Source organism: Homalodisca vitripennis, unplaced genomic scaffold (genome assembly GCF_021130785.1).
Source record: "Homalodisca vitripennis isolate AUS2020 unplaced genomic scaffold, UT_GWSS_2.1 ScUCBcl_6831;HRSCAF=14223, whole genome shotgun sequence".
NCBI lineage: Eukaryota > Metazoa > Arthropoda > Insecta > Hemiptera > Cicadellidae > Homalodisca > Homalodisca vitripennis.
Genome location: NW_025782957.1, coordinates 1 through 61,760, shown reverse-complemented (window position 1 = coordinate 61,760; position 61,760 = coordinate 1). Strand labels below are relative to the sequence as shown.

Genomic DNA, 61,760 nt, shown 5'->3' with positions numbered 1-61,760 from the left:
TGTGTGTGTGTGTGTGTGTGTGTGTGTGTGTGTGGTGCGCGCGCGCGTGCGTGTGTGCGTGCGCGCGTTATGAATAAATATAACATTAAACACTTTGTGGTGAAAGAGATTTGTGGTGAAAAATAAGCTGTACCTAAAGTTGAAATTTTGAAATATTTGGGAAATGAAGCCAAAATAGGAAATATTGTGTTTATTCAGCCATAACCAGTTCCAGGTCTATAAAGCCATTATTATTCTTCCAGTGTTCCAGCTTCCTCTTCTTAGGTTTTGCTGCTACTCTGGCATTTTTGATCACCTCATCAGATTTTTATTGGCTTTTAATTGCTGCAAAGTCAAACGCCTTTAGCCCATAGTTTGTACCAGCTTCACCAAGGAGTTCTTGCAACACCTTTATCCCACCTAAGTAACCAGAACTTTAAATTACTAATAGAATCCTGCAGATATCTGTAGATAGGCTTGATTTAAATATACGTGCTTTGTATATCAAACTATTCATTCATAAAATATTAAAAATCAGGAAAAAAATGAAAACTCTGTTTTTAATGACGTCAGACTCTGCTTAACTGAAACAAAATTTAATCATAACATTAAACAAATATTAAATAAATAGTTAAGATTAAGTCACAAATCAAGTCAAAGTTAAATCTTGTTGTCTGCTCTTGGATCACAAACTAACAGAGCTCCAATAACAGGAATAATATTAAAATTTAGCTTGTTAATTTCTGCATTTACTCGTATACATAAAAATGTGTACTACCAATAACTTACGGTGATATATTCAATGACAACGAGAAAAATACCGATTTTTGGCACTTTTCAACCAAACTTGCAACTTTGAACATTTACAACTTGGAAACTTGCGATTCGATAGTGTTTAAACAAGATATATGCAGGAGTACTCTTATAGAGTATGTAATGTTTTAGAATCTTAGATTTGCATGGGAATAAGTTGTTATTAAAAGATACAACTTATCTTCTGCCCAGGGCTGTGTGCCTCGTAGTTGAAACAAATGACAAAAAACTAATACTTGTTCAGCTAGAACTGCTCAGAGCTTGGCAACATACTAACTACTGTGACAACTGGTCATATCGGAACAACTCCAAAAGATACTTTGTACCAGATACTCACTGTCCTAAGAGTACAAGTCATCGCAAACCTAAATTACCCGGTACAAGTTACTTTTATAATACAAATACCTTAAACGTTCACCGCCGTTCCTGGTACAAAGTACTCGGACTCTCTTAGCAGTAACAGCAACTGGAACATTTTAGGAGCACTCTGTAACGTATGATTGATATCAGTATGAGCATATTTTGCATTCGGTTACTGAAAGTACAGAGTAAAGAGTAAAGCCACAAGAAATAATCATAATTATATATGCAGTGTTGTTTATTTCGTACATTAAAATAGTTAGAAAGTTAGATTGATATATTTTATTATAATTTATTTCTAAGTTCTAACATAAATATTATTTTTAGTCCAAAATAAACTAATAGGGATTTGATTTTGGAATAATCGGTGCGCTCATAGTCGTAGCTCTTCTAATTAGTTTATGATTACCATTCAAACTCGGGTATCTATACTTTTTGATCCGAGAATAATAACTATTGGAAAGGAACTCAATGTAATGGATGACTGACAAGTCAGGCACAATAATTGTGTGGGCAGCGGGCGCGCGAGGAGCTGACGGAGCACCGTAATCACGTCTGTTGTTTATCTTAGAAACCGTAAACCACAGAGTAATAAGGTATTATACTCTGTGCCGTAAACTAAGAGGACACACAGGTTAGCTTCTGGCTGCGCATGTGAGGCTCTGCTTATAAAATAGGAAGTCGTCTTAAATCCAAATATGTTTTACTTCAAAAACTTAGATTGTAGTGTCTCAATGCTAATACATAGTTTGTTTAAATATTATTGACAATGGTTGATTTGGAAGGATAACAGGATTTAGGTCATTTGCTTTTCGTCATCGTTAAACTGCTTTTCGATTATTGGAATCCATCCATCCTCTTCCTCAAATTTAGAAAATCAATAATTAGGGATGCACTGCATTTATTTATGAGGCAAATAAATAAATGTCCAAAATCCTGCTAACTAAACGTACGATTAGCTGTTACGTTTTAATACAAATGGTTTGTAAATTATACTGAATATACGTGTTCTTACGGGAAAATCTATGTATAAAATTATGATAAACAATACGATTCATCTTTACATACTATATATTTAGCTATTTAAATTATTGTTTAAAATGCATATAATGGAATTTATCGTGTAAACTAACATAACTGTGACATGTTTAATTCAAAAAGATTCTGTGTGTAATTAGGAAAATAAAAGGTGATAGAGTATAGGGCATAAGTGGGTATACCTTTTACTGGTTTACATATTATAAGACATGTGAATTTACTTTAAAAAGTGTTAAATAGCCTAAATAATGGGTATTTACTATAAGAACAAATATTGTTTTGAATAATTTGTAGCTGTGTAATAAACTGTTCAAATATTGAGCTTTTTATTGATTCTAATGGGTACTACTCGATTTTGCTCTGGATGGAGAAGTCAAATCGAGCTATTTAATCATTGAGATAAGTTATTATTATTATGAGCCCATTTTAAACGAATCATTAATTGTATTATTTTTATGGAGACATGATATATGGAACTTCTTAGTTTGCCTGATGTTTCGAGAAGGTATTTTTAAACTCATAACAGTTACGTCTGGTAAAATGAAACAATGCTCTGGAATAACCCTATTTAACATTTTGAGTTATATTTTGAAGTACCTACTTTTAAAATGTAACCATTTTTCCATAACGGGAGGTCAGGTAACTCAACTGTTTGAAATAGAAGTGGTCCCATTATATTTGGCAGATCGTTGAAATCCAAAACTATTCTTCGTTTTGGATATGATGAGAAGCAACACAACACATCATGCTGATGTGTCACAAATCTGTTGACTTACTTTTCACGATTTTGTTTAGTAATTTGCCAGTTGATAAATGTTGTGGCATCTCATATGTTATGGTAAAAAACAATAACTGCAACTATAGAAAGCATAACTTCCATGTTGACAATTCAACCTTTTTTATTTGAGTTTTATTAGAAGCTTAGCGAGGCCGCCTCGCTGCCGCCGACGTCACGTCGACCCACCCCAGTACCAAGGTAAGCCTACATGGTTGGTGAAGGAGAGAGGGGGTGTGGGGGAAAATTATAGTTAGCCCAGGGGCGGAAAATCTTCAAATCCGCCTCAGGTTTCAATACCTTAACACAAACTATGATCATATTGAAACCACCGTTCTGAAACGAAAAATGATATTATTATGAAGGAGGAGTTAGCTCGGAGTGAATAGTTATTGGTCAAGCAAAAGTTTCAATATTTTAAGCTATCACCATTATTTATAGATAATATAACTTCTTTTTGTAATCAGCATAAGATTGTTTGTGTGATCTTTCGTTTCAAGAAAAGAAACGACATCAAAGTGGCTCTCTAATGGAGGATTTACATTTGAACGTTTTACACATCTAAACCTCTGCATACTCCCAAATGAGAGAGCGTGTAAAGTGAACGACTTGTTTGCTTAGCACGTTCGTAAGTTTGATTATACAATAAAAACAAGGTAGGAGTCCGCCACACCACGTGTCACGTACCAGGCTTCGCTGAAGCTGCATACAAAATTTCAAGACAAACAAACAGCAGCAGAAAAATAATTTTTTACATTCCCCTTGCAGGCAAAGAAATTTTGCAGCCTACTGAGATCGCCTTCAATTAAGCTCAGCCAAATTCCGTGGCTGGACGAGCACTATCACATAACTGATTATTGTTTATGTGGAATTGAAAATTAAAGTTTCATGCAAAATTAAAAGTTTACATCTTTCTCAAGATATGCATTTTTGTACATTAACTTAGGTCTCAAAGCAGTGTTTAAAAATAAAAGTTCCGGTAAGGTAGAGAGGGTCTACAACGCAAGATTGCGTTGAAATCAAATTTTGTCACCGGTTTTTAACATTGACTTCCACTCTACTTTATCTTTTTACTGTGTGAATCAACTACACGTGTTTCAATGTCATATATTGAAATCACATACGATTGTACCCAACTTGTTTATAAATGTATGTATTCGGCTAATTTTCTCGTTGCCTTCATGGTTACCGTAAAACTAATGTAAAAGTATTAGGTACAGTAACACTCAGTGAAAGCCCGTGGTGTACCTGCACCACAATCGAAGAATCGCCTATGTAGATATGAAGCTTCAGGCAATATTTCAAGTTTATGGGCCAGTTCGTTCTCGAGACATCGAGTGTAAAGGCAGACAGATAGACAGACAGGCAAATGAAATTTTCCAGTCCATCCAGTCATAGGCTTTGCTAACGCTCCACAATACAAACTGTAACACAGAGTCAATACAATACGTAAAAATACTGTGCATACATACTGTTAATATTAATATGCCCCATTTCAAATAAGTAATATACAGTTTCTAATAGAAAATGTACAATGAATAATTATAAACAGTTAGTAATGTGTAAATTAAATATGTAATTATTACAGTTCTACATTTTCGTTCGTTATTCATATAAGTTTAATTAGGTATATTTATTTATATTTAACGTTTTACCAAAATAACTAGCTTACAATCTGCTGTGTTAAATGAAAAGAAAAGTTGATGTGTACAATTGTAACAAAGAACCTACTCGTAGATATCATCTTTCTTTCTGCTGTAAGTGCCTTATTATTTGTCTGTATTGTATTTTATTTACACTCATTAAATTTAATACATACTAAAGGAACAAAACATGAAGACAATATTTCTGTATTATAATGTACATAGTCTATGTATAAATGTATTTCTAGTAACAAAACAACCTCTCATACAACGAACTGAGCGTATTCCCTCACAGAGATCCAAACTAAAGTACATTACATCCAATATGTACCAACTAGTGGGTGGGTACTGCTGGTCTCTGCTCATTGAACATTTTTAAATGTTCAACATGTTTAAATGTATTTAAAAATACATTCTTGAATTAAAACATTTTTTCTAAACGACTATTGAGCTAGTAGAGCACAATCAGAAACAAATATTGTACAGGCACAATAGAATAATAACACAGATAAAAATAACAAACCGTATTTTAATTAAAGTGTTTTGTGAATTAAGTTAAGATTAATAGTCTACTTGTTAATGGTCTATACTTTTTCATCCGAAAGTTGATTAACTTTTGTAGCAAACTTTCAATTTGTCGTGATGTTACATCTCGTGTCAAATACATTACGTTACAAACAGTTTATAAAATACACTTAGCCTATAATAAAAGTAAACAATTTATGAATAATTTGAAATCAATTTCAGCAGCCTAATGAAAATGTAGTCAGATTTGTCAAACCATTAAGTGAAGAGCTTGTCGTTGTTGTGTCATAATTGTAGCGAAAATGTGTAATCAGTACTTCACACTTACTGCTTTGTACGCTGGAGAAGTAAATATATGTAAGGAAGGGTAGTAAGATGTAGTACACACATGTAGGGGATGATGTTCAAGAGACTCGGCGAATCGCATTCCGACCAGACCAAGACATCCCCAATCAAGTGACATGTTAAGTAAGCTAAGTGATTTAAGCTTTAGTTACTGCTACGATTGTAGAGTCAGTATTATACGAGTGGTTATCAAGAACGTGTAGCCATATAAGTGATGGAATAATCGATTAAATTCAACAATCGAACAATCATCTGATCGCCTTTACTGCTTATCAATTTGCCTGCATCTGTTACCTTCACGATTAAAATTAACACGCGTTTACACTACGACACAGAATGCGGGCAAAATTAATAATTAAATAAAAACATGCAGAATAATCGAACGCCGAAGAACATAACGGATGTAAACAACCGGATCTAAACGTACGTCAACCTCCGTCGCGTCACCTCGTACTGAGAATCAGCTGATATGACAATGTGGCAACGCCGCATGGCGAGGGGAGAAGTGGGGCGCGGTAACTGCCCATATGTCCAGGCTTGCAATGATGTGGCCGCATTATAATAGTACTGCTAATGAAGATGCTCATTGTTAAAAATAATTTCGATATATAAAAACCCAAAGAGACACACAAAGAATGTGGTTGGACGTGATATGGCTTGGTTTATTATTACCTATAGGTACTATCTAGGAGCTAATACTTAAGTTTACAAATAAATGCGAATTACTGAAGGATATGTAGTGGCAATCATAATAATTCTAATTTCGTGATTACAATTAATTTGTAAAATATGTCAAGATCTTCAATTTAAATTAATTTGATTAGATTAGAAAAATGAATTATTTCGATAATTTTTTAATATAATATCATAAATTTAAACTATATAATATGAGCGATTACAAAATAATTTAGAACAGAATCGCAGGATTCAGGAAACTACTAGTAATGTATCCTCTAAACAACGTGTTATACAATTAATTATTAATAAGAATAATATATCATTACACAGATTTGCAGTATAAATTGTTCAGTCAGAACAGACTTGCGTCTCTGCGGAAAATAAAACCCACTATTACCTCAGTTTTGGGGTAGGTAGCTACAATGGTCGTTAGACCGTTGGCGCAGATAATATACGCATCATAGGCCACGACGTGACGAGCTAATCACCAGGGACTGGTGGCGGGCCTAGTAATTACACCACACCCTCATAAGCGTATTTGTCGACCCTCACCAATATCTGCATGGCAGTAAGGCATTGTTATCAACTGGGAAACTAGTTTGTCGCGTCCTGCAGTATCGTCCTTGTGGTGGCGTCATCACGTAAATAACATCAAATAAGGCTGTAACCACATGGTAACAAACTTATATACGGTTCACCGTTACTCTCTACTTAAGCAATACATTTATGTGAACTGTGAATCAATCTAGACGACTTGGGTGTGTACTCTAGGCCTTGAGTGTCAGTGGCAAAAATAATAAATATAAGATTAATTTAAGTTGCTGTTTTACGCAGAACATTTTTATAATCATAAAACATTAGGTTTAGCATTCAAACGGTTTTGATCATTGATCAGACATGTTTAATATGTTAGTTTGATAGAGCATAAAAACGTTTCATACATAGAATTTAGTTGAAATTTACATTTGTTTTCAGTGCAGTATCGCACTAGCAAATCGTGTAAAAATACCTATGTTATCGGGAAATACCAGTTTTGATATTAATTTTTAGTTCTTTATATCCTAAATTTATTTTATGAATCGTGTGACTGGCTTCTGAAGATGTGTTGCGAATGTATTTCTAGGTTCCACGGGTTGCTCTGTTATGAAGCCACTGTGGTTAGATCACCATTACATATATCCTTAGGGTCCATAAATAAAGCAAATTCCCAAATATTTTCTATTTACATCGCATAATCTTTCCCTACTAGCCTTTCGTTCAGAAGCAAAACCAAAATAGGCAAATCTCCTTCTGGAGATACCGTTATATGGGAGGGATCTAATTAACCTCGTATATTAAGCCGCACATTTGAAAGGAAATCGCGTTTCGAGGAGCTTACACGGGCAAGTCGACCGTGCGAACAGAGGCATCGGGTCTCGCCCTCGAAGCTGCTAGATACGCATGATAACACTACTCTGAGCAGATCTGCGCGAAGTTAAGGGCGATCTATGTTCAGTTCGTGCCATCACAGCACACACTCCCGAGAGTGAGATAGCCAGAGTTGTGTATATATAGCAGGACACGCAGACTACAGAGTGTTAGCGTGTTGGTAGGGCATTCGTTAGTAGTTATATTCAAGTTACCGTATGTATTTCTTCACAAAACTTAAATTTTTAGTACAACTTTAACCGTTAAAAAACCTTATTATATTTTTCATTTATAATTTGATCACATATTAACATTTAACCGTTGTAAAGTTAACAAAACTCTCGTTGTTAAACTGTGTTGTGTTGTTATTTGTTATATGTGCTGCTATCTGGTGAGTGAAAACACAGTTATAGCGGATCGATCGTGATCACAGAACGCGGTCGCGTTGCCCGCGCAATTCAACTTGGCTGAGAGCTCTGCGCGAGGCCATAACAGTAGTGATAGTAGGCATCAGATTAATGAAAAACAATATTAAACATACCCGTTGGTTGCACACAAGTATATTTCAATTCTGTTTAATGAAAACCAATAAAATACAATAGAATTGTTTAATTTACACAGACTAAACAAGTTTATTTAGGTCAGAGAACCACAATGTGAATATTTGTTTTTGAAGATACACTACTACACGTTCAAAATGTAGCATATACATACAGTAACTTATCTGATTGGTTGACATTCACTTATCTCACATGATTCATAAATATAACTTATCTGTGCACTTATTTGTCTATCACTTTTAATAATCATTCTAGTCAAAATAGGCTCTAATCTCATAACTGCTTGTAAATAAGGTGTATTGTTCACGGACATGTCAACCCTTTGACGCCCGAACGAAGTATACGGCGAAATATGGTTTGTTTTGACAAGGGCCGCGCCGTATACCTGCGTCCATTGTGTTGAGTTATAATGACCTGCACATCCGGTTATATCACACGCACTGGTGGTCACATTGTTGTTCCGGTCTATTTGTTTATGGCCGGCCCAATACAATCTGCCGATGGTCAGTGTTATTGTTGTTATAATAGACAAAGAGCGAAACTGCTTGCCTTCCTCGACCCGATCGAGGAAACCGAAAACCTTTTCTACTCTATGTTTTTCTACTTTTCATGCTTGTAGTAAACGTGAATAAGATTTGCACTCAAACTCTGAAACAAAAACATAGGCGTGACCTTTAAGTGCAAATTAAATACGACTACGTTATAATATAATTACTCCAATACTTCGATAATTCCTAGAATGTTTGAAAATGTTTTGATATGGTCCAATAAGTGAAAATTAAGAAGACCGTCTGACTTTGTAGTGTATTTCGCTTCGTTTATAGTAAAAAACGTGTGTTTAATGTAAAAATTCATAATTCAGAAAATGTTTAAGTTACAGTATTGTAATTTTGTATGTTTTAATATCTTATTAGGATGTTACTTCTGCGGAAAGGAAAAGTTTTACCAATAATAATTTCAAAAGGGCGGCCTTTAAAAATGTAAAGCGACATTTTATAAAACTAACAAGAAGAGAAAGATTTGCCAAAACACATAAACGATAACTTGTAAAAAGAAAAAAGTTTGATGCCTTATTTGTTATCAGCGGATAACAAATAGTGGAATAAATGAGCGTTTGCCACTCTCGCGCAATCCACTGCAATCTATAATAATTATTCAATGAGTGGCTTATTCAATAATTCTTGTTACACATTATTAGTTAGAGAAACTTTTTTGTTTTTTTTTAGCCTATTGAACCGTAACCCGAAATATTTACTCGCGATTTTAAACACCCTGTTTTATATGCAAGGTGTCCCAGAACTCTCTATATAATTGTTTTTACCTAATAATAACCGAAAAAGATGCCATTTTTAATAGTCACCATTTTAAAAATAAAGCTTGTAAAATTTATTAATTTTTATGTAATTATGTTAAAAATCTATATACTACATTACAGCATATTACAAGTCGCTCTTAAAACTAAAATATTGAAGTGAAAAAATAGTGTATGTTTGGATAATTATTGAGTTTTATCAAATCGGAATATATTTTGCTTTGCCTTCGGTCCAGCAATAATACATGAAAGTTTATGCGACACTCTGTATAAGTTCACCGTATTAAAAATATGACTAACTATTTATGTCAGAGCGACAATGACAATGACAACTTATTGTTATTAAAACAGTTTTACGTGACCATCATTCAATTTTCAATCACTTATTAACGGGAACAATAAATGGTCACCGTTTAGATGAAATTAGATTTATAGATAAGTACAGGTTTGGTCTAATTTAATTTAGAGCTTGACAACGAAGTGATTTGTGTTTATCTGACAACTCGCAGACATTTAACGTTATCAGTGTCAAACACCGGCATTATAACTACCATTAGGACAATGTTAGTATTAAATAACTTAACACTTTACTTTTATTGTGTTTAATTGTGGTTTAAAATGAATGGAAATTGAGAACTTCTGTATGAACACTATTGTTGATAGTAGACATCAATTAACCTCAGTGGGACTGTAATCAGCTCAAATACAACAAGAAATGGTTAAAATTAATTAGTAGACTGATGTAAGTGCTGCTTGGACTGCTGTTTTAAAGTGACATTACCATATGTGCTAGCTTACTAGAAGCTATTGTTTAGGTGTATTATTAGTGGTCAATAAATGGACGTTGCACTGGTGCGCCTGATTTAGCAACCTCTCGCTCGTGACGTCAATTTTATTTATTTAAGTTAGATACAATCGCAGATAAATTATTTATTAGCTTAGTCAAGTAAGCTGCACTGACTTGGGTTACATTATTTTCACATCAATATGATCATCTGTTACAGCATTGTACAGCTAGCAGCAATGCGTAGCGTAAACAAAGCATATTATTTATGTCATTCCCCTATAATATAATCAGTGAATTACTCAAATAAGGGTATAATGTTTGAGGATCTCATCCAAGCAAGTTTGTCAGTTAACACAGTTTATAGGTAACAGAAGAATTTAAATTGTGGAAACAGTTTTTAATACACAAATACTTCGTACTGCATGTAATAACAGCGAAATAGTATCGGAGTTTAGACATTTCGTGAATTTAATCTTCAAAGGAATAACACAAATTAATAATTGTTACTAATTTTTATTTCCACGGACAGGAAAGGTTGTTAAATCCCTTTACAATAATCTAAAATAGCACATTACTAAAATGTTGGTTAATTGGCCTTTAAATGAATAAGATGTTAATAGCAATAAATAATTTAATGATTTGCTTGGAACGTTTTAGTCAACAGAGCACCTTACAGGCTGAACCTTGCTTGTCAAAAATAGTTTATACCCTAAATGATCCTTTTAGCATGTAAATACAGGGTGGGGCAGAGTGGACTCCCTAGTTTCAATCAGTCGCCGAAGAGGAAGCAATTGTTGATGTTATCACTGGAATAACGCCAGATATGCTGCGTAGAGTTTTTGAAAACTTCATTGAACGGCTGAATATGTGCATCGCTCGTCAAGGTCGTCACCTGGACGATATCATTTTTAAAAACTTAATAAAAAATAAATGACATTGTATGTAAATTTCAGAAATAAAAAGCTTTTGTAATAATCTTGTATGGTTTTTATACAGTTAACCGATCAAATCAGGGAGTCCACTCTGTCCCACCCTGTAGTTATACAGTTTTAAAATTGTTTGCAAACTATCAGATTACTTTTATTTTACTTAATTTTGTAGTTTTGATTTTTGTATCCTCTTCGATAGTGAAAACATCGAATTTGCAGCTAAACATTATCGTGCCAATTAACTCGTTTTATTAGTTATACTATCTTTACAGATAAGAATTAATATTGAAATACTCTTATAAAAAGTAAAATAACTAACTAAACAAATCAAAATGCAAACGAGATTAAATGGCTTTGGGTAATATAAATTTAAACCATATAATATATTTAATTAAAATAAATAATAAAGATACTTAATTTAAATACATATAATTCTAGAAATAGAATACGTCGTGAGTTCATAAAAACTTTAACGTCTTTGCTGTTGTATGTGGACGAAACACTGGGCGTTTGTTTAAAGTTCATCACTGTACAATTCTCCAACCCTCGAAACGCAACGTTTTATTTTTTGTAACGTTGAAGATAGAAGATGTACAAAACCTGTTATCCTTTGTAAAATTGCTGTTAAATATAAATACTTTGGTTGATCTATTGGAACAGTAATGTTTAGTCTTATAAATGTATGGAATAAGTGGGAAATATTGAAACTGGGTTCACTGAATAAGCGCCCTCTTGACATTGGAGAGGTGCTAAGTAAGCACACTGACCATGCCCATACGCTAAATAACAACCCCAGGCGTGACGCCAGAGCCTACGGGGGGTGTTTATTCCAGGTCGTGCTAAGACTGCGTCCCCGGTGCTCTTACTACGACATTCCTGATAATGCAAGACAACAATTCTGATGTTTCTTAATAGTATAGTGATAAACAATTGAGATTGCATTCAGAGGAGATGAAGATTGTGCAGATATCGTAGGTCATGTCTAGTAGAAGAAAAGTGGCTCATGGAATCCAAGGATCAATTCTTGGGTCTGTGCTATTCTTAATTTATATAAACAATTTGAGTTCACTTATTCAGAGAATGGAGGGATGGTCCTATTTGCTGACGACATGACTAGTTTTAAAGAAAATTCTATTGAAATTTTGGAGGTAAAATCTTTTATTTGATTGAATTCATGGATTCAATATTTCTTAAAAATCAATTAAAAGAAAACTAATTAAACAAAAACTAATGTAATTTTTTACATTCGGCAGTAGGCAAATAAATAAAAACACACCCTTAATGATGGTCAAAGATGTCCTCCTAGAGGAAACTGATTCTACAAAGTTACTTGGAATGCACATTGATTGCAAATTGACCTGGAGAAATCAAATAGACAACGTTTGCTCAAACGTTACATCAGGCAGTTTCGGCTTGCGTAACTTAGCAAAATCGTGTTCCTCTGTAGTCTTAAAGATATTCTATTATGAATAGTTTATCTTCATTTGCAGTATAGAACAAGACTGTGGGGAAGCTGCTCAAAGCATAGATTTGAAAGAGTTTTTAAACTCCAGAAGCTGTTAGATTCATGATGAAATTGAGATCCGGAGAGTCGAGCAGATACACTTTCATGGAAGTTGGATTTATGACTTTGTCCTGTCTTTAGATCATATAAGTAGTCTTTTACTGCGAATAACTAGTTAAAAGTTGATAAGTAGGGATATTCACCCGTATGGGACCAGAATCAGGAACAACTAACACGTCTAACGGTAGAGGACAAAAGCGTTCGAACAACTGCCGTCACAAGTTGGTGTCGATATGATCAACAAGTTTCATCTATTTTGTTGAACAAGTCATGATGTGTAGATGGGGAAATTCTTAAACTCAATTTAAAAGTCAGATTAGGCATGAAACTGACGCAAAGCGAATAAGAAAAAACCCGTGTGAATCAAAAGATGACAAATAACATTACATTCACAATCAATACTATATAATATGGTCCTTCTTTTAGTTCCTTTGGTGCATGTTTTAGAGTTAGTGAAGTTGACACACAACATGTTGGTTGTGATTCCTGACGTAGGCGTGTCACAACGGCAGTGCTTAATTTCTAAAATTTTAGGTGTGGGAACTCTTAAAGCGGGAAGCTCAGACCGGTGGGTATGGAATACACCCCAGGAAGGAGGGGGGCCCTCACCCAGGAAAACTTTTGAAAATTATAACTGTAAACCTTTGTTTTTAGGCCACCCAGACATAATAATACATTCATTTTTATAAAATACCAAGTGATATTTTAATGCTGTTTATTTTCTTTAAGGTGCTTGATTAGGATGTAAGAAAATAAAAACATGAATTTAAATTATTGAGTTTACTCTCTACTCTACTCTACTCCATTAACACCTTGTTGCCTACTTTAAATTTCCCAGAAATATTTGGTTTGATTTCATTGACCATTTTGTTTGAATCAATGAAGCTCGCCAATATTAATTTTTTAATGAATGGTAAAAAAAAAACAAATTGAGCCTTATTCACAGTTTTATTTATACACATTACAGTAGTAATAATAATACATATTAATATGTAAATGGATGTTTGTTAATATAACAGCTTTTTTACAAGTTTGCATATTTTACAAAAAAATTGCATACCTTATGGGTACAAAACAATATTAATACATTCAAAATAAACCAACTTCTTGGAAAGGAAAAGGAAGCGTTTAATTACACACAAAATAAATGACACACAGAGTGGAGTAACACGGTTTCATTTTTTTAAATTTAGTGTAGTTTTAAAAAGTTAAGGTTGATTATTTTATTTGCTTATTAGTTATTATAACAAATATGTACGGATTTGTAGTATAATATTGTATGGCAATGCCAAGACTGTTGGTAAACTTAGTTTTAGTTGTTTGTTAATATTTTAAAGTGAAAACTACAAAAGAAACAAAACAACAATACACAAAACTAACTGTAAGTACAAAAAAGAACTCAGAAACTTGAGTTCAGAACACAACTATAAGTTAGGCATAGGCTAGTTATTTTAATGAAAACTTAATGTTCTGAAATTCTAAAAGATATTTAAAAAACAGATTTAGGAAAAAAGTTCCCACAATGCAATGCTGTCTTCATGGTAAGTTTTCTGCCTCGTTGTTTTGACTTGGTGTCAAGTGCAGAATGGTGTCCCTTCGCCAGCCAGGTTTTGACGTGTCGCTCGGGATTGTATCTAGCCACAGGAGGTCCTAGGAGCCTGATCCGCAATAAATCGCAAACAGTGCTAATGTAGAGTGAAGATCTAAGAGGAGACATAATTAGATTCATTGCAGAAAACCCACGTTCACATTCAGCACTAGACACTGCAATACTATTTATGATGGAAATCAGTTTCTTAAACGACGGCGGTTGCTCTAGAATAGTAGGTTTCTCTCCACTTAACATAGGCTTCAGTCCCTGCTTGAAGTGTCTGAAGTCTCTAATTATATCCTGAGAGCTGCTAATCTTAAATCTATCGCAGATTTGCTGGATCTCACATTCTCCGTCTAGGTGATGGATAAGTCTTTTGGCCAATACATGGGGTGGATCACTTTGATGTCATTCATGATTTTGGTGTAGTGTTCAGCCGCATTTGAAGATGATAGCAACCTTGAAGTCAAGTTGTTAGCGAGGCTCCGATAGAACTGTTTTTCTGGAATACTGGGTATCTTGGATCTTACACAAAGTTTAACATCTTGAAACATCAAATCGTCAATAGCAATTTTAGCTTCCACTGAACGTCTACCCATGTTTTCAACTCGGTTTTCAAACACTGATTAACAGTGTTACATCACTGTGAGCTTGGATAAGGTTGAGGCTTGATTTTTGAAGCTGTAAGGACAAATCCGATAACTCTTCTAGAGCATCGAACATCAATGCCAGGTTGTGTACAAAAGTTGTAGAAGATAATGTACTACAAAGCCCTTTGTAAGTTGAACGTTGCTTCGAGTCCCTTTGTTTGTCTTCAGATGCTTCAATGAAATGATTGTACAAAGCTTTAAAATCTGTCCAAACTGCTTTCACCGCCATTAAGCTGGAGGCTACCCAACGAGTATCTAAAACACGGCCGATTTTCAACATTTGCTCCTCTAGTCCTTTAGCAACTTCTGCCAACTCCCTGCTGTTTTTCGGTGAACAACTAAACATGTTTCTAATTTTATCCATGAATATCTTAAAATGATTGATTCCAGCTACTTCTTCTATGGAATCGTGCACGGCAAGCTCTAAACGATGGTTCGAACAATGCCAAATGAACAAGTTGGGGAACGTTTCAGTAAGCTGTATAGCAAGGCCAGATTTCTTGCCTAGTAGCACTGAAGCACCATCACAAGTTAGAGCAATCATATGGTCTTTCATGAATTCAAAGCTTAGACCTAATGCTTGTAACTGATTTAAAAGTTCTTGTAATATACCAGCTGATGTTGTGCTATTTAGCTCAAAAAGTGTTAAGAACACTGTCATAGGGTTTTGCATTCCCTTTAGAACAGTTCTGATATAAACCACCAAAGCATTTTTGTTTGAAACTGAAGTGGCTTCATCCAAAAGCAGGGAAAATTTAGAGTCTGACTTGATTAGGCCATTTATCAAGTCTGATTTCATTTCATCAGAAATATGATGAATTATATTGGAGCAAGCAACATTTGAATGTAGGATTCGCCCCATATCTAAGCCATTCATTATTTGAAGATCAATTTCAGTTTCAAACTCAAAAAATGGCCTATTTAGTTTAGCTTGCTTATAAGCCATGCGGAAAATGCGCTCAGTTACAATCTGCTGCTCTTTATGCATAGAAGCAACAGCTTTTTTCATTGTATCTTTCTTAGCTTCAATGAATATTTTTTTCAGCTAAAGAATGAGCTCGAGACCCACGGTGTAAAAATATCTTTTTCCTAAGAGAGGATTGCTGGTCTTTTTTATTGTTTCCATAAGCGGTAACAGTTCCTAAAACCCACTCTTCGCTAATCTTTAGGCCCTTCGTTTTCTCTGCACCTAGAGTACTCACACTACGGCAAACGTTGCAACCTAGTTCTCTGTTCACAATTAACCATGGATTTTTAGCTTTAAATTCAACAATTTGTTCTTCAGACCAACAAACTGGCTGTTCACCCCTATTAACAAAATCATTATTTTCATTACTAACCTTAGCTTCGTCTGCATCAGATCCCAAACCCACCAACCTGGATACTATTTTGACCGACGAGGAAGTCGAAGGGGAATGGTAATCGCAATTATCCTCATTGATCCCGATTGCGTCTTCTTTTTTATCTTGATCAACAATTGAAGTTGTAGTCAATGCTTCCGAACTGCAGTTCTCATTATTCGCATAACCTTTTTGTTTCTTAGGGTTAGGTTTAAAGAAATCAACAATTTTTCTGGTAGTCATAGTCAATTAGGAAACTATTTAGCTGCACCAGCACTAATAAGCATAAACACGAACACAATCAACGACCTGCACCTCAAAAACGAACTTAAGCGTGATGGGATGCGATGCAACTTGTAACTTAAACGCGAAACACACCAAGGTCAAGTCAACTAGTCAACACACTTGTGATCACTGGGGCGGTGGCGCGGTGAAGGAATGGAGGGGGAAAGGAAGGGGGTGGGGTGGGTATTGCTTTGTTATTGAGAGGCGCAGCCGCGCATGCGCGAACTAGGATGACTCGCCCGTCACCTTCCTCCTGCCTGATTCCGTGCAAGACTCATCACAGCACAGCTCACAACTGCTTGTACGGGCGCTTACTATCTGCTTACGAGTCACTCGCAAACAAAGCATAGCATAATATTGATCCTACCTACAATTTTTTTTAACTAAAACTTGTACTCGTAGTTTTAAAAGCGTTCCCTTGCGTTCCGGCACTCTTGGGAAGTAAGGGAACGCCGTTCCCTTGCGTTCCCACTGAAATTAACCACTGCACAACGGTCTTGTATGATTTGTTTATTTTAATATAGTTTTAATTGTGTTAGGTTAGTTGTTTACCTGAAGAAGAAATCAGATTGTAGATCTCGAAACGTAGTGTTACTGATTTTTTGTACCACTGAACGATCGCAAATGTCCGGAAAAATCCTGTTTCCTTCACAATCGTTCCATCGTCAAAAATAAACTTCAAACAGAGTGGTCAGTTTTAATTCAGTGTGTAGTTTGCAGAACAAAGAATTCTATTACTTTTATACAATTTTCACAATATAATAAACTTATAGAGGTTACAAATATAATTGAAAGTTTGATTCAATTAATATAAAAATTATTGGGCTCATTTGATTTAATACTCGTCATGTATTACACCTACACCACGAAGGATTATATATAAATCAAATATATAATTGAAAATTGACGGAGAATTGACAAAGTATATCTAATACATGAATTTAAATACACAATTTTAAACATCGGGCAATCTAAGAACATACTGTATAAGAATATAGATAGAGCAGACAATTTTGAGATGAATATAAGACTTGGATACCAACAGGTCAAAGGTAAGGTTGAAACGTGACCATCGAGTTGATGTACACTGCCTACAAAATTGAACCATTAAAAATAAAAATAATTTTAGGAATACTTCCAGAGTTATTTGTTATTATTGTCAATATTAAAGTAATGTTTTAGAACTACCTTTTTAAAGTATTTATTTAGGACCGGTATTTTAAAGAAAAGATTTTGCATTATGGTAGTTACTAGTCATAATAAAGTACAGTATAAAGAACATTGGTATAGTTGTCTTCATTACATGGAATAATGTAATTACAACGACACGACGTGGTCTGTCTATCTGAGGCTTGAAACAATGAATACAAAAATAATAAATGGGCAGAGGCGCACCAACGAGCATGATCGCGTAGTAGTCTAGATTTGACGTTTATGTAGGACCTTTAAAATCCATCATAATCAAATATATGAATTCAAACTTTATAATTATTTTAATTTACAAAGTACACGACACTGCATAAACAATAATTCAATTTGGTTCAAAACGCTAATTATTGTGTTGTGTTCAGTGTCACAACAAAAATGAAAGTGAGGTTAGTTTTTACTATTTCTCGTGGCTTGTAGCTGTACCTGTTACTCCCAGTAAACGAATACAGAATGTACTCGTACTGATCTAGAATCATACAGTACTGATTACTGAATGTTTCTCAAATGTTACATGTTTCAGTCACTGTTATTGCTAAACGAGTCCGAGTGTTTTGTACCAGGAACGGAGGTAACCGTGTACAGGGCATGTATCGTAAAAAGTACCTGTTACAGTAACCTGTACTGGGAAATTTCTGATTATGGTGGTGGGTACTCTCAGACAGACGAGTACCTCGTACCTAAATAAACTGTTACAATAGTCCCCAATGTGTCAGTTGTAATAGTAGTGAGTGAGTTGCCGAGCTCTGGATCAGTTCTGTATTGTGTTAATTTGTTGTTTTCCGTTGGCAACACTGCTCTGTACAGTATGTCGGTTTGCGCGTTCAAAGGAGTAAGTGTCAGACGCTCTAAATGAACAAAACTTGCTCAATTTATCTGTGTTAAAGATTAAACGGTATAAATAGTAGTTCACTAAATTACACAGCAAGATTAAGACTGTAAGAGCTCCATAACGAGATCAATGCTGAACATTTTAGACTATCCGGCCAAGATTATAAGTTGTAATAGAAAGTTAATAACAACTTTTTTCATTAAATTCTAAAATTACATTCTCAATTTCAGTAAATTTTTATCTATCTTGTATCTAAATTTGGCCTTTTATAATGAAACGAATCGCAAGTTTCCGAGTTATGAATGTTCAAAGTTACAGTTTGGATAAAAGCGTCAAAAATAACACCCGAATTGTTATCAATTTAAAAACTGGAAGTTATTATTAGTAAATCATTTGTTCTATATGTGGACACGCAGGAATAAACAAGCTAAACTTTATCATTACTTCTATTATTATTACTCTATTAGTTAGTGTGTGGTCAACTTTTAAACTCGGGCATGTATACTTTTTAATCCGAGAGTAGACATCAACATTTAACTTTGTTTTTAATTATGTCTCAAACTTAACTATTTAATTCAATATTCTGCTCATTAATGTTATAGTTACATTTGGTTTGAGTTAAATACACTTTATATGAAATGTATTAATTGTAACAGAAGATTTTATCCCTGTATGAGCTTCCTGGAGTGGTAGAGTGGTTTTACTGCAAGCTTAACCCTTTAAGTGCCAACGTCCGTATATACGGACGTCAGCAATTTGTGCATAGAGTGCCAACGTCCGTATATACGGACGCCGGCCGTTTGTGCATAAAGTGCCAACGTCCGTATATACGGACGTCTCGTTTTAGGTTTTTTTCTTGCCTTGTGTATCAACCAATCAGGTTATACTTTTCCTTGTTGTAAAGCGGAACATCTGTTTTACAATGAGGACATATCGATTTTATTCGATATATCGAATGTTATATCGGTAATTACATCTGAACGTCTGTGCTGTGAAGAGAAGCAGACAGCTGACAGCACTGGTGCGTCTAATACCTCAGTTGGTTTTCATGGTTATGTTTGTTGTCAGTTTGCGTTTATTTTACTTAGACGTGTTTTCATTAGTTAATTTGTTTGTAATTGTTTATTTTTTCATTTGAAAATGAACAGAGAAACACCGAAATCGCCAGTAAGTGAAGGGACAGTTAGGCAACTTCTTGAAGAGGATTATATAAGTGATGATTTCGTGTCTGATGTTGAAAACATTGAGAGTGACGATAACAGCAGTGATATTTTTGCTGATGACACTGATGTTGACCCGGACTATGTCCCTGAAGATTCATTTGATCAACCCGGCCCTTCCCACACCGTATTAGGTAATCCTAGACTAACACTTAGCCGCTTTACCCGACCCCCTGTGTCGTCATCTAGCGATGATGAGGCTGATCCTAGGCCTAGTCCTACTCCACCACAATCTAGGCCTAGGGGAAGACCTAGGAAAAGACCTAGGAATGTACCAACTGATCAATCCAGTTCTGAAAGTGACTCAGAGGATGGTTCTGGGTGGGTAGATGTCGATGAAATAAATGACCAAGGATTCCAAAAGCCATTTGCCTTCGGAGAGGTTCCTGGGATCAAACATGCACCCCCAAGAAACTCTTCTCCCATGACATACTGGCAATTATTTTTCACTGTAGGATTGTTAGATATTTTTGTAAAATACACAAATCAATATGCAAAAAATTTTTTAGCCTACCATCAACAGTCCCTAAAACCCCACAGTCGTGCCAAAAACTGGAAACCCGTTAGCTTATTGGAAATTCAGGCTTTCATTGCTGTTTTGATAAATATGGGCCTAAAGAAACAACCAACAATTTATAGTTACTGGTGGACAAGCTCTTCGCAATACATACCATATTTTTCAAGGATGTTCAAACGAAACAGATTTCAGGCAATTTTACAGTTTTTCCATATGGTTGACACAACTAATCTCGCTAAACCTGGCCAACCAAATTACAATCATTGTGCTAGATTCGACCCCTTAGTTGACCATGTAAACCGTTTATTCAAACATTATTTTACCCCTGATAAAAATATTTCTATTGATGAAAGCATCATTGCTTCTAAGGCTCACACACAACTTAGACAATACATGCCGAAAAAACACCACAGATGGGGTATTAAACTTTGGATGCTTTGTGACGCAATGACACACTATTGCTACAATTTTTTTGTTTACAGAGGATCGAAAGGAAGTGACAAAGACACTATTATGGAGAAAGGTTTAGGTTATTATGTTGTGGTGAAATTGTTGGAAATGGGAAATTTATTGAACAAGGGCTATCACATATTTATAGACAATTTTTCCACCTCACTCAAACTTGCAAAGTATTTATATACAAAATGTACAGCCCTAACAGGAACTGTTCGTTCCAACCGAAAAGGAATACCAAAAGATTTACTGCTAAAATTTGAAGTAGGAAAAACTAAATATAAGAGGAAAGATCATATGCTGATGGTTGGGTTTAGAGAAAAGCAGTCGCAAAAAAAACAAGTGATTCTATTGTCTACAGATGACAAAGCAGGACAAACTCAAAAAAACCAAGAGGCGCGGCACAACATTAGTTATTAGCAATAAACCAAACATAATCAGGAACTACAATGCATTCATGGGAGGTGTAGATGGCAATGACCAAATGTTATGTTCCTATATGGATGACCGTAAGTCAATAAAGTACTGGAAAAAAGTTACCTTCAGTATTTTCAACCGTATTATTTTAAATGCATATATTTTATACAAGTTGAATACCGATAAACCATTGACCAGAATTTTATTTACTGTAAAATTAGTTGAAGAGTTATCGAAAGATTGGCTTCTACAGAAGGAAGGGAGAAATTTCACACCTCCTGAAACTCCAAGAACGGCCCAAGGTGGTGGTGGTGGTGACGCAAGCACACTGACCCCAGAGTCTTTTTTTGAAAAACTACCTCAAAAAAAAGAAAAAAACTGTTGTATATGCAGTAAAGCCAGTACGCAAGTTGGTGGCAAAAGGAAAAAAAGTACTTTTATTTGTAAAAAATGTAAAAAGGGGGTGCACCGTTTGTGCTACCCGTTGCACTCCTGCTAAAGCTTGCAGTTTTGAAACTTTTGTATATACTGTACATAGACCTGAAAATATATATATTAGATATTATTCTTCTCTAAAGTAACAATAAATATCACAACCAGCTGAAAAAAATATTTTTGGTTGCTACAGAAAAAAAATTGTTTACATAGTGGCTCAGTGATTGTGAAAACCAAAAAAACTTATGAAACAGAGACTTTTAAAAAAATAATTATAATTTCTATGTTTACGAATCAAATTGAGTGTGTGTTTTTTTTAATTGTTCACAAATAGATAGACTTTGATATAAAGTGATTTTCAACTGTTCTGAGATTTTTTTTGTGAGGAGTTTTTCAGACCAAAGTTGGAAAATTCGAAAAAAAAAAAAATTTCTAAAGGTGAGTTTTTTCAAAAGTTATTATTTTTAGTTTTTTATCTAGCCTAATATTATATTTTATGAAACAGTATATTATCGTCAACAATATAAACCAAATTTGGAGTGATTTGGTCAAGAAATAACTAAAATATCATTATTTGACTAAAACGCTACAAAATATGATAATTAGGCCCGGCACTTCTAACATACACATATGAAAAAATACCCTGGCACTCTATGCATGGCAAAAAATAAAGACCCTGGCACTGAAAGGGTTAATCACAATCCTGATTTTTGCCTTCCTCTTAAAATCTGAGAATTTGTATAAAATGCCGACTTTAGGACCTTATATTTCAAACATTTCACCCCCCCCCCCCCGCGCAGAGAAACTTCCTGGGTGCGCCATTGTGAACGGACAGTATATACAAGTTGTAAAACTGTCGTGGCCTATAGTTCTGAATTCATTACCTGAAGGTGAGTGGACTGCGCCCCAGGACAATCTCCCCCGCCACTATCCCTCTGGCCTGCTCAATATACTCTTTCTTCTATTGAACAAACAAAGACGGCGAAATGGTGACAAGGGGATGGCAATGACCTCTCACTAACCGTAATGTAACAGCCTGTGACAAACTATTTATACAGTAGTCTATTAATGGAATGAATACAATTTTGTTCACACTTCTATAAATTTGTTTTCTTCAATGTGAATGACTATTTATCTTTAGTTTTATTTTTATTAAACACTCAAATATTATGAAATATGAATTGTAATAGTATTTAATTAATTATTAGGACGATTTTGTATACATTTATGTGTAGGATAATTTCTACATAATTTAACTGAAAACTACCCCCAGAGCCCTAATTACCCTCCAGTTTATATATACATTAAATTTGTATAAATGGCAATAGCCTTATTTAATTTCAATAAACATTGAATCGCAAAAAGTACTTACTTACTCCGCCGCGACTCGAATCCAGATCTCTCACTTGCCGGGTGAATGTGCTACCATTATAATATTTTATATATATATATATATACATATTACAAGGTGTCACAAAATTCTGTGGGCGATAGTACTCACCATTGGAAAAAAGATGTCATATAAACATTGGTCGATAAATGTCTCATTTAGCCACTATCCACCATTTTGAATTTTTTATTAACAAATTATTATCTCTAAAACTAGTCAAGCTAAAGAAACCAAATTTGGCACATAGGTTTGAAAAAAAGGAAAACATTGCACTATTTTGTCTACTGTTAAAAAATGGCTTCTGTTGAAAATTGTGAAAGTTAAATAAAAAAAACCAGTATATTAAAAAATTGTACTAGACATCAACTATTTAAACAATTTTATTACAATTATTTTAGTCACAAATATTATGTCCTCAGCTGTTTTAAATAGGTTATACAAATATTACTTACACAAGACAAGTACAACAACAACTGATACCTCTCAACTGTAACATGTTTGGCGCTTCCTGCTTGTGCAAGCATACCTTTACATTAGTTGCGCTCACTTATGTATTAAAGGTATTTCATTCAAAAATACAGTTGTTCAAATAGTTGGTGTCTAATAAATGTTTTTGTAACTATACTTATTTTTTTGTTATTTAACTTTAAAAATTTTAAACCGACACCTTTTTGTTAATATTAATGAAAATAACAATTATTTTATTTTATTTTCCTCTTATTTACTCAAAGCTATGTGCCAAATTTGGTTTCTTTAGCTTAACTAATTTTAGAAATAATAATTTTTATTAAACATACAAAATGGGGGCTAGGGGCTAATGAAACATTTCTGAACCTATATTTAAATAACATCTTTTTTGTTCTGATTGTGTGATTCATAAAACGTTTACCCTATACAGAATGGTGACTGTTTAAAGGTTTAATATTGATCTTATTTCAACAGTTATAAGTTTGTATTGAATAAAGCTTAAGGAGTGTGGTTTGCGGCATTATATTATAATAATAAAGTCCTTTAAAACGATATACATTTCAGATTTCCTTGACAACCCTCATGGGTCTTCCCTTCCCCCCATTGTATGCATGTGATGGTTATTTCATAAAAAAAGTAGTTAAGACAGCCATATAACACTGTCAAAATTATGTAGATTTTTACCTGCTATGTTTAAAAAATATTAAGGCGTTTCCAGACATTTTACACACTGTGTTTATTATCACACAGCTTGTGGAAATGATAACTGAGGCAAAAAAGTCTAAACGAGTTGGAACTCATAAATTTGATCTCAGCTAAGTTTGTGTTGTCTTTGCATGCCATTTACTTTCAAAATGGCTGTTAAATCTTAAAAAAAATCATAACTCCATTATGTAAAGACCTAGAGAAAAAAAATATAAAAGTGTTCTAGAAAACCTATAACATCTACTTAATTAATTTGTAATGAATAATTCTTTGTTATTAAATTGGTTTATGAGATACTGATTACGTGAAAATGTTGTAAGAAATAATTTATTAATGTAATACTTGTCACAAAATATACTAACTTCTTTCGACTGAGCTAGAAGGACGATTTAAAAATATATTTTTATGTACATCATACATCTCTCTTTCGTTGGTTATAGCTTTGACTATACTAGAAACACAATAAAATCAAAAGTTACAATAAATATATTACAATTTATTTATATAATATTGGGACCCATTGATTTGTTTGAGGTAAATGCTTTTTTAACCATAAAACTAATAATCTGACTAAAAACTGCATTCAACATTTGGTTTGGAGTGGGTATATATATTTAGAATATATAGAAGCTAAAATAGTGGTTGAGTTGGGTATGCTAACAACAGTGATTGCACTGTGGTAGTCTGTATAATTTATTCAATGTGCATTATTCATATATTTGAAATATATTATATATATATATATATATATATATATATATATATATATATATACCAGTTAAGTTAATTGCAAAATTTAATAATACATATAGTACTATATGATATAATACTACTATAGTAGTATATATAGTGTATGTATTATACACTAGTTATACTATATAATACTCTATATAGACCATATATGGTTCTAAATAATAAAAATTTATTAAAATAAAAATAAACTTAATAACATGTAAAAATGTTGGTAACATCAAGGTAATAAGAAGTAAAGAAAATAATTTTTAATATAAAAAACTGACGTTATTCAAAGGTGATATCACACAGTCAATATGTGTACGTAGTACTTATTATACATAGGTACTAACTGTACTTTTTGGAAAGGATAAAATAATAACAGAAGTTTGCTATCATTGTGACTAGAAACATCATTTCGAGAATTGTTACCTGGTGTCATCTTCAAATGCCAAATCCTAAAATGAATGCAAAAACATGCACTTTAAACACATGACAATGCACACAAAGTCTCAATTGACAACAGAAAAGTTGTACTACTATAGTAGGTATAGTATAGTATAGTTGTATACTATTTTACAGTGATTCATGTTTGCTGTTCTAACTTGGAGCTGGTTATTAGGTATATGTTATGATTTAACAAGCATTATATTTTTTATGTCATGCAGTGTACAGATTAACTCAGGGAAAGTAAATAAACCAATAATTTAAATTAATCACATATTTATTATTAAGATTTGTACAATCAAACTTATATAATTAATACAAAATATCAAACTTAGTCATAGCTTATAAACACCTCAGAAAACAAATATAGCAGTATATGCAAAAAGAGCGAAGAAAAATGCAACTCTGTCACAAAACACAGCTAACTTGGCCCACAACAGGTTGGCTACACTGTCACACTCAGGCTCCATTGACAAGCTGTCTTCTACACCTCTCTCTCTCATCTGATTGTACTCTGGCTCTCTCTGTCAATATCAATATCAATATCAAATAGTGTCAGGCAGATACTATAACATTGGCTTAAAAGTGAAGGTAGAGAGGGACAATGCTGGTGGTCATCAGAGGCTGGAGTCAGAACTAACAGCCATATTTAACATTTATGGTAATTTACGAAAGTGGCAGTCACATATCAAGTGATGTATGTTTTTCTTGAAATCAGTAGAGAAGTTTTTCCTAAGAAAGAAATTATTCGTCAGCCGCATTAGTTTTAGTTGAAGTCAAAATCAAGTATCGAATAATCAATAAATCTTTTCAGATCACAATGTTTTTAGCTTGGCACATTTAAAAACAACACAAAATAAATGTTATATAAACTGACTAGTTGACTGAAAGTGGTGGTCTAACTAATATTTATGTGTGAGACCATTGGTATTTAATGTGTAAAGCTAAAACAGTATACGTCAAAAAACTTATCTATATATATAAAAATGAATGTTTGTGTGTTTGTCCTTTATAGACTCAGAAACTATTTGACCGATCATTATGAAAATTTGTATGTATATGTATTTTTCCACGTAGAAGGTTGAAGGTTTATATGCTATGCCCATTGATGTAACTCACCACCAGGAGGCGCTGCAAAATATATAAGTTATCAAAGCGCCTGCACATTGTAAACTACAATTACGAGATAGTTGTGTATAATAACCACAGTAGATATGAATATGCCGGTTCTAGACCACTTTTGGGACAGACAGAAAATCAATGTAAAATACTGTCCATTGAACCATAAACAAATCTAATAAAATCTAACAGGAAAGCACGAATGTTAAATAACCGAATCTTTAGCTGTTTTACTGTTCAATGTTTGCTTCTACATTTATAAGCTGTTTTAATGAAAAAATCAAAAAATCTTAATAAAAAATCTTTATTCTACAAAGTTAATTGTAACACAGTCTTTATCTTTTATAGTCTTCTTTCCAGTAACAATCAAGTGTAATTTTTCATTTTTGTTTAATTCTTTAATCTTTTTTTCATCCAAAACAGTCAAAAATCTGTTCGGCAAGTGTACTTTACAATCTTCCAACTCGGCAATTATTGTAAACCCGAATTTATCTTTCATTTTCTCCAAATTCAAGATTTTGTACTTCTTTTTTTCTTCCAATTCATTCAACTTCTTATACTCTTTGAATTTACATTCTCCAATATCATTTAACTCCTTCAAGAACTCCATTTAAATAGAAAAAATTTAAAGACGGAAAAAATGAAATTTGCTAACAATCACTCGAGAAGTCGGGGAGAATGTGAGTAAAACCGCATTCTTTTCAAGAGGTTCTTCGTTTAATTTCTCCAAATGTACTATAAAATCATCGAGGATTTCTGGTTCAAAATCGTAAACAAATTCAACATCCAGATAATGAAAAAATACAGGTAATATCTTTTCATAATAAACGTGTGTATCGATACCTACAAACCTAATGTATTCTTTGAAAAGGAAAATAATTTTGTCAATGGTTCCAAGAGATAAGTAAAAATTTTTATTCTGTTTTCTAAATTCTGTAACAAATTTTGTTTGCTTCTTGTCTCCATATTGCAATTTTGTAAGCAGGTTATTCAAATGTGTTAATTTATTTCGAAATTTCTTAGGTTTAGGTCTTTCTAACAAAATTAAATTACAACCTCTACAAACTAAATATCTTTTATCGATAATTTCTCCTCTATTAGAACACTTGTAACAGTTGGCATTATACTCTTCCATTTAAACAAAAAGATTTTTTTATAAATGGAGATTATGGAACTAAGTCTGCCGAGATATAAATTTTTCAGCGCAAATGTTTGTGTTTACATTTCTACAACAGAGATAAATAGAAATAATTTCATTCTATTGTACAACTATTTAGGATATTTTGTCTATGACTACAAAGATTATTCCGGAAGAAATCGAGATTTTTCATCAGCGAAAGAGTATATTTTTGAAGTTTTAGAAGGAATGAAAGAGAATAATATGAACATCATCAATTATTGTAAAAGACAAAATGAATGATTGTGTCTTTGGTGTAGTGTTGTTAGTGTGCGTGTTTGCGCTATGGGGAATCACATCACATTCAACTTCTACGGTGTCTATTGTTTAGAGACTTGGCCCTGCACTGCTACTGTCCAACCAAGTTAATGGCTAGGAGCTGTAATTCGGGTCTTAGACTCTGGAATTTTTTTGTTCCCAAGTCTCATTTTTCTTTGGTAACTACTGTGTAGAAGTTGATGGAGAGATACAATTAGGGAATTTGTGTCGGGTGTTTTGTAAGTGTAATGTTGTATTAATGAATGATGTGAATGATGAATGTAATGAACGAATTAAGGAAGAGAAGGAATGTACGAATTAAGGAAGAGAAGGAATTAAGGGGAAAGGTGAGGAAGCAAATGGCGCGCCAACCACAGTTGTCATTACTCGGCTTGTTCTATAGTCATTACACTATGGCCACTCGTGTAAAGACTTGTCCCCAACCACTGAACGACAACCATGTCTTCCTCAATAAAAAGCGCGCCTGAAGCTCTGGGATTTGAACCCAGAACCTCAGGCTTTGAAGGCAAGCGTCTTACCAACTGAGCTACGGAGAGTCTCGAAAGATATAAGCTATATCTCTGCTATATAAGTTGTTCAATTAGGATTGCTAGTTTACAAGTTTATTAATAATTTTATATTTCAAAAACCACTCAACCGATTTTAATGAAATTTGGTACACATATAGTAAATACTTAACTCTTTCGACTTAACTTATCCATAAGGGTGAAATCATCCCCTATTTCTTAATATTCATAAAAAAATAAAAAAAATTATCAGAAAAATCTGAAACTTCAAAAACAAGCGAGTTCAACTTAAAATTTCATGAAAATAACAAAATTTTCAAAAACTACCCCAATCATCCCTTATCTTAAAACTCTTATATCTCGAGAACTATTGGAGCTTTTTTGCTGAAATTTGGTATATAGGATCAGTAAATATTAAAGTATTTTTTAAAATCATAACTTCCGGTCCAACCCTTAAGATGACCTTGGAATAGTTTTTTGTTAATATCATCCCCATTTTTTAAGATATTCTTTTGAAATTAAAAATGAATACTTATATCAATGTCTTTAACAATTCTGTAAAGTTGTAGAATTATCCAATGAATAATATAGACAATAAGACGATTTTTTCAAAAATTTTACTGAATTTCTCTAATATCGTTCTTAATCACATCATAGGCTAAAAATTTCTCAGAGACAACAACAACATAACAAATCGCGTTTGTAACAGCTTTTTGAAAATCCATATTGATAATTATATCGTTCTTTGAACCAGAAATATTTGTCATACTCTTTGTTGTATCAATGACATAAATAGGTCTATTCGCTAAAAATTCTTTAGGATTGTAATACATTTCCTTATTATTACAGTAAACTTTCTTAAAATCTTGATACATCTGATACATGATTCTGAAAAGACCTCCTGAAATGTTTAAGTTTTGTAATTCATCTGGATAATAAGAACCGTTCAATTTTACTCTGATATTTTTTACATCCAAACTATCAAACTTTGAAGGATTTTTTTCTTGATTATTCTGTCTACCTGTTTGAAAACCTATAATAACGAACTTGGGATTGAAGATATTTCTATAAATGTTTGTAATATCGAACGAATAAGTTGTTCCGGAAATACCTTTTTGTTCAATACACTGCCAATCTAGAAAATTAAACATAATGTTTTGACTTTTTGTAATTTCATCAATCAACCTTATTTTACTCGTGATTTTATAATCAATCATTGGAACTCTAATAAAAAAATCTGTAATTGTTATTTTTCCATCAACAGGCATAACATTTCCAGTTGCAGTCTTCAGAATCGCATCATCGTCTTCTGCTCTTATAAAACTTAGATAAAATCCTCCTTTATAGATCGGAATAGTAACATTTTCAAAAAATCCTAATCCAAAATGAGATAAATTTCCAGCTGCTTCAAAAACACCAAATTTAAAATCTGATTCAAAAGCCATTAGAAGTTTGAGAAATAACATCACTTTTTGAATACGAAATAGTTCCTTTAATTGTGCTTAATTGGCCACAGTTTTCGACTTCTTCTATCAATTTATTGTGTTTTCTTACTTCAATCTTAGAAAATAAAAACGGTATAAAATTATCGATTAATCTAACATTATCAGTTCCAAGATATGCTTGACCATCTTGTTTTGTTAAAGTTCCAGAAATATAAAACTGGAAGTTAGACGAGCAAAAGTTATCTCCAAAATCAATATTAAACTCAGTTCTTTTATTCGGTTCATTCAAATGTTGTTTACTAATTGGATAGAAATTTTTAAACTCCGCCCTTTCAATATCACTAGCATATTTTCTGTAGTCCGCCATTTAATAAGAGAAAATTTAGAAATTTTAAACATCGTGTATCATTTTTTCATCGATCTAATGTACGTTTTTATAAGAAAAGATATAAATTTTAGTAAAATAATTAAAAAGATTAGAGTCATTTTTAATGATCTACTTCGTCATATTCAGGATTCTCTTCCTTAAATTTTGCGATCTCGGTCACATATTTCAATAAAATTTGCACAGGATAGTAACCGCTATCTATAATATTGTTCCAATCAACTGTATCTTTATTTTCATCCAAAAACTTTATACTCAAGTGTTGATAGAGACAAAGAACAGACATATGATCTTTTAATTGATAATGTATATTTTCTTGAATGAACTCTGATGATAAAGTTTGATATTTAGCAATGTTATACCAATTCAATTTGTTTACGTATAATCTCATCATATCTTCGGATAATTCATATTTTTGAGAAATGTCATCCCAATGTTCTTTTTTCAAATCTCTTTCGTGTTGCATTATAAAAAGATCGAAAGCACTGTAATGTCCCGCCATCTCTATTTATTAAGAAAAAATTTCAAAATCAAGTTTTTATAAATTGGCTCTTTTTTGAGTTACATTCAGCACATTTTCCCGAAATTCTTTTAACTCCGTTAATGTTTGCATAGTATTTTATATCGTTTGTTGCAGTTTTTTCTTTACATCTCACACAATATATGAGCGCCATTTATATAAGGAAAATTAGTCATCGTAACCACCTAATCCATTAAATCTGTTATCAATATTTTCAAAAGTTTTATTAACATCTTCTTTAAATTTATTAAAGTTTTCTTCTAGTTTATTTACTTTATCGAGATATAAAGAGTATCGATCATCTATACTTTTAAGTAATTCATTATTATGTGTTATTTGCTCATTTAAACGTGTACCAAAATCTTCAAAAAAGTTTATTTTCTCATTGAAATGTGTATCAAAATCTTCCAGAATTTTGTTAATTACTTCACCAACTAATACATTAACACTATTTTTATATGTATTAAAGTTTTCTTCTAGTTTATTTACTTTATCAAGTAATTCACCAACATCGTCTACTGATCTTCTATTTCTGGCTTCTAACTTGTCATAGACTTCTGTTGTAAAATCTTTAACATGCTGTTTATGATTCTCATAATTTTGTTTTAGTTCATTAAACATTTTAATAGGATCTTCTAATTGAATCATTACAACAACATCAAATGGATTAATTCCTTTACTAACACCGCTAATTCTTTTTCCTTTAAAATCTAAGGCATTTTTAACATTCGGATCATGTAAATCAACAATATCGATGTTTTCTGATAATTTTAGAGGTTTCAAAATTTGTTCTTTAACAACAACATCATGTTTGTCAATACCAGGTCGAACACCGACAATTCTTTTCTTATTAGCCAAACTAACATAATTCTTTTCAACTTTGATCGCTTCAGTAATTTCATCAGCTTTTTCGATATGAGACATTAAATTGGTAAATAATTTTTTTACACCATCATCAACTTCTTTTTCCAATGTTTTTATTTTATCAGCAACTTCATTTGAACTCATGAAATTTGCAAGTTTGTTATCATATTCTGCTTTAAAATCTTCAATCTCGACAGCAAACATATCTGAATCTGGAAGGTTTTGTAATACATTTTCTAACTTGTTATCAAACTCATTTCTCAAACTATCAAAATTCAAACTATTATCTACATTTTGAATAATTTGTGTTCCAAATACGTCAAAAATATTTTGTGAATCCATAATTATTAAGCAATAATTTGTTAACAACTTCTTTAAAATCTTTACCATTACTCAGTTCATTCAAAACAAAAACACATAAATGACCACAAATTGGGGGATCTTTATAGTCTTGAATCTGAGAATCATTGTAGTAGACGCTTGATTTTTTCAAATATTTAATCAATTCTATAGGTGGTTTGTCCTCAATTCTTCCATACGAATCAAAATAACATGTATTCTTATCATTCTTATAATAACAAACCCAATGCGTTCCACTTCCCATAATCGAGTCTAAATTCACAATTCCACATTCAAATTTCTTAACTTTTTCAGGTAATGTATCTCTCATGAAGATTCCTCTAAAATGTTTAATATTTTTGCAGATTTCTTCCAATTCCCCGAATGTTAAAGGTTTAAATTTTTTTTTTCAATGTTTGATTTCACGTAATTCAAAGTTTTTTCATCTAATCCAGATCCTGTAACATCTTCCAACTCTTTATCTAACCAATTTAAAATGTTTCGAACAATAGGAATCACATCCTTTTTAACGATTGGAGCAGCTTTACGAACATAAGGAACAACATTTTTAACAACTGGAATATTTTCTCCAAAATCTAATAAATCTTTCAAAAGTCCACCATTTTTAAGTTCTTTCAACTGATTATAAGAAAATTCTATTCTGGTTCCTTTATTGTTTTTCTTATGTTTTTCGAGTTTATTATATTGTCTATTTGTTAAAAATATCTTATCTTCGCCATTTTTTAGTTGATCTATTTTAAATTGAATACTAACGGGTATTTTCTTCTTAAAAGCGGATTTTATTTTTTCTTTCTGATTTTTGCTGAAATTTACATTCACCTCCATTTATATAGTTAAAATTTCAAGTTCTCTTCGATTCCCATTCCTAGTTTTCTCTTCAAAAACATTGCTCCAGCTGTTGGAAGCGCAACAAATCTTTCACCTAAACTAGCATCTTTTGATAAAAATCTATCCATTGCCTTATCTTGCAAAACTTTATCTGCGATATGTCTGGAATTTGTGTCTCTATGTTTTGCATAAAAAATATCGTGTTCCATAGCAGCTTGATCTAATTTATTTATACCAGGATCTCCTCTTTTTAGTCTTTTTTCGAGTTTTGTGCCAGGCCCCAGATACTGATAAGTTGGTACGTGTAATTCAAAAGGTAAATTGTTGATAAAATCATTCAAAAGTCCACTACCCTCAATCATAGATGAACTTATTGCCGGCAAAACTCGTTTTAAATATTTAATTCCATCAGGTTTTTCAATCATTTCATCAAGTTTGTTCGAAATAAAATCTTTAATCGCTTTCTTTTCGTTCAAAAAATTGTTGTTTCCAGCCTTTTCTTGAGCATAAATATAATTAATAATTCCATCGAGTTTTGTCAAATCGTCGATATATCTGTATTCAATCTTATTATCACTGTATTTTCTCACACCTGATCCTTCGATTCTTTTTTCCCAAATTGGTTTAATCAAATTGAGATATTTTTTACCTTTACTTGACTTTGGTTTCTTAGTTGATGGATCATTATTTTTGTAAATTGAATCAGATTTCCATAAAATTTCAGTATACTTTTTCAAGTCTTCTTCAGAATATAAACCGTCTTTTGGAACATCAGTGCCTGTTAATAATCTCCATAAACCTTGAGTTCCTTCATATGTTTTTTTCATTAATAATGATATCATTATGCTCAAAATTCACGGGCAAATTTCCAATCATAAAACTTTTCTTTTTTCTGTCCCAATACAAACCAAATTTATCATCCTTTGCTCTAGGAAGAAATTTTTTACCAATTTCACCAATTATTATATCCGTTGTTCCAGGACTTATTGGTTCAACTATGGTAGAGTCTTCAATGATTCGAGGTCTAAATGGTGTTGAAGATGGTAATTTTGGCAATTCAAACTCAGATTCTGGTATCGAAATATCAGCAAATTGTCGTACAACTGGAACCAAATTCATCAAATTTTGATTATCGCTTAAAACATTTTCAATTTTGCCCTCAACATTTTTTATTGCAGATGTTACAGGTTGATTCATTTTTTGAATAAATTCTTGTTCTTTTTCATCAATTCGAATCTGTTCTTTAAATTCTTTGATTAATTTCTTTTCTATTTGATCAAGTTTTTTTGCTTCTTCTGAAGTTACGTTCGCCATTTATTTAGGAAAATTTTGAAACGTAAACGTGGAACGTGGAAACGTGAACACGAAACGAGAACACGAAACGTGGAACGTAAAACGTGAACACGGAACGTAAAACGTGAACGTGGAACGTGGAAACGTGAACACGAAACGTGAAAACGAGAACACGAAACGTGAACACGGAACGTAAAACGTGAACGTGGAACGTGGAAACGTGAACACGAAACGTGAAAACGAGAACACGAAACGTGAACACGGAACGTAAAACGTGAACGTGGAACGTGGAAACGTGAACACGAAACGTGAAAACGAGAACACGAAACGTGAACACGGAACGTAAAACGTGAACGTGGAACGTGGAAACGTGAACACGAAACGAGAACACGGAACGTAAAACGTGAACGTGAAACATGAACGTGAAACATGAACGTGAAACATGAACGTGAACGTGGAACGTGAACGTAAAAACATGAAAACAACTAGATTATCACACGTTTATATTGGAAAATTTATTCAAATATTTGCCATTTTTAGGCTTCAAAGTTAGATTAATAGTTAAAAATCCATAGTCTTCTTTCCAAATTTTATCACACAATTCATTAAAGTGGTTAAAACTCATATCAGATCCCACATAATTGTTGTAAATCTTTCTCGAATAGTGATCGTCTTGCTTAAAAACACACAACATATTCAAATTATTTCTAATAACTTGTTTATCAACCTTTGAAAAGCATTGAGAAAGATAGATACAAGAGATATTTTTGTGACGAGACATTACGAAATATTCCTTGATAACGTCTTGATTTTCCAAAATACAATCATCAAAAACGATTAAAGAATTCGGTTTACATTCGCTTAACGGAACTATGTCCTCGGAAGCATTATAAAAATATGATATTTTCTTACTTAAGTTCTTCTCAATATTTTCAAATCTTTCTTGTAATTTTTTATAGGCGTCTTGTTCTAAAGATTTACTAAAAACATACAAATTGGAATAAGGAATCAACCTATTGTAGATAAAATTCAATAATAAAGTTGTTTTTCCACATCCACTTGAACCAACAATTAACAATCTGATTGGTTGATCTTTCTTATTTTCTTCAAACGTTTGAAGTTTTATCTGATCTTTTTGCTTTAAAAAATTTCTCCATTTAAATAGAAGATTTTCATCTTGAAGCAACGCTTGCGAAAATGAAGCTGTTCAAGTTGACTTCAGAAAGCTCTAAATTAGTTTTAAAACTTGGAACATCCTATACACTTAGAGGAAGAATCAAATTATTTTATCGGTTTAAGCGGCTTTTATTCTGATAATTTTGTAATAAATATTAGTGAAAGTTCTCCTTATTGTATAGGATTTAGTGAGAAGAACATAACAAAATACTATGGTTTAAACAAAGGATATTATACTTTCGATCAAATAAAAAATTCCCTTAAAAATGATCTGAAAACATTCAAACAATCAGATAAATCTTTAAACTTTGACGAAAACAAGTTTGAAATGCAAAAAAAATTATCTCTCTAATAAAATTCAAATAAAATCACCAGTAAGAATAATGTTTTCAGCAATTATTGTAGATTTGTTAGGGTTTGTTCAAGAAACTATTGAGCCAAATCAGGTATATTTAGGAAATAAAACGCCAAAATTTAGACCGTTCGATGTAATTGAAGTACATTGTAATCTCGTTGAACCTAGTTTTGAAAATCATACCGAACATTTACACAAAGAATCTGAAATTTTGTACACATTTTTCCCAAATGTTGCTTATGGATCAAAAATCAGTGAAAAACCAAATGAAATCGATTATATTCCAATTAGAAAAAATATTAAAAGAATTCAAAAAATCGTTCTGACTATTCAAGACTCTGAAGGAAATCTATTAAATAATGAGAGTAAAACAACAATATATTTAAGATTGTCGAAAGAATGATGAATCAAGGGGGGGGGAACGAATCGTTCTTACCTTCAAATTTTCAAGAAAACAACTTTTGAATGTATAAATTACAAGAGTCTATCCCATAGACCCCTTAACAATCTTCATCCTGACCCTGTTTTTATCAATGAATCTGGACTTTATACTGAAATAAAAATTACTAGTTAAATTTTATTTCTATCTAAATGGAGTCAGTTGTAGACCTACTCAATAATCAACTAAAATTCAATAACAAACATATCTTTACGATTGTTGACGAAAACAATGTGATCTGGTTTAAGGCTAAAGACGTAGCAAAAATTCTAGAATATGAAAATACTATGCAAACGATCAGAATAAACGTTGACGAAGATGATAAAAACTTCTATTTTAATCTAAATATAAGGGGGGCTATAAATAGCTTACCTTCAAACTTCCAAAATAACACTGTTTTCGTTAATGAATCTGGACTTTATTCTTTAATTTTGAGATCGCATAAACCAGAAGCGAAATTGTTTAAAAATTGGGTTACGAAAGAAGTATTACCTTCCATTAGAAAATATGGTGAGTACAAACTCAAAAACGAAAATAAGCAGTTAAAAGATGAAATAAAACAGTTACAAATTAAAGATGAAATGAAATCATTGAAAATAGAGAATCAAGAATTGCGAATGGAATTAATGAAGAGAGATATGGTATGTAAAGATTTTGATAAGAAAAAACACCATGTTTTTGTGTTAGTTAAGAAGAATCACATGTGGGAATATCCTTATTACGTTATCAGAGCTCAGAAACGAGAAATACCAAACCGATTAAAACATCTAAAAATAAAATATCCTGAATTAGAGATTTTGTTCATTGATGACGAACCAAATTCTATCAATTTGTATAACCAAATGAAAGAATCTTTGAATATTTTATACAACGGAAATCATTTTACTACAAATATGGCAGAATCTCGACTGATTTATAGAATATCTAAATTACACGATGAAAATGTTTCTAAATTTTACTAAAAACTCTCGATTTATTATATTTTGTTTGTAAATGTTTAGCATAACTAGGTAACCATTGTAGAATTCTTTTTTCATATTCACAAGGCATTTCGTTTTTATAACTTTCGCTGAAAATTTTTTTAGCACAATCTTTGCAAAAAGCATCTTTTCTATCTTTACTATACTGCCAGTTATTAAATTCAGAAATATTTTTAATTTCTTTACAAAAGTAACAATTTTTTTCTTCTAAAGTTAATTTGTCCATTTTAACGTATAATTCCTTACAATAACAGTCTTTTCTATTCTCTTCTTGACACTTTGTACATTTCTTTTGAGACTCCATTTATATAGAAAAAATTATTACACGATGAAAATGTTAAACTCTTGAATTATGATATTTTGTTTGTAAATGTTTTTGATAATTATTTAACCATTTTATAGTTCTTCCACATTCACATTGAGTATCTTCATAATATAATCTATGGTGATTCTTCTTTACACAATCTTTACAATATGAGTCTTTCTTATCTCTACTATAGTGATCACTATTAAACTCTGAAATTTTTTTAGTTTCTTTACATTTAAGACATTCTTTCTCTTCCAAAGTTAATTTTTCTATTTTATCATACAGCTCTTTATGATACTTCCTATAACAATCTTTACAATTATAAATAATTCCATCTTTTCTACTCTTATCTTTATAAAATTCTTCAAAACCTTTTAATTCTTTGCACATTGAACATTTCTTTTGGGCCTCCATTTATATAGAAAAAAATCTTTGACTTTCTCAATTCATATTCATAAAACTTTCCGGTTATTTCTTCATTATTTAAATCTTTTATACTATAAGTTACAGGATCTGTGTTATTAATTTGATAAATCACAAAGATTTCTCTTGACCAATTGTTCTTATATTTGTTCGAAAATGTTTGTTTTTTACTAACAATTCTTACATGATCATTGACTTTAAATTTAGTTTTCGTGTGAATTTCTGGTGGAACATACTTAAAAACCGACTCTAATAACTCTTTTTCTGCATCTTTATCTACGTCTTTAGGCTTCATTTTGATTGTGCTATGAACAGTATCGTTATATTTCTTTACGATTTCTTGAAGAATATCGATCCATTTAAAGTTTTTATTAATCTCAAAAATTACTTTCATTCTCTCATTTTGAGTTCTGTTATATCTCTCTACAATACTTGATTTCTCTTCGTTTTCAGTATGATAAATCTTAATGTTGTATTTCCTCAAAACATCGTTAAATTCTTTATTTTTAAACTCTAAACCCTTATCTGTATGAAGTAGGTTAGGAGGTTTGTGATTGATCCTTATGGCATCTTTTACTATATCTTCGAAAGCTTTTGAAACATCCTTGCCGTTTTTTCTTTTGATAGCTCTTGACCAAGCATATTTTGAGAAAGTATCAATAACATTTAACATATACTTAAATCCATCATTTTGATCTGAATAGTTAGACACTATAACTAAATCTGCTGCCCATAAATCGTCAATTCCTAAAGTTATAATTTTTCTCTTTTTAAACTTTTTTCGTACTGGTGCATGAATTTCTCTAGCTTCAATCTCTATTTCTTCTTTATTCTTTAATTCTTTCTTTACTTGTTTTTCATTTGGATTCTTTATAAATTTACTCTTATTTGTCTTACATTTTGAACATTTTGCTGCAATTCTATACAATCCGTTTTGAGTTTGAACAATCTTAGAATCTATATTTTTCGTTTTCTTTTTACACTTGTGACAGTGAATTAAATCATCTTCCATTTACATATCAAAGTTTCCAAGTTTGTTTAACTCTTCTAAAATATCTGTTTTATATCCATACGGTACTGTATCGATCTTATTTTCTAGGACAATTCTCTTATCATCTTTAGCGTTCAGTGCCAGCTTGTTTATGGTAACAGTGTACAACTCATGTTTATAACTTTTTGATGACTGTCATCTCCCTAAATTCTTCTTTATCTTCGAACAAACATCTCTTCAAGTTTTCGATATTTATTGTTTTATTTACAACGCTTCTCTTAATTCCTTTACACCTAACTGGGTTTTTATCTAGATATTTGTACGAGTACATCTTAGACCTTAAACCACAAAATTCTTCTAAAACTTCGCTATTTAACTCATCTTTGAATTTCCCTATTACCTTCTTATTTTTAGTAGTGAAACATTCATGATCTTTTGGATAATCACTTGTATCAAAGTCATCTATATTTTCTTTAATAATTTTGTAAGGATCACGTTTCAATTCTAGAAAATAACTGTCTGTATCCATGTAACACAGATTCAAATCTGGATCAAACTTCTTTAATTTGTTGTAATAAAACTCGTACATTAGCAATTTTGAGAGGTCGAGAACTGAAAATCCTATGTAAATCGGTTTGTTAAATTTAACCTTTTGTTTGTACATGTGACTCGCTATACAGTTGTCGTCAAAGATAGTGAAGCTTTTGAAGTTCGTTTTCTTAGCTTGTTTCATTGAAAATTCTTCATTTCCAAGCTTAATATCACATCTGTTTCTCACATTTTCCATAGATTTTCCAAAAACTGAGTTGTTCATCAGCTTATAAAAGTCCTTTTCAAAGTCGCTTGTAGCTTTGGTTCTCATGTTTGTGTTAAAATCAATGTATTCTTTCATAAAAGGCTTCTGATCGAATGCAATAACTCTATTCACATGTTTCAAAATCATACCTTGTTCCAAATAGAACTTCAAATTTCTCGAATGAACAACGTATTCAGTTTTATCCAGTAGAGTTGTGCAAAGTTTGTTTTTAAAATGTTCTGGAGCAAGAGGTAAATCCTTGTGATGTTCGTGTAAATTTGTTGGATATCCAAGATCAACTTCGAGAATATAGCCATAATCTTCGTCGCCAGTGAGTTCCAAAATTGTTTCTTTCCATTCTTCAGTTGTGTAAGTTTTTGGATCCATCCACTTGATATCACTAAACGGCAGTTTTTGCATTAGGCCATACCCATAAAGGTTATTAGCATCAACGTATAACAAATAGTTTTCGGGCTTTGTCTTATCGAAATCTTTCAAATATTTGTTATTTGCTTTCACATATCGTTTAATACACTGAGAAATGCCCCCGCGAATGCCTTTTTCAATCATCAAATACATATTATAATCGTTAATTAGCTGAAGCTCAATTTTCGTTAATTTTAACATTGCGTCCCATGCGAGACTGGGAGCTGTTAGATAGTGTGCCGGATCGAGTTTATAACAATTAAGGCAAATGTTTCTGAAATTTTCGAATATATCAGCAAGCAATAAAACATCTTGGATATTGTACAAATCAGAGTAATTTCCAAGATTTTTCTCTTTTAATTTGTTCCAAACGCTCAAGTAGTGTTGAAAATCTTTCTCAGATATGCTCTCATCTGTCAAAAGTGAATAGAAATCTTGAATTCTCAATTCTTCTGTGTAATCAAGTTTTTCAATACTGTCGATAAATTCATAGGGAAATATTCCTTTTCCAGATAGAATTTTAAAAATCTCGTCGTCGTCATTTGGCTGTCTTTCTATTATCTCATTCAGTCCATCTTGTATAAAATGATTTGTATGTTTGAAGTCTTCTTTCTTGAGGTTTTTAGCTAACTTTTCAATAGACGAGGCCATGAATCTAAACGTGTCTACGAAAGAGAATTTTATGAACTTTCTAGGTTTGTCACCATCAAATTCATACCCGTATCCAGAATTTACAGAGTAATTTATATATCGTTCATCGGTGTTTGCAATCAAATCAACATTACCGTAGCCTATTGTTTTGCCAATTCTTTTATGTACAAATGCGTATCGTAATTAGACATATTGTGACAGAAAACGGGAATATTCTGAGGAAATTTCAAATTCAGATTACAAATTCTATGAGCTGCACCTCGAAATTTTCCAGTCAAATGACAGTGATCTCTGCATTTTTTGAATGCATCATAAGCAGAACTCCAATTATCTGGTAAAAACCCTAAAGTTTTTTCAGTGTCTTGATACGATATTTCTTCACAAATGTGGCAAAGATTTGAATTTTGATACGAAATTTCTTCTTCGTCAGTCAATTTCATGGGCTTCATGTTCTTTGAATTATATTTTTTAGCTATGTACTTCGATAATTTATTGAGTTCTTCAAACAATTTTGCAGGAACGTTCGGCAACTCTTCTTCATTTTTTGCTCGATAACATATCGGCTTGTACATACGATTGGTCACATTAGACACTAAATATAGAGTAAAACCATAAGGAATATGCTTCTGAATCTTGGTTGTAGTCGATTTTTGTGGATTGTTTTTGCATGTGGGAATCTTCTCTAATATGCTTTCAAAATCCATATAAATAACGTACGGATGGCTAAATTTCTTTTGATAATTAGTAAATTTTAGTTGTTTGACCTGGAAATGGCATAATTGGCTTACAAACTTCATGATTTTTACAAATTTCTAAGTGATCTGTTAAATCTCCAGATTTGTAAAAATGGCTTAAACATCTTCGACACAAGAACGTCTTGTGAGCATTTTTTGATATCTGTGAACTCGCTAATCTACTTAAATCTGTTATCAAAACATAATGGGATTTATCATCTTGTTTAACATACAATAAATCAACTTCTAACTTGGCGTCATAAACTTCTGAAATTTGCAACGGTACTATGTGTAGTTTTTCATCAAAAGTATAGACATTTACAGACATTTTCGGATACTTGTACTTTGCTTTGCTGCTTCGTTTTTCAAATAATTGTACATCTTTTAAAGACATAGGATAGTCGAATCCAGAAAATATCTCATCGTTCACGAATTTTTCGTATTGTTTTGCTCTGTCAACATGAGTCTCGGGTTTTTCAATAGCGCATCGGATAGAGTAAATAAAGCAATAATCATCTTTATTTTTGATATTTACACAAGCTTTTTTATCTTTGATTTCCTTTGGTAAATCGATATATGATCCTGCGTTCATAAATTCATGTTTATTAAGGCTCAAAACTAGTTGTTTACAACTTTTAAATGTCCATCCGGAACCTTTATTTGGATTATTCGTTTGTTCTCGATGTGTTAATTTATTAAATTGCTTAGTAATAAAGTCGTTTACGTCGAAGATTTCGTCTGCTTTGATAGTAAAATACATTAGACATGTTTGCGGTTCACCATTCACTAAAGTTCGTTCGTATTCACATTCCAAAGAGAGATAGCCCTTCATATTTTTAACATTTTCTTGAAATTTCTCGATTAAACTTTTAATTTCTGACCGCATAATTGAAAGATATTTGTAAATTGACATGGAATTGTCGTTCAAGTTTGTTAAAATGTATTGCTTGAAAAGACCGTGTATTGAGGATAAAACTTCTACATCAATGATATTTTCGGATTTTACTTTAAGAGTTTTATCAATTTCTTCGATCATTTCAGACTTAGTTTTATCGTTTGTTTCTAAGGACAATTTTTCAGCGATTGATTGAATTTTTTCATCATTAAATAGATTGAGATCTTTTTTATCTTCCTTAAAGCTTTTCTTTAATTCACGCAATTTTTCTATATTGTACATCTTTTCGTGACCATCGATTTGATTCTCTTTAGCCCAAGTCCTCAAATAATTTAGTTCTTTATTATAAATTTCTTTGTTCTTCAAATGATTTTTCGAATTGTAATGACGAGTATAGTGATGTTCAAAAATGTCTTTTTTGCAGTATGGGCACTCTATCTTTTTCCGCTCCATATTTAAAGAGCAAAAATTTGTAAACTAAAATTTTGAGAAGTGGTGATTTTTGTGACAACTTGACACAAATCAGCACAATTTCTGGTCAAATGTTTTCAGATTGTTCTATTTAAAGAGCAAAAATTTGTAAAATTAAATTTTGAGAAGTAGTGATTTTTGACACAAATCAGCACAATTTCTGGTCAAATGTTTTCAGATTGTTCTATTTGTTATAGAAAAATCTTTTAACTAAATTTAGTTAAAAGATTTTTCTATAATAAATGGCAGCGCTGTTACAAGAGTTGAATAAGGTTGGTGAACTAAGATTCAAAGAATATAAGAAATTAGTGGAATTGGAAGAAAAAAAGAAACATAGAATCTTGAATTTGGAGAAAATGAAAGATAAATTCGGGTTTACAATAATTGCCGAGTTGGAAGATTGTAAAGTACACTTACCGAACAGATTTTTGACTGTTTTGGATGAGAAAAAGATTAAAGAATTAAACAAAAATGAAAAATTACACTTGATTGTTACTGGAAAGAAGACTATAAAAGATAAAGACTGTGTTACAATTAACTTTGTAGAATAAAGATTTTTTATTAAGATTTTTTGATTTTTTCATTAAAACAGCTTATAAATGTAGAAGCAAACATTGAACAGTAAAACAGCTAAAGATTCGGTTATTTAACATTCGTGCTTTCCTGTTAGATTTTATTAGATTTGTTTATGGTTCAATGGACAGTATTTTACATTGATTTTCTGTCTGTCCCAAAAGTGGTCTAGAACCGGCATATTCATATCTACTAACCACACACTATGTGAAGGTGCTAAGTTTTTATGGATATTTGTCTTTCAAATGAATTTCTGTTTGGCCTTATAGCTTGAATGTTAGACCACTTTATTATTAAGTACATGTACATGTACAATGGTTATAAACATACACTTTTGGCAGATTTTCTTGATAGTGTCAACAAGGTAAACTCTACATCGGCGTTGACAATATAATTCACTTGAACCAGAAGTGCTCATACACGAGCAAAGCTTACAAAAAGCGTGCGAAGCGGCGGGGAACAGCTAGTTGTTTGATATTTTTGACTCTTTACATACCCTCCCATTTCAAAATCCACCAAAACTGATGTAGCTGACGATCATTTTCTTTCTTGAGAGAAACTTTTCTATCAATTTCAAGAATAATCAGGATGTGTCTTTATACAATGCAAATTGTCTGTCCTAATATAAATATAATATATTAATACTATACACCATATTCAGTACTCAATCACAAATCAAAACAAGTCAACAAAATAAAGTCAATATTCATAATTAGAATTGTATCAAAAGTGAAAGACAGTACTATATTATATACTTGTACTACGAGTATAACGTATTAAGTGTCAATTTGGTAAAAAAGGCATTATCGGTTGGAGTATGAAAAATGTTTCCTTTTCATAGGTATATTTAAAAAATAAATTATACACACCCATGCAAAGAAACTCAAAAAACAAAGTATTATTAGCATTATGTTTATTGCATTTTTGAATCATTATAATGTGATTTTTTATTTATAAAAATATTTATTAGTTATGATCATATACAAGAAAGCAATTCCTATTTCTGTCTATCATATTTCTAGCCAAGAAGACTTTTAAGATAATTCTTTCATAATCATTACTGTGATTGCAATAATAAATTATTCTATGTACTTACTAGTTTTGGTTTTGGTAAGCAGAAGACTGAACCAATGAAAGGAGAAGAGATCGCGTCACAGAGAAACCGAGGAGGAGGTCGGACATGACAAGTGTTGGTGAGGTTGGTAACAATTACAGTGACTGTAGTAGCACATGTGACAACTGCTAGCACTAAACTGTACACTCTAACTGTAAAGAAATATGATAAATTAAATTTTGCTAAACGTTTAATTTATTATAAATTACTGGTTGTTATATGAACAAAAACAATGCTACCAGAAAATTCAAACATCTTTGCAATTTGAAGTAAACACAATTTTTAATCATAACAAATATTGGTTCTGGATCTGTATTAATGAATCAAGTTATAAATATTACGTTTAGCTATGTTTTGATCCAATCAATGGTTGCAGTAAGTAAAAAATAAGTTTGAGAGAATGTGAATAATTGTATAATTTAATGTAACTAGCAATTTAATAGTATATTTAATGTACATACAATAACATAAACTTGTATATACATTCTATGAACATATTGGATATTAATAGAATGAAGAAGATATTAAAAGTGAAAGCAATATAATTACCTCAATCAAATTTGCACTTCAGTATTTATTCATACTAGTGTCCACAGGGTGTGTTTCATAAAATTGAATGTTTACTGTTTAAGGACCTTTTGCTCTAAAAGTTCAAGAGCTATTCAATGGCTTAAATACACAATATGAGGTTAAATTAAATTCTTATTGTTTCAGGAATAATTATTTCATGATTAAAAAAACATTTACTTGTTCAAAACATATCTATGAAATGGTCACACCAGTAATGTTTTAGAACTAATTGTTCTTAATAGGAACTAAAAGGTTTATTTGATAAGTAAGAATCAAATCTCTGTAGCTAATTGACTGTCTTGTGAACATCAGAATGCATCTGCTCACTGACTTCTAGTATACCACATTTATTAAATGACGCCTTTTGTACGAATCTAGTATTATTAAAAATGTTTGAAACACTTGATGGGACCCTCTGAATTCGAATAAATTTAGTTTTTTAAGGAAGTTTCATCATTGCAAATTTATTACATTGTATAAAGTGAAGTATGCAATAAATGAGTAGTAGTTAAAATGCCAAAGTGGGTAGGAGTTTTCAAAATTTAAATGGAAAAATGTCTATGATGAAATATAATGAAGCTCTCGGAACTGATCTCAGATGATTTAGTCAATTCTTGTTTACTAAGAGATTTGTAAAGGCCGGCAAGTCACATGTTAATTTCAATGTAGGAATTAGAGAATTTGAGTAGAATAATTTTGTACAAAGATGACTTTGAAAATTGGAAATTTCACAAATCATTGATCTCAGTTCCCAGACTGCTTACTAATAAACACCAAATCAAAATAAAGGATTTATGTTTTTAAGTTTCCAGATCGATATCATGAAGAAGGTTATCAACTGTTGGAGAATACTATCACCAGTTAAGAGTCAAGATCGAGTAGACAACCTCAATACGCAAGGTCCTAACAACTGTAACAAATCTGATGTTGGATATAAGTTGAGTTTTATTAGTCAAATTCATGCAAGCAAGAGACAACAATAAATGCAGCTGCTTACCATATCTTCCATCGCTAAACTGCAATTTGCAATATAGAATATAGCTGACCTTCTGATGTCTTGAGTTTTATTCGGTGCATAACAATTCTATACTCCATTCTGTCATTCAAATCAGATTTCTGATCAGATGATAGGAATAGAGTGACCACAGATAAGAAGGTGAAAAAGCAGTTGGAGACTGATTATCCTAACAGACCTTTACAACTTCAACAAACAAAAGCTTGCAGAATTTTATCACTAATACTTAAGTAAAATAACAACTATATATATATATATATATATATATATATATATATATATATATATATATATATATATATATACAACTGTAAAAAGTTGTAATTACTCCATTGAATGAAGTGTTTTAAAAAATTCGTTGATAGTTTATTTTTATAAAAATACCTGACGTTAATATCCAAATAACCTATTATTTTCACTGTCGATATAAATATTAAACTTATGAGTGCAAAGGCAATATATAATCTGAAATTCTAATTAGACTAAGTAAAATATATTCAGACATGAAAACAAACAAAAACAGCAAGCATAAGACAAAAGACGCAGTTTGGTATGTTTTGTATATTTTAAATAACCAAAACAGATACACAGCATATAAAACCATAAAAAATGCTAAAAATGGAAAATCTTTGACACACGGCACCAGCCTGTAGTACTGAACATTGTCAGATGAATTATTTAATTTATTTCAACCACTTGGGCCTGGAACACAATTAGATATCACAATTACATGATAGTATTAAAATAAATTCTTAAATTGAATTCAAAATCATTGGTATGTAATATTGATTTTTTGGTCACCTAATTAATATTCAAACAATTATTGTATACAAACTATAGATTGTGTACACCACCACATTCATTTATGGCTGAGAAAACTGTTATATTGTCACATTTAGTTCTACATGTATGAAATATTTTCACTCTAAAACCAAAAGACAACTTTAATAATCCTTGTTCCCAGTCCATCCTTCAAATGTCTAGCGTTTGACTTTCCAAGAGGTTTGCATCCACCAGTAGTTATGGTTTTAGTCCCATAACTGATTTTAAAAATAATACAATGGAAGTGAGTTTTTTCTGAATGTGATCATATTTTTCTAGTAAGACAACAGCCAAGTACGGGAATTTAATCAAAGATGAAACAAAATAGCCACATTATGAAAACTACTTACAGCAAAAAGAAATAATAAAACAGACAGTATAATTTACCAATTATTACTAAGTTAAAAACTGTTATTGTTTATTGCTATTTTAGTTAGTATACTAAATAGCAAATAGTGGTATAAACGTTTCAAAGATGACCATGGAGAAACTGAAGGTGAGAAATGCTCCGGACGCTCCAGCATATCAACTGATGAAATCATGAAAATAGTGAAAGAACTGGTTATGAATTACGGTTATGGTTGAATTGTTGAATTTTGAAAAAAAACTGTGGTGAATGATAGTTGCTCACAAGTCACTAAATGCTGTTAATGACAATACATACAATGTTATAACATGTGACAAAGCATGGGTTTACAGATATGGCATCGAAACTAAGGCTCAATTATCGCAGTGGAGGCATTTTGGATCACCAAGACCGATAAATGCTCAAGTGCAGTCAAACATGAAGGTTGTGTTCACTAAGTTACTTGATTTTAATGGCATAGTGTATCATGAATAATTCTTGCCACAAGGTCAAACTGTCAATAAGGTTTGTGGCAAAACAATTTCTGGCTTTTGCATCATGACAATGCCCTGCTCAAACTCCATTGTCTTTTCATGAAATTTTGGCCAAAAACAGTATTTTAATGATGCCCCAGCCTCCATACTCTCCATGCATGGTTCCATGTGACTTCTTTTGTTTCCAGAAATAAAGAGAACCTTAAAGGGCCATCAATTTATGCTTGTAAATGTAATAAATGTCATGTAATAAATTACATTAAAAGTGCATAGTAGGAATAATTGATCAAATTATTTGATCAACAACTACTATTGATATTAATATGTCAGATTGCATGTGGAACAAGCATTAGAAAGAATTACTTCGTAACTGAATGGGAAAAAACCACCTGTCTTTCTTGATCTGACCTGCGAAAATGTTTTTTTTCTAATATTCTCAACTGCCAATAAAAATTTTCTTTGCGTACAGTGTGAATAAAAAATTAATGAATTAAATTGAAAATTACAGCACAAAAATATATATTTTTTTAATCAGTGCTCTATATGTCACAAATTACCTGTGCTAATTTTAATAAGATACATTTATTTTAACTATAAACTCACAAGTTGAATCATCCATTAGTAAGTAATGAGTGATATTAAAAATATAAAATTGTTTTTTTCTTATGGCAATAGATTAGTATACATACAAATATATAAACAATCTAAAATATTTTGTTGTTTATCCCTTTTCCTTTCCAGATCTATAAATAAGAAACACTATCACCATATTAGCCTAATATCTGCTGAGCTAGACTGTTAGTATCTAGAACATAGTAATATAATTCTGAATTATACACAACACAAGATTTTACTGCTTGGTAATGACAAACTTTTGATGGTGCCTTACAAAGGAATGGAGCATGGTCGGCAGGTGCAGGCAGATTGGACTCTAGACTCAACAAGAAACCAGAGAGCAGCAGCAGCAACAGGCAGTTAGTAGCCAACTTCTCCTTGCCCAGAACATCCATCCAGAAACAGGCCAGAGACATCACGATCATCACTAAAACGTGCACAACCCAGATATGACACACACAGACAAACATATAGACTGAACAAATAAATTAAAGGGATTATATGAGATAAAAACTGTAAATATTAACCAATCAGAAATATGTGTTAGTGCTACTAAGTATGTTTGCCTATTATGCTTTAAATAATGATTAAAATTATATTTTTCCTAATTTATTTTTAATACTATTGTTGCACCTCAACATTCACATTGGCTCTTCCCACCATAGCTATGTTATGTGTAGAAAACTCTATTGCTCTTGAGTTCATGTCTATAACATCGTAGTGCACTCAATTGTGCACCTGATGAGACATTGAGAACACCTCTTCATCTGTATTATATCGGATGGCTGCTGAGAACCAGACAGATCTCTTTTGTAGTCTAGGTGTCTTTGATGTTGAAATAATGTTCACTTTTGAGTATTCACCACCGACTATTTTGTATCTCTTTAGACGTAGATTCCATAATCCAGGAGTTAAGTCTATGACAGACAATGCACTAAGTGGAAGGTGAAATGGAGCTAAACTCAACATTCACACTAAATCAACCCTTCCCACCATAGCTATGTTATGATCCTACATGTTAAACAAAAATGCATAGATGGATTTCTATTCATTATTTAGTATTTAGTAGTTATTTTATGAATAAAACTCACTCAGGTCAAGGAACTATAGTGCCAGGAAAAGTGGAATAAAATTTTAACAGTACATAATTTTCTAAATACATTCTTAATATAGAAGTATTGTATGAAGTTTTCATCCATTTCTAATGCAGTTAACTGAGAGGGCAGCCATTGAGTGTGACAATAGTTTGCGACTTGTAAGCTGTGATAATGCACATGTTACACCTGTAATGTACTTAATCACTGTTATATGTATGTTTTATTTATTTTTAATCATTGGTAAATGACAAAACTGTCAAAAGCTCTATAAATTCAAATATTCTGTTCTAGAATATTGATTACACAACTTGTTTATATCAATAGAATATGATACTACTGTTATCATAAATATGATGTGATTAGATGATTATCAAAGCTTTTACCACTGAACAGTAAAGTTATGAGTTAGTATTGGGAGAATGCTAATACTTCGATGCTGAAAGCTGTAGTAGTGAAACATGTGTATTGTAAAGTTCAGAGATACAAGATATCACAGACAACAGATATCAAAGAAGACAGTTGAACTAAGTATTATGAAGTATCCTAGTAAAAGAATAATATTGTGTTCAAATCTCTGGTAAGAATGTAGTGTCTGAAACCTTCACTAGATGGATCTCATTACTATAAATCTTATGTTCTATTTGTATTAGTTAGTAAACTGTCTGACCCAGAACGGGAATAACCAGGACGTAGATGTATCCGAAGCTTGCTCGCTTGAGGACAAATGTGAAGGTGAGCGAAGTGGGGGTTATATCGTCAGTCCCATCATCTGAGCTGAGATCAGGCAGCCACGGTCTTCTAACAGCAATAGTCTCAGCGTCCAGCCTCTGCACCTCCCACTCGGAGCTCGTCTTCTGCAGTTCCAACTGCCACAATTAATTAAATACAACATTACATGTCTCTAACATCATTACTATGGTATGGCTATAGCTCAGTGTATATATATATATATATATATATATATATATATATAATATATATATATATATATATGGTAGCACATTCACCCGGCAAGTGAGAGATCCGGGTTCGACTCCCGGTGGAGCAAGTACTTTTTGTGATTCAATGTTTATTGAAATTAAATAAGGCTATTGCCATTTATACAGTTTAATGTAAATAAAAAGTCGTTTGACAGGTATTTGGTCTTCCGATCATATGTTAGTTTGCTTATTTAAACACATATGTGACAGATACGGCCAAACACAAAATAATTGAATCGGAAAAAGTGAGCGCTCTATATATATATATATATATATATATATATATATTTGTTTGCTGGTCCTTAAATCAAAACAACTGTAAATTACAATGACCGACATTGAGATGTAGTGGTGAAGTACATAATCAATGTAGGCAATGTTTATGTCATAGAATATCTAACAACTCTCCATGTCTTCCTGTTCAATAGGAAATCTCCATTAATAAAATAAGAAGTTTTTAAAACTTCTGAAATATCTGACATTGTCAGCAAAAATGCATGGTAGGCCTACAATATAGGATGAAAATTGAACAGGAAAATCACAAAATCAAGCTTGTAAAAATATTTAAAGCTTTTTCAGACATTTCTAAATTTAAAAAAATGTCCTATCTCATTGATGGAGGCTTCCTATTGAACTGGAAGACGTGGAGAGATGTTAGATATTCATGTCATAAACTATGACATAAGCATTGCCTACATTGATTATGTATTTCACCACTATATCTCACTATTATATTTTATGAACAACATAGCAATCGTGTTAGGAAGGGATATCCCTCTTATATTTACACATGGTCCTCGACTCAAAGATAAGGTTATCACAGTAGTTATATTGTGCCATGATTTAAAACTTCAGGATTAAGGATATGTATAAAATCAAAGGTTGTGAAAGAACTGGAATTAAGATACATGATGTAAACTACAACTCTCTTCAAAGACACATTAAGCTAAGTGATGTGACAAAGCAGTTGTAGCTTTGTGGTAGTATTTAAAGCTATTCACTGAGATATGGAGGTAAATGAAAAGTAACCTAATAAATGAAGAGCCTAGGTTGCATTCTAATATGAGGGCTGTTCAAAGAAGAATGATCATATTTTTTTATAACATACCTTTATTCATCCTCATAATTTTGATGGTCCTTATCAAAATAGACACTCTTGAATGGGCGTTTCTGCCAGTCTTCAAATACGTACATACTATAAACCATTTTTTAAGAGGTTCTCAAAGTCACCTCTGCAGCCTTCACCACTGCTTCTGACGGTGGATAATGCCTCCCACAAAGACTTCTTCAAGTTAGAGTTTCACATAGGGCTAAATTTGGGCTATACAAAGGGTGAGGGATGCACTCCAAGTTGATTTTTGCCAGATATTCAGCAATAAAATTGGAAATATGCAGCCGCAAATTATTATGGTACAGCATCCAGCCTGCTTCACGGAAATGTGGTCTTTTGCACTTGATATGGACTTGCAACATCTTCAGGACATCCCTACAGTATTGTTTAGTTACTGATGTGTGTGCAGGTATGACATGCTGTTAAACCATTCCATGAATATCAAAGATTGAGATGACTATAATTTGCCCATCAGAAGCAACATCTTTTGCTTTTTGGAGGGTTAGCGATGAAGGAGATTTCCACCACTGAGCTTAGCTGTTTGCTCTTAGGATAAAAATGTAGCCAGGTTTCATCAGCAGTGATAACATTTGAAAGAAACTCCAGACCTTCCTCTAACATCAACTTCATGCAGACCTGACTGCGAATGTCCTTTTGTTCGAGCATCAACAGTCTTGGAACCCATCATGCACAAACACGTCTCATGTGTAATTTATATCATAAACGTGTAGGTGGCAACACAATGAATGTTTAATATTTCAGAAAGTGATCTTAGGGTAATTCGTTGATCCCCTCTCACAATGACAGCAATTTGTTGATGTTTTCCATAAGAACAGTAACTGGAGCATTGGGTCTACCTTCCTTTGAAATTGATTATCTCCTCTCTAAATATTTTAGACCACCTTCGAGCTGTGCTGTAGGGAAGAACAGACTCTCCATATGCCTCCAGTAACATTGTCTAGGCCTCAACCAGAAAGTTCCTTAAACAAAAACAGAATTCCAAAGCTGTGCATTGTTCTTTACGTGATATCTCCATTGCAGCAGTAGGCAATACTGCACATGTCTGAACTTGCCTACCTCTCGCAGGTGGGAAGCGGAAACCCCAGCAGTAAAACTGCTATTGCGTGATTGTTTCACATTAAACTAATGTAATATCAAAAGATTAAATTTTAGCAAGCAAAATTATGACCATAAGTAATGATTTTTTATTAGCAACCCTTTTAAAATTAGTGTTAAGGATCCTCCACTCACAAGTCCCACTTTGCCCACTATACAGTTCAACACTTTCACTGCGAGACCGGTCGTGTACCGATTTTAGGACAGCGGGAACAGTAATCGTGACTGTCCACTATACTCAGTGTGTTAATCTATGATACATTTCTAGCCACAGAATTTGTTGTTACCACTTTCACTGCGAAACTGGTCATGTACCAATGCATTCAGTCACCAGTCGTCCAGTCGTCGGTAGTGACCGACTTTAGAACAGTGGGAATATTAGTAGTGACTGTCCACCACACTCAGTGTGTTAAAGGAATTTAATATATGCATGAAATACTCTGCTTGTATACAAACAAATAAAATATGAATGATAAGTACAAACCTTGGTGCCATTCTCAAACAAAATAAGTTGCAGTGTATCAGTTTGGGTCCAAAAGCCCAGTTGAATGCTGCATGTCTGAGTGTCCCAGGGCCACTGCCTCAGGTCCAGCTGACATCTAGTTTGGAGATGACTGCGGGTACTCCACCTCACCTTACCATTAGATGTAACCCTTACGGCAGCTGGTCCCAGTGGAGATACTCCCTTCCCTACAGCACTGCACATATACAAGTCGGATGGTATGAGTATTTTTCAAAACTTGTTTTTACTTATATACAGAGCAATTTTTGGAATTACCACCTCATTTCTCTAGAGTGTTAAAACAATTGAATTAAAATATCAAATATACAGGTAACAATAACAAAATACTTAAAACTTGCTTTTACCTATTACAGAGCTTTTTTTAATATCTGCCTTATTTCTTCAGTACACACACACACACACACACACACACACACACACGCACGCACGCACGCACGCACGCACGCACACACACACACACACACACACACACATATTTTATAATTCTACTGTAAATGATTTAAAAGCACCTTGACATTTGTTTATAGATGTTGTATAAATTACCATTATCCGATCATTGTTTTCCAATAACAAAAGTAACCGCTTTACAGTGGCGGCTCCTGATAAGTGGTCACGGGGGTGCACACAAGAAAATAAAAGTAGGATTAGATAATTAACTTACGTCGCCAACATAGTTATCGTCTCAATATAATAGTAAACAAAATATTTAAGTCCTTTTAGGCTCTTTATAGCACCAAATTGATTTGTTTGTAAAAGGTGTACAAGACTGTGAGTTATTTCGTGCTGTGGAATGAATAATTCGTAAAAAGAAACCCCTTAAAATTTGCAACGATATTTGACTACTTGCATTTTAATAATTGCTTATAGCCCAGAAAGTAATTAGCAAATTTAACTGATTTATTGGCTAACAAAATGTTTATGAACATGGAAATAAAAGAAAGATAATGTGAATACAATCTTATTTTTCTTGATACAAAGAAAAATGTAAGGTTATAAGTAACTTTGAAAATAGGTTAAATAGGCTAATTGAAAATTAACTAAATGTTTCATGAAATCATAGTTCAGCATTTTATACACAGTTTTTCTCCAAAAACACTCTTTGTAAGATGATTAGTTCATGTACAGTTTTTAAAGTTGAAGTCCATCCTTCTTTCTTTTTGCCTAGCAAAAACATCGATTACACGCTCATTAAAGTTAGGTATACTCCTGATCATACCCTTTTCCACAGACAACATAGCCAATGCTGTTAGTCTTTCTTGCCCCATGGTACTTCTCAAAAATGTCTTGATGCGTTTTTAAGGTCGAAAAGCACCGTTCCGCTTCCGCAGTAGTCATAAGGATGGTAGAAACAATGGTCAAAAGTTTGTGAGTTTCTGAAAATGAAGTCTGTAAGCCATTCTCAATAACGAACTGTAACAACGGCACAGTCCCGTTCATGACTTGAAAATCTTTTTGTTTGTAGATCACTGAAAGTTCTGTTTTCAATCGTTCTTTGTCTAAAAATGAATACACCTGCACTGTTTCTTCCAAAAGTTGAAGGGGAAACGTTTTTCTCATAGTGCGTGAACTTTTTTGAATCAAACAGAGAAACCGCTGAATGGTGTGTCAAAAAAGAGTATCTCTCTTTTATTTGATTGGAAATAACATCACACACCTCTTTTGCGGCAATTGTCCTCGTCACATGAATATTTTCATCACGTCGGGCTCTTTTCACAGGCATAGGTAGTTGATCAACATCAATTTTGACACTATCCATGTTTTGCCTTTCTTTTTCGACGCATTCAATAAATGTTTCGACATTTTTCTTTGTTCGCACAGCATCGGTGTATGTAAGCTGTAGTTGATTATACAAAATTTCAACATGGGGCATGATTTTATGGAACACTGCGAGCCAAAATATAAAGTTGGGATCCTCTAACATACGTCTGATTGCCCCTGCTTTGGTGATAGTGATTGCTTGATGTGATGAGGCCTCTATTTCCTCCATGCAAGCAATTAAATCTTCTCTGTATTCATACACAGTGTTGACTGTACGGCTCTTGAAGTTCCATCTAGTTGCGGAAGCACGAGGGATTCTTCTGCCAACTATTGTGTCTAAAACTGCAACTCTTTGTGGAGAATTGCTAAAGAAGTTGGTCAAATCACTCAAATTTGAAAAAATAATTCTCACTTGTTGGTTTTGGCTTGTAGCCTGTCCAACTACCAAATTCAGTTGGTGTGCATAGCAATGAACATAAAATGCGTGGGGATACATGTGCTTAACAAGAGTCTGTTACCCCTGCATGATGTCCACTCATTACACTAGCGCCATCATAGCTTTGTGATATAAGTTTGCTTGGATCGTCTACAACACTTTGTATTGCACTTTTAATACATCTAACTATTGAGTCAGCATCGTGACCAGTGGGTTGAACAAACTGCCAAAATCGTTCTACAGGTTGGCCATCAGGCAAGACATAGCGGGAAAACTATGACTAATTGAAATGTTGATGAAATGCAGTAGTAGTTTCATCAGCGATCAACGATAAAAACCTAGTAGTTTTATCTCTTGTTTTATGTTGTCCTGGCAAACGGCAAGCATGCAATCAAGCAATTCGTTTTGGATACTTTTAGATGTACCTTTAAACACTGTTGCATTGTCCAGATGTTCTTTCAATTAAGCATCAAATTTTGCTGAGAAATTTACTAGTCCCCTAAAAACGCCAGGATTTGAAGAATCATCTTCCTCACGATGGCCTCTGAGTGCTAACTCAAACGCCCCACAAAATTAATACAATCAATTAGTTTGGAAAGCACATATAACGATTTTTAGTAACCTGTTTGTTGTGCTTTTTAATATTTTCCCTGTAAGCACAGTCTAGCTGCTGTCGAATGTCTAACTTGCCCAAAATATTAAATTCCAAAACTGAGTTTAAGTGTGACTGAGAACATTCATGTTTTCTTTCTGATTTTTGATTGCAAATGGGAAAGATCAGCAACCCCATATTTTACCCAGTTAGATTCACCAGTTTGCTTCGAAAAAAAAGTAAACAGGGGAAGCAATAAAATCTATTGCTTTGTTCACATCCACAAATCCACGGGGTTCTGGTATATACGTTTTGATTGAATTCCCTCTTAAAGTCTCTATTCTTACCTTTGGTTATGTGAACAATGTTAAGTTGGGGGGTCGGTTTTCCACTTACTTTAATTTCAACCTTTCTGTCGAGAGATAAGTTAGAAAACCTAAGTTCTTTAAGTACAGTTACTGTCACTGCCATATTAATCAAATGAATAATAAAATATTACAAAACACTCACATACAAATCTCTGTAACAAAAAACAACACAAAAGAGACACAATATTCACAAACAGCGGTCATTACGACATTCACACAGCAGAGACGCAACGAAATGAGATTATGTATACATCAGCTGCGACTAGCCGTCGCACTACTGGCTCGTGCACCCACGCTGTTATATGAGACCCTCCTCCCACCGCTTCCCTCCGCAATGCCCCCTCGCCTATCTTCGCTTAGATGCCAGGCAGCTCACTGCACACTTGCACTGTCTCCCGCGCGTCTCTGCTCGATTCGCTTCGAGTTTAACGCGTTCATTGTTGTTAATAATTCGTTTACTCCGTATTAACTGAATGTTATTTATGTTGTGGATTCAATAAGAAAGTATTTTAATTATATTTTTACCCTAGGGGGCTCACGTGCTCATGTGCTCAAATGGAAAAACCGCCACCACTGCCGCCGCTTTATGTTATTGGAGTCTACCATCCTCCTAGGCCCCTGCTTGATCATGTATTACCTATTATCTGACTGTCTTGATAATATTACCCTGAAGTATAGTGGTATTTGTATTGTAAGTGATTTCAATGTTGATATACTAGACAAGAGAAAAAAAGGAAAGACATTTGTTGGATGATATGCTCACTTCTTTTTACATAACTAGAATGGACCTCCCTCCAACTAGAATCACCAACACATCAATATCATCTATTGACATTGTCAAAAGAAACCTTAACCATAAATCCATAGCCGTGAAGATAATCCACACAGGGCTCTCTGACCACACAGGCCAAGTTACACAGCTAGACATTCCTTCAAAAACCTGTAGTTGCTTCATCAACAAGGAGACACTTCAATTCTTCAAAACATGACATGCTTCAAGGATATTCTTGCTCTTCAGAGCTGGAATGGAGTGTACCAGTCAGCTTATGCCGAAACAGCATATTCAAATTTTATAAAAACATTGACAACTGCCTGGAAATTGCCTGCCCTAAGACCTCGTATAGAGACAACTCTTACAAACGTAAGAAGCATGAACTGCTACATCCTGATGCTAATTTTTTTGAGGAAGCAATATCTTGAAGCTCAAGACAGATTTGTTTCAACTAAGTGTAACAAGGACAGAGAAGAAGCTTAAAGATTACTGAGGTTAGCCTGGCAGGATATTGCAATTACACTATCACTGTTCGTTTTACGCATGAATATTTTCCCACAAGTACTTGTAGTTGCTCCTTCTTTCGGCATCCCGTGCCTGGTCAAACAGTCTCCTCCTTGAAAGGTTTAGACCTGATTGAGTAATACCATGTTGTCCATTGAAAGGTCAATACGTCATGTTTCTTCCCTTCCCTTTTCTGAAGAAGTTTTATCCTCGCCAATAAGCCTGACAAAACTTGACAACCATGTCGACTGAACGGATTGCATTGGTGAGATTTTTGTGCGGTGGTGGAATTTTTTCACCAGTTTGATAACTTATTCCTGTCTCAACTCTCATCTCAGACAAACCATGTATTTCTCTTGCATTCCATAGCGACTACTGTTCAGTATCTTCAAGCTTAGCCTTCATTGCAATTTTCTTTTCTTTTTTTTTAGACCTAAATTTTCACTCACCAATTTATAAAATCTTTCCAAATGACTCTCGAACACTGTTATTTGTTCCAACAGTGCTTGAATGTTTTTAGATAACTCTGTGCATGCTAAACTTCATTAGACGCAGAAAGATTTGCCTCTAACTTAGACTGTTCTTCACGAATTTCTGCCAATACTCTCATGACATCTTCTTTTGTAAGTACCTTGAGTCGCCTGTGTTTCCAGATGCATACTGTTCCTCGGAGCAAACATTTTCATCAGCTAGAGTTTCAATGTCAGCGTTACTGATTTTCATACAACTGCCATTAAAATTCACCTTATGGTCTTCATACCTAAATTTAATAATATCCTTTATATCAATAGATTTTAGAAAAACACCACAAGATGCCATATTTAAAAATAAAGTTAATAATAAGCAATAATAATAATAATAGTAATAAGTTTTTTTAAACTCACAACAAGAAATATAGATGCAAACAATAAACACCATGAAAAGCACTGCTCCATGATAAGACTCAGATTAGCAGAACACCTACACTCGCAAAAATAAAACTCTGTTGCTACTATCTGATGAGGACCGCCCTGATGCATACTGCTCGGATTCTGACTCATTTCTAATATGTCGTGTTTTTTTTTTTTTATTAAAAACAAATTTTTATTTTGTCTTGGGTACTGTTTTGGACACTAGAGATTTTTTAAATTCTGGTCAATGCCATTAGCCAGTAGGAATATCAGTCAGATGTAAGAGTGAGTGCTTTGGAACCACATTATAAAATAACTATAATAAATTATGGTCGAGTATATTCCTACCATTTTATATGATGCATGAAGTGTAATGCTGTAGAAGGAATAAAGATATTTTCATTTCATTTCATTTAAATAGGCACTTCTCAGTATGTGGTTTAAGCTTTAAGTTAAAAAAAAGTATTCAGCTTGCAAATCTATTTAATTAAGACTCATAATTCTGGTTGTATGATTATGATTTCATATTAATTATCTTTATGATAGAACACCAGAAACATTTGTTGAACCCAGGAGGGAATCAGTTGTTCTCAATTTTATCTTAACATAATTATTTAACACATATACTTTCTTATGTAAAATACTCACTTGAAATTGACTAATTCTGGTATCCAAATTTCATGGTGAACCAAATTTAAAATATTCAAACCATCAAAGTTGTCTGGACTCCAGACCATCTTCTCATCATACCACTCCTATAAAACAGTAGTATTATGTTGTGAATGTTTTTATTGGCTACAATATTGTTACTTGACATTTAGTCTTGTTAATTTCTGGGTTTTGCTCCTTTTTAGAATTATATATTACTCTCTATTTGTTTAGTATCACAAACACTCTTGTGCTGTGGATAATTCAATTCTGTTCTGATAAGATGTTAAAACAATGTTGGTTATAAATAATTTTTCACAAAATAACTTTATACAGAATTTTACTATTAAATATTTCCTGTAAAAATCATTGCTTGAACAAAGTGAATTCTATAAAAATCAGTTAACTCACCAAAGTAAACATACATCCCACAGTCATCACAGATTGTTTTGCATCCTAAAAAGAGAACATATAATTAGAATTATATGTAACTTATTTCTTATGTATAAAAATTATGCTGTACCTATAACAGCCTGATTTTTGTAGATAAGCTTTTACAGTACTGAAAACATTAACAAATACAAACATAGTAGATAATACAAATTCGTGTAAAACAGGCAACTAATTTGTAAATAAGAATTAGTTTATCATATCAGTTTAATAATTGTACAATAACAGTTTTAACATCTCTAACAATAATTGTTGCAGTACTTATTTTTGGTAAAGCACTACGAAAATTTGTTTCGAACCCTGAATTTCAAACATAAACAATACCCACCTTTGATTTACTCAACAAATCGTGTATGATTTCAGTGCTCTTGGCATATAAAAGATTCTAAAAACTAACTATATAAAAATTTAAATTTATTTTCAGTATTTGCAATATAAAGAAACATTCTTTTTTTAGCGATTACATGTTTTATGAGTTTAATTTTATATGAAAATATATATTATAAAACTAGTTAATACATAACTAAATATCTTTATGTAAAATCCACTTATTCTACTTACAAGTTGTACATGATTAGCTTGTATTTGTATGTAAATTTGAATTTGCTGTGATGCATTAGAAACAGGTCTGGAATAAAACATCATAGTTTGTCAACAATGCTTGTCTTAACTTGTCCACAGCAGTGAGAACGGGTTGTACTTCGATAGCACCTAAACATGACAAAGGTTCACTGATCATCTAAATTTAAAATATCCATTATTAGCATGAATACTCGGACACTAATAATAATATAAATTTAAAAGTACCTTTGTTTGTTTTTTTTTTTGCTTGCACACATAAGCTATTCAACCGATTGTACTGACATTTTTCATGGCCACATCTTCAGTCCCTGGTATGAATATAGGCCTATTATTATTTCGAAAATCCATCCGTGCTATCCTCCACTGGTTTCTAAAGTAGCAAAATGTTCCAGCTTGGTCTAAAAAGTTATGGAATCTCGTATTAATTGAAAGAGCCTGGTAATTGTAATCAACTGTGCTGTGTAAACATTGCTTTATGACAGCACAACCAAAACAAAACCACCTCACCTCAGCACCTCTTTTTTATGAGGTTTAATTAATTTAATCTCTATTTTAAATTTGTTAACATTTATATTGTGAAATAATAGAGTAAGCTTGATAATAACAACACTTCTCATTTCAACCTTTTCTGCAACCAATGTTGAGCACAGAGTAAGAAAATATCCAAATAAGAAAATTAAAAGTTTTGGGAAAAAATATTTTTAAATGTACGTTTCAGCAAATATTAAGTACGTAGTGCTTGAACAGTGCTATAATGCAGATATAAAAGACATAGTTACTATCTAACTTTTACTTTTACTATAAAGTTATAAAACCCAACTTAGTTGTCTTTTGATAAAAGTAGGCTTCTCATACCTGTGTGTGTATACATATTATTAATTCACAAATATCACATATTCTTCAAGAACGAAAACAAAAAAATCTGCTATGGAACAACATGTAAATGTAGTAAAGACCAGGAGTAAATTATTATGGTTATAAATGTACATTTTTTTGACAAATTTTCTTGATTGTGGCATCAAGGCAACCTCAACATTGGCGTCGGAAACATAGTTCACTCAAACAAGTAGTGCTCATATATGTGCAAGAACTACGAAATTGTGTATGAAGCCAAGGGTAGCTGCTAGTATAGCCTATATCGTAACCTGAGTCATTGTCTGAAGAGCAGTCATAAATCCACTTGCCAGCCACCCCACTCCACGTACAGAAGCTGAAGTACAATATAAGTAGAGGGTCAGGATCTTGCCACTCCATGAATGGCAAGTCCTCGCCCTCATGACCGACTGAGATCATGCCTTGGTGGTTCATCCTCACCTAGACAAGCAATAGAGAGTTACAGAAGTAAATAGTGGATATAAAACTGTGGTAGTATATGAAAGGGAATCATGCAGGTAAATTATTGTTTTATATAAGTTGTAAAGTGCCTTATATAGTGAAGAAATTATGAGTATATCATGTTTCAATCAAATTGGAAATATAAAATTAAAATGGACAAGTTTGATATTCCTCTAGGAATATAAAAGAGGCCTAGAGGAGTATGTTTGTCAGATTTTATGGAGAC

The 61,760-nt window shown here is 32.6% G+C and overlaps 1 protein-coding gene across 1 annotated transcript; it reads right to left on the bottom strand.

Moving 5' to 3' along the window:
* Positions 1-25,662: 25,662 nt before the first annotated feature.
* On the bottom strand, positions 25,663-60,254 carry LOC124373962 (neuronal acetylcholine receptor subunit beta-3-like). The gene is made up of 8 exons (XM_046832269.1): positions 60,179-60,254; positions 59,579-59,623; positions 59,168-59,274; positions 53,161-53,374; positions 50,137-50,335; positions 48,647-48,799; positions 44,493-44,662; positions 25,663-25,927 (listed from the first exon to the last, which is right to left on the bottom strand). The coding sequence occupies exons 2-8, from the start codon at positions 59,603-59,605 to the stop codon at positions 25,757-25,759; spliced, it is 1,041 nt and encodes a 346-aa protein (XP_046688225.1). The 5' UTR covers positions 59,606-59,623; positions 60,179-60,254; the 3' UTR covers positions 25,663-25,756.
* Positions 60,255-61,760: the final 1,506 nt, after the last annotated feature.

Coding starts and splice junctions, on each gene's coding strand:
- LOC124373962 (XM_046832269.1), bottom strand. CDS start 59,605: ATGACTGTGGGATGTATGTTTACTTTG. Junction 59,275..59,578: donor TGGGATGTATGTTTACTTTG/GTGAGTTAACTG, acceptor ACTGTTTTATAG/GAGTGGTATGATGAGAAGAT. Junction 53,375..59,167: donor CCAGAATTAGTCAATTTCAA/GTGAGTATTTTA, acceptor GTATATGTGCAG/TGCTGTAGGGAAGGGAGTAT.